This window comes from Armigeres subalbatus, chromosome 2 (genome assembly GCF_024139115.2).
Source record: "Armigeres subalbatus isolate Guangzhou_Male chromosome 2, GZ_Asu_2, whole genome shotgun sequence".
In the NCBI taxonomy this organism is placed as follows: domain Eukaryota; kingdom Metazoa; phylum Arthropoda; class Insecta; order Diptera; family Culicidae; genus Armigeres; species Armigeres subalbatus.
The window spans coordinates 217,510,564-217,582,652 of NC_085140.1; the positions used below are offsets into that span (position 1 = coordinate 217,510,564).

Below are 72,089 nucleotides of genomic sequence, written 5' to 3' on the forward strand. Positions count from 1 at the left end.
CTAGGACGTCCTAGACTATCCAAACATTCCTTGAGTTCAGGACTTGAAGTCAACAGCTGCAAGAAAATCGTTTTTCAGTACAGAAAGCTTCAATATGCATTCAATTATATCCATTACACCTCCCGGGAGGAAAAAGGATATCGTAGGATAGTTTTAAGATATTCTGGACAATCCAAACTGTCCTTGAGTTCGGGACTTGAGAGCTACAGCTACTTAAAAGCTCTATTCGGTACTCAAAGCTTCACTATTCGTTCCATTATATCCATCACACCTCCCGGTAGGACAAAGATTATCATAGGATAGTTTTGAGATATTCTGGGCAATCAAAACGGTTCTTAAGTACGGAACTTGAGATCAACAGCTGCGAGAACATTGTGTTTCAGTACTGAAAGCTTCAATAAGCATTCAATTATATCCATTACACCTCCCGAAAGATAAACGATTATCGTAGGATAGTTTTACGATATTATGGGGAATCCAAACTGTCGTTGAGTTTGGGACTTGAGATCTACAGCTGCTTAAAAGCTCTTTTCGGTACTCATAGTTTCAATATCCGTTCAAGTATATCCACAACGGACGGAAGACAAGTTTGCACCGTGACAGCGTTATAGTCGCACGTACGTATTTTTTAAATGCTTACGGTTACCTAAAAAATTTATTACAGTGCCTATACATCGCAAGTTCATAACTCAAAGATGGTTTTGATGACCCAGAATATCCTCTACCATCTAAACATGTCCCTTGATCTTCAGGAATGTATTATGGATATGGTAGAATACATATCCAAACTTGAAGCGAGGAAAAAAGCTAGAGTGGTGACTGTGGATCGCAAGTTCTGAACTCAAGGACGGTTTAGATAAGCTAAGATGTCCCAAAAGTAACTTACCATGTTTCCTGGGCTAACCATGCTTAAGTGTATATTAGAGTGATTCAAATTTTGACTTTTTCGCTCCCCTATGCTTAAACGATGGCATTTGATGTTTTATTAATCCTCCTAAATTTTTAGCTAATTTGGATGTAACTAGACTGAGCACGCGCAGTTTCAAGTTTGTATGAAAATTACTTTGAAAACAGTCACTTTTGTGGAAAACCGTTCCGCAACGTTGCTCATTAGGCTCTAAAAATATATAAATATGTTGCCAATATGGAGAATTTTGCAATGAAACTGATCGTTTTTGTTGCGAAACGATTCTCTGCTTGCAAGATAAGTTATTAGAGAAAAACACGTAAAAGAATAACATCACTATCAATAATGAGCATTTTTGTTTCATTAATAACTTCGCTTACAAAAGTCAAATCGCTTCGCAACAACAACTGGCCTGTCGCTTAGGAAGTATTCTATGGAAGCATCGTGTCGATTACATTTGAATAGTTAATGGGTCGCAACACGGAACAGTTTTTCACTTATGTGGCAATTCCTATAGTAATTTCCTTACAAACTTCAAACTGCGCGTGCTCAGCCTAGCTACATCCAAATTAGCTAAAAATTCAGGAGGGTTAATAAAACATCAAATGTCATCGTTTAAGCATAGAGGAGCGAAAAAGTCAAAATTTGAATCAGTCTACTGTATATCCAAGTTTCTAATAACAAGAAAAGCTAGTGTCGTAGCTGTAGATCGCAAGATCGGAACTCAAGGACGGCTTGAACGACCCAGGATATCCCAAAACCATCTAACCATGTCTCCTGATCTTCATGGATATTTTATGGATGTGGTTGAAAACATATCCACGTTTGGAGCGACGAAAAAAGATAGAGTGGTGGTTGTAGATCGCAAGTTCTAAACTCAAGGACAGTTTTGATGAACAAGGATAACCCAAAACCATCTAACCATGTCTCCTGATATTCAAAAAAACGGATGTAGTTGAATACATATCCAAGCTTGAAGCGACGAAAAAAAGCGAAAAAAGTGGGGGTTGTAGATCGCAGGTTCTGAACTCAAGGACGATTTGGATAACCCAGGATGTCCCAAAACAATCTCACCATGTCTCCTGGTATTTTGAATTATGTTATGGACATGATTGAATACATATCCATGCTTCTAGTGTCGAAAAAAGCTAGCCTCGTGGCTGCAGATCACAAGTTCTGAACTCAAGGTCGGCTTCCCCAAAACCATCTGGCCATGTTTTCTGATCTTCATGAATATGTTATGGATATGGTTGAATACATATCCAAGCTTGACGCGACGAAAAAAGCTAGAGTGGTGGCTGTAGATCGTAAGTTCTGAACTCAAGGACAGTTTGGATGACGCAGGATATCCCAAAAATTTGGGTCTGATTTTCGGCATTTCCACTAGAAACTTTTCGGAGTTTCCACAGGATATTCCTCCAAATTTGTGATGGAAAACCTTCATAAATTCCGTTGGAGTTTTTTTTTGGTGTTCCCACAGGAAGTTCTTCGGATTTTCCACGGATTTTTTTAAATTTTCCACGGTAAATTTCTTATAACCTAGCTACCCATTTTCACTAATGTTCACAACATCAATTTGATAACCAATTTTGGTATCAGCACACTAATAGCTGCCTGATCCGAATGTAAGCAATGGACACCAAACTTTTAATTACACTCACAGAAGCGCTCGTGCAGTGTTTTAATATCTACCAAACGGTGGACCTCAGATGTTCATATCTGAAAAACGTGTTGAAGATCATCCTCACAAATTTGTTTTGAACTCGTAGGAGTTTCAGATGTCAAGTTTTTGTGCTGCTCTCCCAGACCAGCCTGTCGTATTGGATCACGGGAGGATGATTTGCTTGTAGTCAGCAAGCTTTTTTTCAGAGACATTTATGACCGACGGTACCGACTGTGTCATCGGATACAGTAGCTTCAAAAATGGTTCGGCTCCGTAACGCTTCACGGCAAATGAGCCTTCCAACTAAACGAAGGTAGTTTCAAATGCCACTATTTTGTCGACCTTCTGCTGGGTTAAGCCAAAATAGTCGGAACATGTTGAGGAATTTTGAGATACAAATCTTTTATCAGGTAAAATATTCTGTCGGGATATCGTTAGAGTTTTGCCAGTAGCGCTCCGGTCACTGAATTCCGCCTTCTGGAGGTTCTGGCATGTCGGAGGTAAACAGGTTTTACAGGGGCCGATGATATTACCCTGGAGAACGCCGTGCGCATTGGAACTCGCACCTTCGTCTAATGTCGCTAACTCAAGTCAGTTGGTGTATGGTTGATTGACCGAGATCGAGACCCAACTCATCCTCGTGTAAGATTTTGTGGTGAAAGCTGATGGAACGATAACTATTGCGTTGGGAGAGGAAGGATCTTCCCAGGCTTACTGATAGGGATGACTTTCGTTGACTTCCAGGACTATGGGATAGGGTGCTCGAAAAAACGTATCACCATGTGTTTCACTTCGAAGTTCAGGTTTAATATTGACCGTCAATTCTTTAGATGTTCTGATTTTGGGCGTCAATTCAATTCCTCTGTGAAGTTGTTGGGAGTCAGATGGATGTTGTTCGCATGCTCGCTCACGGCTGCTTCGTCTGGACCAGCGGTTCTCAACCTTTTTTTTGTGAGGTAGCCCTTCAAACTTATGCTTTTTTCGAGGTATCCCTATTTTATTTCGCTGTAAATGAAAATAAGCTTAACTCATAAGATATATTAGAAACGGACCTGAAAACCAACGGGATCTCCTAAAAGTTGTCTGCAAGGCTGCTTCCGAGCCTCTTGAAAGGAGGCTTCCGAGCCTCTTGAAAGGAGGCTTCCGAGCCTCTTGAAAGGAGGCTTCCGAGCCTCTTGAAAGGAGGCTTCCGAGCCTCTTGAAAGGAGGCTTCCGAGCCTCTTGAAAGGAGGCTTCCGAGCCTCTTGAAAGGAGGCTTCTGAGCCTCTTGAAAGGAGGCTCGAGCCTCTTGAAAGGAGGCTTCAGGCCTCTTGAAAGGAGGCTTGAGCCTCTTGAAAGGAGGCTTCCAGGCCTCTTGAAAGGAGGCTCCTGAGCCTCTTGAAAGGAGGCTCCTGAGCCTCTTGAAAGGAGGCTTCCAGGCCTCTTGAAAGGAGGCTTCTGAGCCTCTTGAAGGAGGCTTCCAGGCCTCTTGAAAGGAGGCTTGAGCCTCTTGAAAGGAGGCTTCTGAGCCTCTTGAAAGGAGGCTTGAGCCTCTTGAAAGGAGGCTTCTGAGCCTCTTGAAAGGAGGCTTCTGAGCCTCTTGAAGGGAGGCTCTGAGCCTCTTGAAGGAGGCTCCTGAGCCTCTTGAAAGGAGGCTCGGGCCTCTTGAAAGGAGGCTGAGGCCTCTTGAAAGGAGGCTTCTGAGCCTCTTGAAAGGAGGCTTCTGAGCCTCTTGAAAGGAGGCTTCTGAGCCTCTTGAAAGGAGGCTCTGAGCCTCTTGAAAGGAGGCTTCTGAGCCTCTTGAAAGGAGGCTTCTGAGCCTCTTGAAAGGAGGCTGAGCCTCTTGAAAGGAGGCTTCCAGGCCTCTTGAAAGGAGGCTGGGAGCCTCTTGAAAGGAGGCTTCCTGAGCCTCTTGAAAGGAGGCTCCTGAGCCTCTTGAAAGGAGGCTCCTGAGCCTCTTGAAAGGAGGCTCCTGAGGCCTCTTGAAAGGAGGCTCCTGAGCCTCTTGAAAGGAGGCTTCTGAGCCTCTTGAAAGGAGGCTTCTGAGCCTCTTGAAAGGAGGCTTCTGAGCCTCTTGAAAGGAGGCTTCTGAGCCCCTTGAAAGGAGGCTACCGAGCCCCTTGAAAGGAGGCTTCCGAGCCTCTTGAAAGGGAGGCTTCTGAGCCTCTTGAAAGGAGGCTTCTGAGCCTCTTGAAAGGAGGCTCTGAGCCTCTTGAAAGGAGGCTTCTGAGCCTCTTGAAAGGAGGCTTCTGAGCCTCTTGAAAGGAGGCTTCCAGGCCTCTTGAAAGGAGGCTTGAGGCCTCTTGAAAGGAGGCTCTGAGCCTCTTGAAAGGAGGCTTCCGAGCCTCTTGAAAGGAGGCTTCCGAGCCTCTTGAAAGGAGGCTTCCGAGCCTCTTGAAAGGAGGCTTCCGAGCCTCTTGAAAGGAGGCTTCCGAGCTGTGGTGAACACCAGCCGATTTTTTAAAACGCCGATCCATAGCGGATGGAATACTGTTCCAACCGTTCACTGCAAACGTCGTCGAGAGAATGCCAAGTTTCTGGCCCTCAAATTTCAATTCGATCCGAGAGATGCGAAGCAGTACGTTTAGAGAAAGAAGGAGAAATTTCGCAGCACGATTATACATATGTACTCTCGGTCGACTTTTAACTTTCTCTCTCTCTTTTTTTCTTGTTCTGTCGGATATAATTAATGAGTGATATCAAGCCTCGCTCTTTTATTAAGAGAAATCTACTTCCGCCTCTATTCATTGAGGTACTAGATGTAGCTGAAAATTCTATACACATATTCAGGGACATATGCAGATATGTAAAATAATTAAATATTAACCTCACTGCTTACATACGTCTTATTCCCCACACAAGCCTCTTGAAAGGAGGCTTCCGAGCCTCTTGAAAGGAAAAAATTCTGTGAATTTTCACATTTTTAATATACAACGTACAAAATATATCAGCATATTTCCGCAAAGCTCTAGAACCAAAGTATTTTTTGTTGAAGTCAACTCAATTTTGATCAAAATGTTACTTACACCCCTCTGCTTCTAACCCCCTAAATTGTAATACATCCGCCATTACGTATTTTTGTCAGAGGTACCCTTCTGGAGCCACGTACCGCAGGTTGAGAACCGCTGGTCTGTACTAATAATACCCTATCCAAAATTGTGTAAGCTGACGAAGTGGCGACCTATTTCGACAACTTTCTCTGCGGGAGCTATCCTTAGAGCCATTGTTGCCTAACAAAAATAAAAATGGAAAGGAACGAGGATTGAATTTTAGAACTTTGAAGAATTTCCAGAATTTCCTTATCACAGTCTGCGAAAGCGTGAATCTTGTTGGAGAAATCACTATTTCTGATGTTCACCATTATGGCCTGGATAATTTTTGTCATGCGATTGCAACGTAGCTTAAATGCAGGCAGCCCAGAATGACGAGTACTTGAGGTACTTGACGACCCATTGGTGTGTGTTGCTCACGGGCCTGGGAAAGCACCTCTTGGATGGTATGAAGCTGCTCGTCTAAATCCTCAGGTGTGACCGGATGTTGCTGGTAGTCGTAATGTCGCTCACGCACCTTTGTGGCTTCTCCCGAACTGTCGATGCCAATAAACCGTGGAATCCTGGCTAGGGTCGTGTAGGGGCCTTCATATCGTTTTTCGTGAGACTTGAAAAACTTGAGGCAATGATTTACTCACTTTCGGTTTTAGGTGCCGTTCCTTCTCCACAAGAAAATCCAACACGATTTTCTAGTCTTAAACAAGCAAGTGTTTCAGTTGTGCAGGTCCACTCTAGCAGCCATTTTCAATGATGCACATACCAAGAGTGAAAACCTTGTCGAAACGGATTTTGCAGCTCCACAGGCGTGTAGCGAGCCGCGAAAAGCTTGAAGCTCCAGGGTTTAGAGCGGAACAGATGATTCTATAGGAAAAGTATCGTTCTCCGGCTGCCGACGGAGTCCCGGGGGAGAGTGTGCGAGCCATTTGCTGGTGGATGGAACATGTGGTGCTGTAGCTTGAATGCTGCTGCTACCGACAGTCGCTTGTGTGATTGCATTGGATAGCCGGGATGGCAAGAAAGTGGAAGCTCTCCTTTGTATTTCCAGGAACTCCGCACGTTTCGTACAGCCTTTTGTAGTGGTCCAGTGTTTTTGCCACAGATGTCGCACTAAGGATCGGCTACCTCCAGCTTGTCGCACTTGTATCTGTATTTCCTAGCCTTGTCTTGGCGAGCGATTTTGTGGACGGCAAGTGGTTTAAGGGCACAATCTTCTAACTCGGCGATGACCTTCTTCTTACCCGTATCGTGGAGTCCACGCAGTAAAGCCTTTAACGGCTTCGTGCCAATGAGGTAATGAGGTAATGAGAGTAAAACTTTTAAACTTGTGGACCTCGAGATGAATTTGTGACGGTCCTTGTTGGCCGGCATCACTTTGAAGCCGTAAATTTCAGGCCGTTTGCAGTTGTCGTCAATCGACAACTTCTGATAAACGTTGCTTGACAGATAATGCTTTGAGAGGTTTTCCTCGCTTTCAATTGTGGTACGTTTTTCCGAGTCAGCCACCAAATCTCCCATATTGACAAAAAGAAAGCAACGCGAAAACGGGAACGATTGAACCAAAGAAAATAATCGAAAACGCTTGAAAACAGAACTATTTACCGATAGTGCAAGCAATAAACACGACCGTTTGTGTCACCGGTAAGGGTATGCGATAACACAATTTTTCCTAACGAAACGAAACGAAACGAAATTTAAAATCTCTATGTTGATTCGGATCGAAACGAAACGAAATATGGATTTACTTTTGAAACTTCGAAACGAAATCAAGGTTCATTTGATTCGAATTTTTTCGAAACGAAACGAAATTTTATTTTTTTTTTTGCGGAATTTTGATTAAATTGGTTTTACATTACGTACGCAATTCGGATTTCACTTTTTCAAAGTCAAATATCGCCGAAAATTTTGTGATATAATTACCGAACAATTCTGCTGTTGAAATTACGCTGAATTGAAGCAAAATTCACCGGGATCTGTGAAATGATTTAAGTGTGGATGCTTCCGAGCCTCTTGAAAGTAGGATTCTGAGGCTTTCGAGAGGGCTTAGAGGCTCTTGAAATAGGCCTTCCGAAAAGAGCTTTCTGAGCCTTTTAAAAGAAGGAGAAAAGAAAAAAAGAAAGTTTAAAGAAGAAAGCTTTAAAAAAGATTTCCGGGTCTCTAGAAAGGAGGATTCCAACCCTCTTTAGAGTAGGCTTCCGAGCCTTTTAAACTGAGGCTGTCGAGCCTCTTAAAAAATCCCTTCCGCGCCCCTTGAAAAGATCCGAGGCTTTTAAAAGAAGCAGAAAATAGAAATATATAGAACAACAGCTTGGCTTCCGGGCTTCTTAAAAGAAAGTGTTCGAACCTCTTGAAATGATGTTTCCGGGTCACTTGAAAGGAGGCTTCCGAGCTGCTTGGAAGGAGGCTTCCAAGAAGCGTAAAAGGATACTTCCAATTCTCTTGCAAAAAGCAACTGAGCTTTTCGGGAAAAAGTCTTTATGTCTTTCACATGGAGGCTGTCGAATCTGTAGACTCTAGATTTTAGTTAAGAATCATATTCTTAACATATTATTCAACACTATGTTTTGACCCGGAAGATTGCATAGAAGATTTTTAAAATTTGTTCATTCGAGGTTTTGCCCTTGTCAGGATTAAAAAGGCCTTGATTTACTGATCACCATGCATAGGGTATGGGAGGTATTTTGGACCACCAGTTCGATGCCTCATATTTTGGACCACTGAGAGCACATTCCTCTTGGTGGTCCAAAATAATTTTTGAAAATATGAAGAATAATTTGAGTTTAAATTTGTTTCGAAATTCCGCGGAATTCCGTTAAATTTCGTTATAAGCTAGTTTTTTCTAGCGAAATTTTTGTAATTTTACGAAACGAAACGAAATCAAGAAATGCGATTTCGCCATACTAAAATTCCGCGGAATTTCGTTTCGAACAACCTGAAACGAATTTTTTCGAAATACCGCATATGCTTAGTCACGGTATCCATTATATGTGTTTACATACTTGTTTTAGTGACAAGTAGATCTTCTCTCCTTATAAACCCGTTTCTTGGTCTCACGATTCACGCCATGTCACAATTCGCTTTTAATAAATTATCCTAATTCTGTATCTTTCATAATTTCTTCTGAAACATTTCATTGCCATTAAAAATAATGAGTTTCAATAACTTTCACTTCCGGTGAGCACTACAACCTGAAAAAAACAGCATTAAATACGTACCAAGTTTTCAGTAGCTGTAGAATGAGTTGTTGGTGTCTAGGATTCTGTAGAACTCACGAATTAGCACTACTATGAACAAACATATTTTACTCGCAGACAGAGCTTAATAAACTTTCTAGAGACCTAGTTCGAAAAAAAACACAAACACACACAACACAAACTAAATGCTCAACCCGGTACATAAACATAGTATCAATAACGTAATTCTCCTCAGGAGCATCAGTCGCCGAGTAACACCGACGGGATTAATTTCTGGGATGTGTGATAGATTACTCATTGAGTCATTCCCCGCAATGTTGCATATTCCCTTATTCCAATCACGCAAGAAACTCCTATCGACTACTGAGCATGAAATAACTATCTCGACTTAGTGTTACCCACGAATAGGCCATTGCTAAGGTATGACATAACTATTAAGTAAAGTGATGAGAAATGTTAGCATAATGATTACAATTCACCAGAGATTTTATATAGTAAATTATTCATATGTAACAAAGAAAATGCCCGGATCTTATGAACATCGTAATAGAACTAATTTTCCGATTATTTAAAAAAAGGATTTAAAATCTGAAAGTATGTTGCGTTCGCTGCGAATGTCATTAAACATGAAAAGCATCGGTTTTTTGATCATTGCTTGACCAAAGTATGTCTCTTGATTATTCCTTCCAGTTGGTTCGTATTCTACGATTAGATGAGAATAATGTTTAGCGTGCGAACGCAAAAACCAAACATATCAAAATCTAACTAATTTATTCACATTCCTACTAACCTAATATTCCTTGCGATATTCCAATGAAAACAAAGCACATCGCCTATTTTGATACATCTCAAAGGAGCATTCTTTAGCTGAACGAGTTATTTACAGAAACTTTGTTGCATTTATAACATAATGAATAGAATATGTGCATGTTATGTGAAATCTCGAAGTGTGCCGTATGTGTTTTTCGTGGTGTATGATTGTTATAAAAAAGATTGAAACAAGTTCTATTAAAGCTGTTTAAATTAGTGGCACATGCGCTGTAACTTGTTTCAAGTAAAAGTAAAACAAATGAACGTTCCCTATTGCGTCGTTCTGTGATTAAACTACGGTAAAATTCAATTCCATTCAATCCTATATGCTTTTTTTATCAAAGGGGTCATTTGCAAATACATAAGTTTGCAAATAATTGGCCTCATATTCTTTTTCGTCAAAATTATAAAAAATAATATTCGATTAAACTTACAGATTGAGAAGTTAATTTCAGATGAAATCAAAAATATTTTGAGAAATAAAAAGCGTATCTTTTTGCATTAATTAAAAGAGTAAAAAATCATTTAACACTTTATCCCGATATTTTATCATCACAAATAATACAAATACACACATAAAAATACAATAACATTTATGGAAAATTTAGCGGTAAAATGAAATTTAAGAGCACTCGTAGTCACAACATCATTACCCTTAATCGGACACTAAAACAATTTTAGAAGTATTTTCCCTCGTTGCACTCAAAATTGACATAAAAAATACATCTTACAAAATTACATTCGCGGTCAGCTTTTCCAAAAAAATCCCAAAAAATAGTTGTCAGAATTTTAATAACGACACTAAAACCAACTAAAACTCTCAAATCTAGGAAGCCCCTTTTATCAGCATTCTGATTTTTATACAAAGCATACACATGAAGAACAGAAATTTTTGAATTCCATATTATACATTTTTAAAGAAAATGCGAGTAAAGCAGAGGAAGTATATAAAAATTCGCCAACCGCCGACTCCATAATCTTAAGGAATCATTGTATGTTTCTTTCGAGAAAAAAATGTATTTTTTGTGCAACTAAGCCATGGTTGGAATGTTGTTAACGCATGTGTGACTATCCACTGATAAAAAAACAGCCACGACATCAAGCCACTGCTTCACACCATGTTGACACACACACATATGTAGTTAAGGGACTAGTGAGAATAATCAATACAATAAAATGATAAAACAAACATACACCCGTGATCAAGTTGTTCGTAACTTTAGAATGTAATGCGAAGATGACGCAGAAATATGTATTACACAACCCCAACTACACATTAACAAACAAATAGTGTCATAGTGAAATGTCGATAACATAGAAATAGCTCTTACAAAACAAACACATACACTCACAAACACACAACACAGAGTTAACCCGTTTTACCGCGAAAACGTGCTGTGCGTATTTTGACCGAGGTGTAATAAACGACCTGCAGGAAGGACATTTGAGGTAAACGAAGATTGAACTTGTTTCATAATGATAAGAAATATCACAGCCCTTAATCAAATCTATGTCTGTGACGAACTGTGTAAATATTACAGAATGAGCGTGCTACTCGATTTTTTTCATAGTACGATGATAATGTTATTGTATTTGTATTCATTCTTTGATAAGCACCGTCCGATTACGGACACCGGGGTTGATGGATTGGCCAACTTGTTCCTCCTGAAGGAGCGCCAGCAGAAACAATGGCAAACAATAGTTTGGAAGTTGAGAAATTATTCCAATGGTTCAGTTAACGCTCGGACGTCGTTACGATAAGACGCGCGTAAACTGTCCTCGTGAATACTATCGAAGACTTATCTCTCGTGTACAAATAGTCGCTCATTAAAGAAGTTTACAAAGATGAAAACGATCATGCCTTTTACATCAAGTTTCTTGATGAAAACGAATTCAATTGTTTTGGAACTGGTTTAGAAAAGCAATACGTGTTCGAATATGAGTACTGATCTGATGGTACTAAGATACCAGAGCGAATCGACATAGTCAGTAAGCTGTTTCGGTACGTCAGAATTTTTAACCTGCCACCTGAGATCGAGGACAAGGAGATAGCTACAGTATTGAGTCAATTTGGAAGCATCAGGCAACAGGTAAGATAAAGATATCCGACAGATTTTGGCTACCACGTGTTCAGCGGAGTCAGAGGTGTCCACATGGAGATCGCTAAGGAGTTACCTGCAAACATGTACATTGGCCACTTCAGGGTTCGCATTTTCTATGAATGCTTGAGAAATCGATGTTTTTACTGCAGAAATGATGGACACCTCAAAGCAAACTGTCCAAAGTTGGCCAGTATAAAGTCAACTCAAAATGGCGGGCAATACAGCCAAGTACTGGCTAATAATTGCAACTAATGCTGCAATCGGGAAAAGTGTGACTGCGACGTCGTCTACCTCAGCGAAAATGACGTCAATACCTGTACCAGCAAGATCTAATTCAACAACAAAGACCACAGCTGTGAGCAGTAGATCAGGGGAAGCTACAACCGCGTCGGCGTCGGTTGGTCACTCCGAGATAGTGGCCAATGAAGCGGGAGAGAATGGATCAGCTAAAGAGCGAACGGAAGCTGTAGAACAAATGGATGCTACAGATAGGGTGAGTGACTGAGTGATAGCCGCAATGCATTGAAAAGACCACCGGTCTCAACTTCGGATAATGGCTTGTAACGGAGTTACAGAAACCTTTTACCAGGAATACAAAAAAATAAATAATATATTTCTAATTCATCCACTTAAATTGCACCTTCACCTTAAACTCGAATAAATGTTCCAAGTCTCTGAGTGTTCTAGCCAGGAGATGCCATATGAGATTGAATCAGCGATTTTCGGTATTAATCGAAATCGGAGATTCTAATACAATAGAAACACAGACATCGGGCTACGCTGACTTTTGTATGATAAAGCTACCTGAATGTGTGAGATCTACCTCTTTAACCCTTAAAGGCGTAAGGCAATTTTTTTAGAAATCGTCGGAAGTATTTTTAGCGTAAACTACCATTAAAATTATTAACATTAAACGTATTTTCGGTTTGTTGTTTTAAAACAACATTGCGCATTTAAGGGTTAAATCGGGACGTTGCAAGAGTCAGAAGTGTCCTCACGAAAGCAAAATTAGTTATTGGATCAAGTTAAAAAAGGCCAATTAAACAGTAAAAGTAAATAGCTTAGGATAAAAGCTAAAAAACGTTACAATTGATTTAAGGTCAAAATATACCATGGGTGGAAATATCTCCATGTGATTGCCGGCAAATCTAGCGTTTATGATCCAAAGAACCATAAAACCTGTAAACGACAGACGAGCAACAGGATAAAAAAAAGGGAAAAACCTTATTATGCTACAATCACGGTGCACGCATCCCTAATTCCAAAGAGGACCACTTTGGACGAATTTAGAATCCTTGAAAAGAAGTCTAAGTCAAACTGAAGTTAAACTGGGTCGGAGGTGATAAAACAGCAGAAAGAGAAATGCAAACCTAAAAAGAAATTGCTATCAGATATACTGTTGAATAAGAGAGATTTATCTGGATAGTGACTTAGATGTAGTATTTCTCCAAGAAGCTGCCTTTGAAAATTTTTCATTTATTAAATCGCACAAGTCAATCGCAAACATTAGCAAGGATGGGAAAGGAACAGCAGCCCTGTTGCGTAATAACATAGAATATCGAAATTGTATTTTAAACGAGAATGGGAGAAATACATCGGTTTGTATTGACAATGTTAATTTTGTTAATATTTATGCACACTCGGGAAGTAATTTCAAAAAAGAACGAGATCTTCTCTTCACACGGGACATTCTAGTTCATTTAGCTCAAGGAATAGAAAACGTTTTATTGGGCGACTTCAACTGTATAATCTTGCCGGACGATACAAATAGTAAAAATAAGAACATTTCCAATGGCGTGAACAATCTGAATTCAACTCTAAATTTAATAGATATCGAACATAAATTAAAAGGTAAAACAACCAAATTCACTTTTCTTCGTCATGGCTCAAAATGTCGATTAGACAGAATATATTCATCCAGCTCGTTCGTTCAACTAATCTCCAAAATCGACACAGTTCCATTAGCTTTCTCAGATCATCACGGTGTTGTACTCGCGTACAATGTAGATGATCGATTATTTTTTAACTTCCTTGGCCGCGGTTATTGGAAACTAAACTCCTTTTTGTTAAATGATGAGCAAATCAATAATAGGTTTGTAACTATGTACACCCGATTCTTTTTTTACACGGGGGATGCGTTCCGTGTAAAAAAAGTTTTCAGTTCAAAATTTGAAAATCCGTGTAAAAAAAGTTTTATTATTTCTCGACGAATCATGCAAAATGGAGCAACTTTGCAAAAATTTTGTATGGGATTTTTTTTTGCACGGCCGTGTAAAAAAAATCCGTGTAAAAACAGAATCGGGTGCATATAATTTTAAAAACCCGGAACTTCAGCATGCGATTTGAAGTATTCCCAAGTAACAATTTCAAGGCTGCATGGATTTATTCAAGTTTTTTAACGGTTTTATCGCTGCTTTGTTCAATGCTGCGAGGTCAGCTTCATTCGAAGACTTATAGCTACATATCTTCAAAACCGTAATAAAACGCTCAATAAATCCACAAACGTCAAATATCTCATGAGCTTATTAGTGGTCTAATGATTATCCTGAGGACTTAAATAAAACCAATTTTAAAAACACTCATAAAGACGGATATATTGGTCATGGACTTGTCTTACGCATAATCTAAATAAAACTTAGTAGTTTTCAAAAGGTTTATAATGGCATTGTTCAAGAGCATAATGTTAATGTTAAATTTCATGAACTGTGGTCATTCGATTGGCAAAAAACACAAATGTTTTTGTTGCATGTTCCTCAAATATCTTAAATAAAGAAAACATTAAACACAATATATTGGTACGCAGCGATTTCCTTTCGAAAACTCCCAGTGCGCGTTGGTCCTACCAAGATTTTTTTATGTACAGGTTATCCGACTTGTCAATATCCCCAACTCAGCCATCTTGGATTTTTGTATGGAATTTATGCTCGTTTGTTTACACTATGCACTTATGCTCGTTTGTTTTGCACTGAAAATGTATGTTTCCCCCCGCGCTGGTTATTCCCATCTACTGACGAAGTCGGATAACCTGTACATAAAAAAATCTTGGGTCCTCCATGAGCATCGTCCAGGTGTCGTGTCCGTAGAGAACTACCGGTCTAATAAGCATTTTGTAGATAGTCAGTTTGGTACGGCGGCGAACTCTATTCGATTGGAGCGTTTTGCGGAGTCCAAAGTACGTACGATTTCCTGCCATGATGCGTCTCCGAATTTCTCTGCTGGTATCGTTATCGGAGGTCATCAGTGAACCCAAGTACAAGAATTCTACAACCACCTCGATTTCGTCACCACCAATACAAACTCGTGGTGGGTGGCCTGCGTTGTCCTCTCTTGAGCCTCTTCCTATCATGTACTTCGCCTTGATGACTAGTCCAATCTGTCCAATCGAATGTATGTGTCGCTACCAGAAACGGGAAAGTACTCAGAAGATACACTCTGTAAACTTTTGGGAAGAAAAATAAAATTTACGGGAGGCGATGCAGTTGATTTCCGCAAAGGAGTATCGGAGTGGAGTCACAGATATCAGTGACGGAGGTGATAGGTAAGAGTGTAAGACTCATGCAGAGCAGAAGATAATTCAGTTTCTGTTGGATCACAACAGTACAACTAAAATCCTTGTTGGGGGCTTTCGAATACAATTCACGAATAAATGTCGAATAAAAACATCACAATGCTGTTCAAATGAGGTACTTATTCCATGTTTACAAATAATTTAATATCACATGACGGTTAGCTGAATACGAATACAAATGCTTATCTGTGAGACCTCACACTTCTCTCGTAAAAATACCTTCTGACTTATTCCGTAGTACTCGTGGAAAACAATACCTGAGGAGAATAGAACGAAACACCTTTCAAGCGCAATGGAATGTTTCATTGCTTAACTATCCTTCCTAAGAGTGTATCATTTGATCCATCCAGTTGCAAACGAATTTCGATGAAACTGTTATTTCATAATATCGTTCTATCGTTTGGTTCTAGCTATACAGAGTTAGGTCGAAACCCGTAAAAATGGAGTATTCTAAAGCTACCTACTCGACAATACGGATTTCTGATAAATAAATAGTAAAATCAGCCTTATTGTTAACCTACACTTATGAGAATGATTACTCAATGACCGGTTTGGGTCTGAATGTGGACTGTAGTGACGTTTGCTGCACCGCTACTGGATTGCACTGGTTCGTTAATGCCATCGGTACTTTGTTGACTCACGCTCGATGAATGAGCTAACGAAGGGAGATTGTCCGATGATTTTTGGTTTGGAAAGAGAACCGAATATGCCGGTGGAGGATCAAGATCCTCGTATGGAGGTAATGACTGTGTTGTTGCAGCTGAAGTGTTAACATTGGAATTGCTCACTCCAGACTCAAGAAAAACGGACGGATTTTCCTGGCCAGGTATTTCTGATGCATCCGGCTTTTGCGACCTACAGCAGCACTCTAAAATAGGAAATTAAAATCAGGTTTATCGACGATTCACATCTTGCTTAGTTATGTGACTCACCCCACAGACCGCACACTAATAAAGCACCACCGCAAAGCAACATACCGAGGAACAAATAGCCCCAGGGGCCATATTTCGACAGTCCAGTGAGAGTGCTTCTGTGCGGCTTTATAGTGCTTTGTGTTTGAGTTTCAGTCACTTCTATTCGTTTCTCATCGATCGATGCCGTTGAGACTTCTTTCGTAGGCACTTCGGTGGAATCAGTGAAAAAGAATGCTTTGAAAGTTGTTTGAATGTACTTTTTGAACACCATTTCCACAGGATTGTCCTGAAAATATTTAAATATTTTAGCGATTATGAAATATCCAGAGAAGCAGTAGTTAAAGCCATACCGTGAGGTCATGCTGCCGCTTCCTTGCGCACATCTCAGTGTCCTCATCACTGAGTGCATTCATCGACGTGGGACAATGCCGCACCCCATCACAAATGAGATCCTTCGAGATGCAAAGCAATGGGACGTCATCCACCTCCAGGCAGGGGTGACGATCTTTTTCCAAGCAAGGCGCACCATTTCCGATAACAGTCACTAGCAATCGGTACGGTGGTTGATTGCCCAGATGGTTCCAGACAATGTTCAAACGCCCTTGCAGCAGGCGAACCGGTTCTTCTTTAGCACCGATAGTTTCCAGCTCGCATGGATCCAACCGCCATGGAGGTAGCATTTCCCCGTGTAATGATTGGGACTGTAAAGGAAAATTATTTTTAAAGTTTTTTTTATCCATTTATTCATTTTTTCCTTAAAATATAACGTAAATAATAACAAAATCCTTTCGAAGTCCTACGTTAAAATAAAAAAAAAAATCATAATCCAACAAATTTCTCAAAAATAATAGTAGAACAAACATTGAAGACGTATTTGAACACGTGCAAATCCGTTGAGCATGAAGAGCTGGGTAAATAATTTCTAACAAATTCTGATCAGTATCCGAGAAACCGGCTGATTGTGATAATTTGAAATCAAATAGAATCTAAGCGAATCGCTCAATAGACTTGCACTCTTGCTACTTCGAATATGCACCTTGTTCAAATGCGTTATAAACCACATCACATGTCAAACACTAGAACTATTATTCGCCATTCTACTTGAACCACGTTGCTCACTTACTATACTCAGCGCACAGGAATCAGTGAGGTTGCTGATCTTCTTGCTGCCATACTTTTTCGACATGCCGCTACTCTGCTGGGAGGCTTTACGGTTGGTGCCCGCCTGGATCGGTATCCTCTGCAGCCGCACATAGAAACCGTGCGACTCCGGAGCGTGAAATTGACGCTTGCAGAACGGTTTGCTCTTGTCTGGCAGAAGATTCAACACCAGACTCGAGTGCGAACCCGTTTCTGCGATGAACTGGGGGCTGTCGTCATCACAAATTGAGTTCAGGTTGGTATCTGAAACGAAATTGGGAAAATGTGATCGAATGTAGATTTGGTTGGGTAAGTTGAATTGGTTCGCTGGTTTTGGTTGTATGTCAATTGTTGAGTTTATGTTTTGTTAAAAAAAAATGATATAATGATAGAAATTTGCCTTCCGATGTTCTATGACTCGACATCGACTCATGGACGGAAATGGTTACATAAATAGTAAACATATTCTGGGTTATTGTGATGGTCCTCCGGAACTACTTTTCTGTCTGGTCCATAAGCAAAACATACCCTGTTAGTGATGCTGCTTTTCTCGATACCATCTATTGAATTACCTTACACTTTTGGCCTGACCACTCAAAACTGCATCGAATCTAACTAATTATTGTTAAAATTTAGTAAATAATACTAATTGATTGACTTGAAACTAGGGATATTTTTCTATAAATAGCACTGAGAAAGGAAAACTTGTTTTCCTCAGGTCGTATAAATGATGGAAGATCATTCTTAAATTTCACAATGTAAGTCACCATTTGATTGAAGTAACATCTTTTATTAACCTGAATCGCTCACGCAGTCCCACCCGTGTTGTGAACGAGAAGCGAGCTTTTTTCCAATGGTGTTGTACTTTTTACAACGGTAAGATTCCCGGAAGCTTAAATACTGACCTGCCTTCCATCAATGTCAGCGCTCTCCCAGTCTGAGCTGTGCCTCTACCAACCACATGATATCTTCTGCTAAGAAGGCTACTAGAAAATGTCAGCACTTCTATAGCTCACACTATCAGAATATCATCAGTTCATATGAAACTGCGACCAAATTCTCTACTTTTCTGGGGTGTTGATTATATTAACAGCTGATTAACTATCTACATACGTCAGATCCTTCAAAACCTGCTCCGAACTGAAGGTCTCAGATTTCGACAACATTTTCAGCTTGGAACATAAGCACATGAGTTTGCAGTTCTAAGGGCCGATGTCCACGTAGCGGTTTTTTACACGTAAACATGTGCACGACTACATTTGATGCTGGGTACCTTGCGTGGACGCGGCGTGCACGCAGCTTGAGCATCGGCCCTAAGACTGCATTGCCGTGATTTTTAACCAGTGCATTTTGAGCCAGTGCATTCAGCTACCTACCAGCCATCCTACAGTTAAGGTGGTCCCAACGTACCTGTGACAGAGAATCGGAAACATCCAATCATACTCCATCGTCGACATTAGCTGTCCAAGTTAATCCTCACTGATATCCGCCAGACACTGTGTCATGCTGGCCGATAGTGCATAAAAAGTGCTATAAATACGCGCATGTTTGTGCAAGCGAAGGTGATTGATTGTTAACAAAGGCAATTCCCTTGCTATAACTCGATCAAGGCAATGAAAATTTGTGCATGTTCAGCGTAAGGGTTATTTCTAGACCAACATTTGAAAAGGGCGTAACAGCCAAAAATTATTCCTTCTGATTCTTTGTCTACATATATAGCTTTATATGTAGACGAAGAATCAGAAGGAATAAATTTATTTGTTACGCCCTTTTCAAATGTTAGTCTAGATTTGGAATCTTTTCGTCAAGAATGAAAGAAAGCCCTAGCACATCAAGGTAAATTGGCACCACTTGCCAATCAGGCACGCCGCATGAAGCTTGAGATCCTAGGACTGAGTGAAGTCCGTTGGCCAAATTTTGTAGACCACATAAATCCTTCTTCTTCTTCTTCAGAATGCCATCGAGACAAATTCTGCTAAACTCTAGTTTACGAGGTGAACACGGTTCCTGGCATCACGGAATTAACTTCTTACTATGGGCCCAGCCATACTTTGCACTCATTAAGTTTTTTTATTAGAGGATCATTACACACACACACACATACACACATACACACTTCCACGGTGCCCCGGTAGACCGTTATTATAAAATAAAAATGTCCATCAAAACCAAGTACAGGGCTCAATTCCTGTGGAAATTCTGCACCTCTGGACCAATTTTTAAAAAAATCCCTAGGAGAAATCTCGAGAAATCTTGATTTGAAGTTTTTAGTTAAGATATTTCAAATTCTTTTGATATAATATAAAAATCCAAAAATATCACCAAAAACCCTGATTAATCCACCTAGATAGATGTCCTTCAATTCTTGAACCTGCCAGTCGGAAGTAACCACCAGCTTTGCAGGGTTGCTGTCCGGCATTCTTGAAATATGCCCTGCCCATCCTTCCAGCTTTAGCTACCTTCTGAGTACTGACTGGGTTCGCCGTAGAGCTGGGCGAGCTCTTGTTTCAACCTTCGCAGCCCCACACCATTCTCTTGCACAACGCCAAAGATGGCCCTAAGCAGGCGTTGCCGTTATTAGAACTATAAATATTTACAACTGACTTATCTTACCAAACTGACTTAAGTATGTTTTTGTATGGCTAACTTGCTCGGGTTTAGTATAAGTGTTGCTTTCAATGTTTAATAGAATGAATAGTAAAAATTAATTTTAATTTAGTGTTTATGTTCGTAATGGAGAGAAGTAAGACCAGAGTTCGTGTAGAATAATAGTAGTTAGAAGCTGTTATACTCGATCACAGCACTTATTAACCGATCTTTGCTGCCAAATCTCGTCAAAGTTCCAATCAACGGACTAGAAAAAGCATGTTTAATATGTAAGCCAAAACCTATTCCTGTACCTCTACAGAACTCAGAAACATGATAATTCAAGATAAGGTACTTTGACGTAAATGGAAGCTGCGGCTTTTTCCAGCTGCTAGCAAATCCATCAATTGCTTTTTCAAAACCATGCTCGTGTTTCAAAGAGCTGTATCTTGCGTACACTTTTATCATTCAGAAACTGCTGATTGAAATATTAATTAGAAAGTTGTTAATGTTTAGAGTAATGCCGTAATCCGAAAGATCGGGATTCTAGTGAACTCTATGCAATTTGTTGATACCTCATCTGTACTTGGTTCACCCATAAATTTACTCAACATGGCGCTTCTCGAGCAACTTTAAAATCGTATTAACAATTCCGAACTAGATGTGTAGTGACGGAGATAAGCAAAGGTTCATTTTGTTTCTTTTTCAAAGTGTTTTTAAAAGTTCAAAAATTGAATATTTCTTCGTCGTAACCGAAAACCCAAAAGAATATGCACAAAGCTTGTAATTTGTTTTCTTTCTCTTGTGCATTTTTCCTGATGTTTTCCTTGGTTCTCGAGACCTCATTCTCGCCGAGCTCACTCGTAGCTTTTTCTTACCGCCATCCTTGGAGTAATTACCAGTCCGATGATCCTTTTGCGGGGAAATCTCAGAATATGATAAAGCTCAATTGTTACAGCATCTGCCGAAGATCTAACCTGTTATATAATGCTAAACAACTGCACTACTTTAATCAAATATTTAAGCTGTTGGTTTTTATTTCATCATTTTTTTGTCATGCTCCAATCTTTACTTCTGATCTGATGCTCGAATACATTTGTGAATACAATAAAAAAATACAAACTTTAATCTGAATGGCATTCAACAAAGAATCTGCAGCCTGCACGTGAATTCATGAATGGTTTTGAACATAGCTATTATAAAACACTTCAAGCCATACAAAAAACATACCTAAGTCAGTTTGGTGAGCTTAATCAGTTGTAAAAATTTATAATTGTAATAAAGGCAACAAATGCAAACTGGGTGAAAACAACTTGGACCACTTTTTGGACGGCTTTGAAGGCATTTTGGGGATATTATTGAATTGAAATATAGATTCTTTTGAAATTTCTTGATTAAAAACTTCAAATCAAGATTTCTCGAGATTCCTCCTAGGGATTTTTTTAAAAATTGGTCCAGAGGTGCAGAATTACCGCAGGAATCGAGCCCTGTACTTGGTTTTGATGGACATTTTTATTTTATAATAACGGTCTACCGGGGCACCGTGACTTCAAAATGACATCATTTAAAAATAGGGAAACCTGATTGTTTGTTCCTTATAATCGAAAGTAAACGATAAATCCAATGTTGGAACAGAATTGTGGTGGACATGTTTTAGATTTTTTGCTAAGGCTAGTGTTGCCAAGTTTCGAAAAATTATGATGTTTTTGAACTATGATTTGGAAAAGTTATACCTAGGTGCAATTCGGAATGGTACTTGCGATGTGACACGGCACTTAGGTGAAAAGTTGAATATTGATGGTCGACTTTGATGAAAAGAAGAATAAGCGTCAAATTGAGGATAAACAAGACTCCTTTTTGCATGTCCCGTCTCAGGGTGCAATAGAATTAAATAAGGAGAATTTAAATCCAGACAAAATTTACAAAACGACTTATTTGATTTTGTAAACAAAGATTCAAACGACGATTTGACGAACCTGATAGCTCTCCCATGCAAACTAACACCATCAACAGGTAGCGGAAATTTTCACCTACCGTTTTGCTTCGAATTGCCGGACGCTTCGAAAGCCGGACACTTCAATTGTCTCTTGACTTTATTTACCATCTCAACAAGTATTTCTTGGGTAATCAATGCAGGGAACGATTCTTGGACTTGAAACCATTTTAGCAAATGTAAGTAATCCGTGATCTGTGGTAAAAACTTAAAAAATAGAGGTAAAAGTTGATTGCATGTCATAATCAATGGTGAATTTTGTTTGTCTTAGAATGCAGCTTAAGATTCAACATTAGAAAAACTTAGCTCATATTTTCTGTATTCTATCATTTGCAAGGGGTATTAGTAATTTATTAACATAGTTTGATAGCACTCTTTGTCATGAATTAGAGAAATTGCTTGGGAATTCATAGCTTTATAATTTTTATTACATTTTCTGTATGTCCGGATTTCGAGGCAAGTTTTTACAATTGCTTCGATTTCCGGACATGTTGAAATGATGTTAAATAACTGTTTATCAGTTAAGTTGATTTAAATCTAATGATTCGTAATGAGCAATCATAGTAACAATTTCATTAGATTTGAGTTGCTACACTCCAAAAGGAACATTGCTTGCTCTCAGCTTATCGATATATACTTATACACATATTGTAAATGATATCACTTTATTAATTGTACACAAGTAGCAAAACTTGTCTTCAGTTTCTAGTGAAAGGTTGTCTTCAAATGTATTTTTTAACCATTCACATTTTTGTAGAAAAAAAAACAAGTTCGTAAAACTAGCTTTTTCAGAATTGTATAAAAAGACACGTTGTGAACGACTCCTACCAAATAAAAAAAAAACTCAACATTTCTCGGACACGCCCGGATTTATCAATCCGCATGAATTCATTATTTCAATCGCTCCTTGCAATCCTTAATTTCTAAAAGCAAACTGAAACGGTTTTCAAAAGACACATAAATACCATTAATTGCAGCTTACCCACGCTGAATTTGAGAGGTAGTATTTTATTACCCACAAACACGTCAAATGTCAAAAAAGGGTTCTAGCTTGAAAGGGGGGGATTGTTTAAAATGGTTAGATTCCGAATGTTGTATATTGCAGTTAAATGCTCCTGCTTGGTTTCAAATGCTGTTTTTTGGTAGTCCTGGTCAATCTCGGAGCAGAAACTTCGGATGGTACACACAACCGGGGGATGCCAGATTTCCATACAAATGTGTATAGAAACCTTACCTTACGGATTTATATTAATCGAGAAATATGAATGCTACATCCTAGTTGTCTTTGAACGGATTAAATTGGCTATTTGAGAATCAATATAGCCAAACTCGAAGTGTCCGGAAATTCGAAGCAAAATTGTCCGGTATTTGAAGCATCCCTTATACTGTGTCCGGATTTCGAAGCAAGCGATGTTCAATGTTTTCGATTATATTAGCTATTTCGTGCATACAAAATGTCATTTTCAGTACACTACAGCAAATTTGATAAGTTAATCTTGACAGGGTGTGTTATCACTCAGTGTCAAGTACTTAATTCCGTTTGAAATATTGAACTGAAAATTCAGCAGTGCTTAGGTGTCCGGACTTCGAGTCAAAACGGTACCTATTGGTGGAGTTGGTTTGCGTGGGAGAGAGTTTCTTCTTTTACGTTGGTGCTACGCCCGCAAGAAGAATAATGTTAAATTGTGGATCAAAATGATAACAATTATGCGTGGTGGGACGCCCGCATTCAAAACTTTTTTCCTCTGCGTTGGTGGGACGTCCGCAAGAAGAATAGTGTTATTGTGGATAGGAATGATCACAACTTTTTAACTCATGGATCGGTTTAAGCCAATTTTGGAAAACGTATTCTCTATCCAAAGGAAACGATTATAGAGAGGTTGGGAGGGTCATTTGGAATGCGGGAGGTTATTGGCAAAGATGCATCTGAACACGAGAACGTTCGTGTTCAAATTGTTCTGAAAACTGCACACTGTTCAAAAGCACTGACCTAACTTAGCAACTTGTATCCTAGGGAAACAAATTCAAGCGACGGCATGCTACACATTTTTCGGCTAGTAACGGAACACGTCGGCATCTTACGGATAGAAATCAAGCATGCTCGTATGTTTTTGCATAGTTCCAAATCTAAGGAATCTTAGCTACCATGATCGTTTTGCTTGCGTACCAATCCAGTGCACAAAGCACAAACTGTGTTCGGAATACAAAACTAAGAACGCCAAGGTGCGCTCTTGGCTCATGTTCTGTTCAGGATGCATCTCTGACTGGTATTTTAAATGGAGTCCCCAAATTGTACAAAAAAGTTAGTTTTGGTACATAAGATTTGTGAGGGCCCGAGGCCACCCCCCCTCCCCCAGACTTTCCCTAAATCCGGCCTTTGATAGGCATAATTTTAAATCCCCATTCCATAGTTCATCCGAAGTTTTTTTTATATTCTACAATACCCTGACAACTATTTACCTGAATTTCTCAAAAATAACAAATTCCACGAAAATGACATTTCCCCTAAAATAACATTTTCTTGAAAATGACATTTTTCCTAATATTACACTTTCCTGAAAATTACATATTCCTGTTGGGAGCGGCGATTGGCATAATAGCTTCAATATTGATGGTTTTTCATTTAACGGACGAATGACATTTTTTTGTGTAACTAAAATAGTTATTTGCCTGAGGTGTTGGAATAATAATACTAAAAAGACATAATCCTTTCGTAGAATCGGCTGAGTACTAAGCACTGATAATTCTTATCCCTCCATCAGAATCATGGTTTTGCATGGATGATGTAATTCCTTCTTCAGACATTTACTCGAAATTAAGTAACGATGGATGTTATTCTTTCCTTAGAAAAGGGCGTTTGCCCGAAATAAGGCAATAACGGGTAGCACCCATTCTTTAAAAATAGACGTTTGGGCGGAGAAGGCATCGGTGAATGTAATTCTTTTTTTTAGAAATAGGCGTTTGTCCAAAATAAAACGGTGGTGGGTTTGACCTCTTCTTTAAAAATCAGTCTATGTTTGCAAAAGTGAAGTCTGCCTTCATTTAATCAAATGATGAAGAATCAAAAACAAAACATAACTACCCTGTTAACCAATTTGTTGTATCATTTTAAGATTGTAAAAAAAACTGCAAATCAAACGGGCAATTCCGAGCAAGGCCAGGTACATACAGCTCCCGAGCAACACATACAGTCTCGTATACTCATTTATATCAATTGTGGTACTAGGACTAGTTTTCCATAAATTTGCGTAATTTCTGAGTTTTACACACATTTTGTTGTAGATTTTCAACTGCCATTCTTCCATGAGCTAATGATGAAAATTTCAAAACAAAGAGCAGCAGATTTTATATAGCATTAGCATTGAGCAATTCGCACAAATTCGTAGGTGGTACAAGCCAAGACTATTGTATGAGAGTAGCATCACTTTCATCCGTTACCACAGATATTGATTTGGGACTAATCACTATCTCTTAGATGGAAGCAATGCACTCTCCAATAGTCGAGATCTGTCCTGGCCACGTCCTTGCGAATGCTGAGGAAGGGGAAGGATGGTTAGTTGGACACCTACTTAAGAAAGATGCAGAGAACTCTACGACCTCTCATAGGTGCCACGGGAGGTTTTGGGATTGTGTGGAAGGTTATAACAGTAGGAATCGTTTTGGTAGAACGTGAAACACAGAAAGAACTAAGATAGAAATACAAAGTAGGAAAGGGACGAGCCTGGAATTGAACCCACGACCTCCTGCTTATAAGGCAGAAGCGGTAGCCACTAGACCACCGAGCTCGTCTAGCAGCAGATTTTATATAACAGATAAAAACAAAGGTATCGTTTCTCGACAATAAGCAACATTAACATCCTTCGGGAAAATAGAGAGGCCATTCTCAAGCCATTCTTCAATCGTTGGACTCTCTGAAATATTGTCAAACTATTAAAAACAATATATTAAAGGCGCTAAATTAATTATCAGTGATTTTCGCCAGGCATTGTTAAAAATCGGTAAACCAATCCTGTTCGTGCATCGCAAGCACAGACATCAAAAGCGAACAACTTATGTGCTTGGTTCCAATCCTTAGTTTGTTTCCATAGTAAGAGCACACAGCGATGTGGTATCGGAGCCGGTTCTGCAGTGATTGCTGCAGCAAACTTCCCGGTGAATCAATGTCTGGTTGTCGTTGCGTCGTCGACAGAAGCAGTGGAACTCGTAAATGTTTCACATTAGTGGTCTTCACCAAGGTTCATTTTTATCAAGATTCAAACTGTTCAGCGGTCATCGTCGACATCAATTTCACAAGCGCGCGACAGAGGCAGACGCTGCAAAAATGTGTTTGCGTACTATTCACGTACTATTACTCAAATGATTATTTCTTTGAAGATTCTGATTTTAATTTTGTTTATATAGTGATTAGAAAGGCTCATTTTTCGAAATTGAATCGATTGTTTTCAAGACCACCATTTTATTTAAAAGAAACTTGAGTAGAGACGAACTTTCTTGAAAGTGCACAACATAATCCCTTGGCACGACAAATGCTGGGTAAAGTATGCTGACAAGGAAGGAGGGGAGGGGGGTTTACTCCTCTCCGGAGGTGCACATCTTACTGAGCGTCTGTTCTCCATGTCAGGATCGGCTCACAACAGTGTCTGTTCTCCGGGGGCGGCTGATCATCGCCCGAGTGCCAGCGAGTGACTCTAAGTGAAACTGTGCACCATGGTCCACCGGGAATAAGAAGGAGGAATGGTCCTCCGGAAATTTAGGCGGTTTGGTATCAGGCCCTGCAAGCCAGTCTTTGAAAAAACATAAGCAACGAACAATCAACAAGAGAGTACGGACCGGAACCATCGGCGAAGACCACTGCGACGGAAAGGGACTAGCGATTGGAAACTTGGGTCGTGGAGCTGCAAATCTCTCAACTTCATCGGGAGCACACGCATACTCGCCGAAGTGCTCAAGGACCGTGGATTCGGCATCGTTGCGCTGCAGGAGGTTTATTGGAAGGGATCAATGGTGCGAATGTTTAGAGGTAATCATACCATCTACCAGAGCTGCGGCAACACACACAAGCTGGGAACAGCTTTCATAGTGATGGGCGATATGCAAAGACGCGTGATTGGGTGGTGGCCGATCAATGAACGAATGTGCATGTTGAGGATCAAAGGCCGGTTCTACAACTTCAGCATAATCAACGTCCATAGCCCACACTCCGGAAGCACTGATGATGATAAGGACGCATTCTTCGCGCAGCTGGAACGTGAGTACGACAGCTGCCCAAGCCACGACGTCAAAATCATCATAGGAAATTTGAACGCTCAGGTTGGCCAAGAGGAGGAGTTTAGACCGACTATTGGGAAGCTCAGCGCTCATCGGCTGACAAACGAAAACGGCCTACGACTAATTGATTTTACCGCCTCCAAGAATATGGCCATTCGCAGCACCTACTTCCAACACAGCCTGTCGTATCGGTACACCTGGTGATCACCACTGCAGATAGAATCACAAATCGACCACGTTCTGATTTATGGACGGCACTTCTCCGACATTATCGACGTCAGGTCATATCGTGGCGCTAACATCGACTCTGACCACTATCTGGTGATGCTGAAACTGCGCCCAAAACTATCCGTTATCAACAATGTTCGGTACCGACGACCGCCGCGGTATGACCTAGAGCGACTGAAGCAACCTGATGTCGCCACTGCATACGCGCAGTATCTCGAGTGAGCTCGATGGGGCCCCTCTTGAGGACTGCTGGAATACAGTCAAAGCAGCCATTAACGACGCAACGTCGGGTATATGGGACGAAGTCGACGGAACGATTGGTTCGACGAAGAGTGCAGACAGATTCTGGAGGAGAAGGACGCAGCGCGGGCGGTCGCGTTGCAGCACGGTACCCGGCGGAACGTGGAACGTTATAGACGGAAGCGGAGACAGCAGAATCGGCTTTTTCAGGAGAAGATACGCCGCCTGGAATAAGCGGAGTGCGAGGAGATGAAACAGCTGGGCCGTTCTCAAGAAACACGCAAGTTCTATCAGAAGCTCAACGGATCCCGCAAAGGCTTCGTGCTGCGAGCCGAAATGTGCAGGGATAAGGATGGGAGCATATTGACGGACGAACGTGTGGTGATCGAAAGGTGGAAGCAGTACTACGAGGAACATTTAAATGGCGCTGAGAGTACAGGCAGTGAAAGTCAAGGCAGCGGAGGAGATGACTACGTCGCTTCAGCGGACGATGGAAGCCAACCAGGCCCCACCTTGAGGGAAGTTAAGGATGTCATCCAACAGCTAAAGATCAATAAAACAGCTGGTAAAGATGGTATCGGAGCTGAGCTCATCAAGATGGGCCCGGAAAAGCTACCCACTTGCCTGCACAAATTGATAGTCAGAATCTGGGAGACTGAACAGCTACCGGAGGAGTAGAAGGAAGGGGTTATATGCCCCATCTACAAGAAAGGCGACAAGCTGAAGTGTGAGAACTTTCGAGCGATCACCATCCTTAATGCCGCCTACAAAGTGATATCTCAGATCATCTTCCGACGTCTGTCACCATTAGTGAATGAGTTCGTGGGAAGTTATCAAGCCGGCTTCGTTGACGGCCGCTCGACGGAGGACCAGATCTTTATTTATTTATTTTTTTATTTATTATCAGACTAAGGCCGGGGTGGCCTGTGCTGCACATAAAAGTCTTCTCCATTCAGCTCGGTCCATGGCTGCACTTCGCCAACCACGCAGTCTGCGGAGGGTCCACAAATCGTCCTCCACCTGATCGATCCACCTTGCCCGCTGTGCACCTCCCCTTCTTGTTCCCGTTGGATCGTTGACGAGAACCATTTTCACCGGATTACTGTCCGACATTCTGGCTACGTGCCCGGCTCACCGCAGTCTTCCGATTTTCGCGGTGTGAACGATGGATGGTTCTCCCAACAGCTGATGCAACTCGTGGTTCATTCGCCTCCTCCTCCGTCCGCCATCTGCATCCCACCATAGATAGTACGCAACACTTTCCTTTCAAAAACTCCCAGTGTGCGTTGGTCCTCCACGAGCATCATCCAGGTCTCGTTTCCGTAGAGAACTACCGGACTTATAAGCGTTTTGTAGATATTCAGTTTGGTACGGTGGCGAACTCTATTCGATCGGAGCGTCTTGCGGAGTGCAAAGTACGTACGATTTCCAGCCACTATGCGCCTCCGAATTTCTCTGCTGGTATCGTTTTCGGCGGTCACCAGTGAGCCCAAGTACACGAATTCTTCAACCACCTCGATTTCGTCACCACCGATAGAAACTCGTGGTGGGTGGCTTACATTGACCTCTCTTGAGCCTTTTCCTATCATGTACTTCGTCTTCGACGTGTTGATGACTAGTCCAATCCGTTTACTCCGGACCAGATCTTTACTGTACGGCAAATCATTCAAAAATGCCGTGAATACCAGATCCCAATGCACCATCTGTTCGTTGATTTCAAGGCGGCATACGACAGTATAGATCGCGTAGAGCTATGGAAAATTATGGACGATAACAGCTTCCCTGGGAAGCTTACCAGACTGATCAAATCAACGGTAGATGGTGTGCAAAACTGTGTGAAGATTACGGGCGAACACTCCAGTTGGTGATAGACTTTCGTGGTTGTTATTCAACATTGCGCTAGAAGGTGTCATGCGGAGAGCCGGGTGTAACAGCCGGGTTACGATTTTCAACAGATCCAGTTAATTTATTTGCTTCGCGGATGACATGGACATTGTCGGCCGAACATTTGCAAAGGTGGCAGAACTGTACACCCGCCTGAAACGTGAAGCAACAAAAGTTGGACTGGTGGTGAATGCGTCTAAGACAAAATACATGCTTGTGGGCGGAACAGAGCGCGACTGGGCCCGTCTTGGAAGCAGTGTTACAATAGATGGGGATACCTTTGAGGTGGTCGATGAATTCGTCTACCTTGGATCCTTGATAACGGATGGCAATAATGATAGCCGTGAAATACGAAGGCGCATCATCTGTGGAAGTCGGGCCTACTACGGACTCCAGAAGAAACTGCGGTCAAAAAAGATTCGCCACCGCACCAAATGTGTCATGTACAAGACGCTAATAAGACCGGTAGTCCTCTACGGACATGAAACATGGACAATGCTCGAGGAGGACTTGCAAGCACTCGAAGTATTCGAGGGACGGGTGCTTAGGACCATCTTTGGCGGTGTGCAAGAAGAGGGTGTGTGGCGGAAAGAACCACAAGCTCGCTCAACTCTACGGCGAACCCAGTATCCAGAAGGTAGCTAAAGCCGCAAGGGTACGAGGCAGGTGGTGTTTGCTTTCGATCCGGCAGGTACAAGACGGCGTGGAGCGCAGCGAGCGAGATGGGCAGGCCAGGTGCAAAACGACTTGGCGAGCGTGGAGCGTATTAGAAGATGGAGAGATGCGGCCTCGAACCGTGTATTATGGCGTCAAGTTGTTGATTCAGTGTTATCTGTTTAGATGTTGACTAAATAAATGAAATGAAATAATCTCTTGAAGGAAGGTAAAATGTTGCGTCTCACTCCGACGTGTGAAATTTCCTAGATCCAACCGGGATTCTAACACAGCCAAAGTCAGCTATATTTTCAATGTATAAGATTAATATTATTATCAGGGCAATGTTCAACTGCAGTTTCAAATTTCACTGGAAAGTTTTCCTGCAATGGCAGTGTTACATCGAAAAACAATCTTAAAGATAGTGCCGAGTATATATTGCAATGCGCAAAAAATGAGAAAAATAAGATTAGTTTGCCAAAAAGTTACTTAACGCACGTTACAACATGAACACTATGCGAATTATAATAATCTTATTCACTATCCACACATTCAATGCAGGCTGAAGTATTGTAATTGAGCATAATCATAAGGTCGATGAGAATATCATCACATGAGTCAAGCGCTGTCTGAGGCTGCAAGACTTTCTATTACAGCAATGATTATATCTCCCGCTCAATGAATCAACACGATCCATCATTTCTCTGGGGAAGCCACACAAGTCTAATAACGGAAGTATTATTAGTCAGCGTTGAATTTACGTCGATGTTCATAACAATACGGTCAAGGTACATTCTGACGTCAGTCAATATTATCGGATTTAGTACGTTGGCTAGACTCGTTGAATTACCCAAATCAAAACCTGGAGACTATCGCATCTGGCATATGCTCACGTAAGTGATATCTCCAGCTCACTCACGCGTGTCGTGGAAACGAACCCCACGCTGCTGCTGTTGAACCGAATGCGCAAAAAAGGTGATACCAATTGACCTACGCCAATTCAATAAAATGTGCTCCCAGTTGACGATACTTTGCGCAAAATTATTCCGACGCGCTATATCGGTGGCACTACCTCTAATTAACACATAACGTGACATTCACGTTGATGATCGAATCACGTCGCATGAATTATGCTGCTCTGTTTGGATAAGATCTAAAACATCTGGAATAGATATTCGACGAATCGGACACATATGACCCAAATCCTTGATATTTTTCCAAGCTGGCACAAACAAGTCAGTTAAAATCACACTGCCAAACAATCACAATCGATTAAACAGGTCTGATGGGTTATTCGATTTCAGTCAGCTGATTCCATTCAATATGTTTGTCAAGTGGCAAATTACTTACTTGTTGGTTGGCGCAGTGCGGCGCGTGATATGGCTAGTTAATTATTTTCTAATCGTCATATCGAAAGGTAATAAAGTGTGACGATTTTTTCTACCATTAGGGTCATCTAATTTAATACCATTATTGACCACATAACCAGCAATATCATGCGCTTCATTGTAGTTTATTACGAAAATGAAGAAAAATCTCGAAAGATGTACTCAGCACTAGCAAAGTAGCACGTGCTAGACGATCAGTTACAACGCATTTTAATTTGCCTCGTAAAGTGCGTGAGGGCGTGGCAGACTGTAGTCGAATACCTGCGCTAGTGATGTGAACCAGTGCTTCCGAGAGCATGGCTGACGGGTTGGGTTTCGTAATGAAAAAATGGTTGATAATCATACTGTTATCATCTTATCCATTCCAAACACGTCAAAAAGTTCTCGATCATAAGTTATGTAAGAATTCTTGACCATACTTAGCTGACATAGCTAGAAAATAATGAGCACACGTATGCATCAGTTTATAATTTTGACGTAGGACTTACGTCTTTCTTTTCTATAACTAGCGTCTTTTCAATAATTTCATGACAATCTGTTAATAAACTTATTTTTGGCGAGTAGTTCTAAGTGAGGCAATTTGATTTCGTATACCCTATATTTCGGAGTCAACAGCGTTACGTTGGCAACAAAGATTTCAAATGTTTAAAGCGTCCATCTGATTACACGGATTGCCATGTTGAATCCCTTAATTCAATTATCATAAGTACACGCTTCATATCATGACTAAAAGGAACCGATTTTTTTTCCAAAAGTACAAAAATGTTTTGAAACCAAAATATAGACTTTTTAAGAATCTATATAAGTTTCATTCTTGCGTAATTAGTATACTGACCTCTGATGTCATCGATGTCATCGAATTACCTCCAAATGATACCGAAAAAAGCATAGAAGAGCACGACGAGAATTTTATTTCCACATTTTGCTCTAAATTGACATATTGTGTATTAATTTTCTTCAATGCACGAGAAAGGTATGATTTGTCTTTTTATCAGCTTTTTCACCTCGCCAGCCCATATTTTTGGACTGAATAAACATAACGCTTCAATATTTTCCGATTCTCCTATCTAATGAATATACTTTCATATGATATATAAATTAGACAAATTGGAGGTAGTCAATTTCTTGATTAATGGCCACCTTTTTCCATATAGTGACTCGGTGGTAAACAGGAAGGAGAACGGTATGTGGTGGCGTTGCATGAATCACGAGTTACACCAAGTGTATACCCAAGTAACATTTTGAAATTTATCATGCTCTATAAGAGGTTTTCATGACCAGTTGCTAAAAAAAACTAATAACTCCTCCAAAACCTCTTCATAACATCATTGAGATAGCCTTGGCATAATGGACCAACCTAGAAGTAGTTATTAAAACCGTATTAAGAGTAGTAATAAAACTGCAATAAAACATTGTATTGAATTTGTTGGCTTTTGTGATACCTTCAATAATTCCCCTTGGTTACTCCATGACCATGACTTGTTATAAAACTTTGATTACAATTTTCTACAACAGATGGCTGTGAGCCTAAATGAAGCATTCGCATTTTTTGATTAGTTAATAGGTAAAGTAAAACGTATTTCTTATTTCATAATAAAAAAATGAACTAAAATATTTTCAAATGACAATAATGAAAAAAGATAACAAATTTGAAATTCAATCGTAGTAGGTATTTGAAGTGCCATCACACTAAGAAGCTAATGAAAAGAAATTTGAAATTCAATCTCAGTAGGCTGACAGGAATTTCAAGATTGTTCGGAGGGTGGCAGAATATAAATGAGAAAATTCAGTGTTCGTTTCTTGAGGCGGAAGGACGCTGATTCTTTATGGGTGTCCAAAGCCTGTTTTCCACGTAGAAGGAAGATACAACGTTTGGCTACGACATTGGTGTAGTTGTTGATCTCCCACAAGGTCTCCTACAATTTTTTTAAGCGATTGAAGAAGTGAAGCGAAATAAGCCAAAACAAGAACGATAAGCGTACTTATAAACAAAATGGCAAAAAAATAATGATACGCCAAAGTACGCCAGTGGTAAAAAAATGGTAAACCGCAGACAACAAATAGATTGGCGAAAAATCAAGATAAGCCATAAAGATCGTAAGCTCGACGTCGCCCAGAGATGTGAGATTCGGCGAGTTGCCATTTCCTATAATGTTGTTTAGATCCGAAGTTCCCATACTTTTTGGATAAGCGACCCACCTGATAGAATCCCATCTTCCTTGCGATCCACCAGGTACTAAATGAATTGATCTTTAGAAATTGGATAAAAATTTGCATTTTTGCGTTGAACTAAACAAATCATAAAAAAATGCTTCATTGGAATTGGACTTGGATCAGATTTGAAATGGATTTGGATTGGATTTGGATTGGATTTGGATTGGATTTGGATTGGATTTGGATTGGATTTGGATTGGATTGTATTGGATTGGATTGGTTTGATTGATTTGGATTGGTTGGATTGGTTTGGATTGGTTTGGATTGGTTTGATTGGTTTGGATTGGTTTGGATTGGTTTGGATTGGTTGGATTGGTTTGGATTGGTTTGGATTGGTTTGGATTGGTTTGGATTGGACTTGGATTGGTTTGGATTGGTTTGGATTGGTTTGGATTGGTTTGGATTGGTTTGGATTGGTTTGGTTGGTTGGTTTGGATTGGTTTGGTTTGGATTGGTTTGGATTGGTTTGGATTGGTTTGGATTGGTTTGGATTGGATTTGATTGGTTGGATTGGTTTGGATTGGTTTGGATTGGTTTGGATTGGTTTGGATTGGTTTGGATTGGTTTGGATTGGTTTGGATTGGTTTGGATTGGTTTGGATTGGTTTGGATTGGTTTGGATTGGTTTGGATTGGTTTGATTGGACTTGGATTGGTTTGGATTGGTTTGGATTGGTTTGGATTGGTTGGATTGGTTTGGATTGGTTTGGATTGGTTTGGATTGGTTTGGATTGGTTTGGATTGGTTTGGATTGGATTTGGATTGGTTTGGATTGGTTTGGTTGGTTTGGATTGGATTTGGATTGGTTTGGTTGGTTTGGATTGGTTTGGATTGGTTTGGATTGGTTTGGATTGGTTTGGATTGGTTTGGATTGGTTTGGATTGGATTTGGATTGGTTTGGATTGGTTTGGATTGGTTTGGATTGGTTTGGATTGGTTGGTTGGTTTGGATTGGTTTGGTTGGTTTGGATTGGATTTGGATTGGTTTGGATTGGTTTGGATTGGTTTGGATTGGTTTGGATTGGTTTGGATTGGTTTGGATTGGTTTGGATTGGTTGGTTGGATTTGGATTGGTTTGGATTGGTTGGATTGGTTTGATTGGTTTGGATTGGTTTGGATTGGTTTGGATTGGTTTGGGATTGGTTTGGATTGGTTTGGATTGGTTTGGATTGGTTTGGATTGGTTTGGATTGGTTTGGATTGGTTTGGATTGGTTTGGATTGGTTTGGTTGGTTTGGATTGGTTTGGATTGGTTTGGATTGGTTTGGATTGGTTTGATTGGTTTGGATTGGTTTGGTTGGTTTGGATTGGTTTGGATTGGTTTGGATTGGTTTGGATTGGTTTGGATTGGTTTGGTTGGTTTGGATTGGTTTGGTTGGTTTGGATTGGTTTGGATTGGTTTGGTTGGTTTGGATTGGTTTGGATTTGGTTTGGATTGGTTTGGATTGGTTTGGATTGGTTGGATTGGTTTGGATTGGTTTGGATTGGTTTGATTGGTTTGGATTGGATTTGGATTGGTTTGGATTGGTTTGGATTGGTTTGGATTGGTTTGGATTGGTTTGGATTGGTTTGGATTGGTTGGATTGGTTTGGATTGGTTTGGATTGGTTTGGATTGGTTTGGTTGGTTTGGATTGGATTTGGGTTTGATTTTGATTGGATTTGGATTGGTTTGGATTGGTTTGGATTGGTTTGGATTGGTTTGGATTGGTTGGATTGGTTTGGATTGGATTTGATTGGTTTGGATTGGTTTGGATTGGATTTGGATTGGTTTGGATTGGTTTGGATTGGTTTGGATTGGATTTGTATTGGTTTGGATTAGATTGGATTTGGATTGGATTTGGATTGGATTTGGATTGGATTTGGATTGGATTTGGATTGGATTTGGATTGGATTTGGATTGGATTTGGATTGGATTTGGATTTGGATTGGATTTGGATTTTTATTGGATTTTGATTTGATTTGGATTGGGCTTCGTGGAAGGTCGCACACACGATAGCTTTATGCAGTTCAAGAGAACCTGAGTGTGCTGAACGACTGGAAGCGATTGGCACAGGATCGAACCCAGTGGAGAAGGATATTTCATGCGGAGTGGGCTCATTCAGGAAAAACTGTAACCCATCAAGTATCAAGCAAATATGTAAGAATGAAAAGCTGGGTATCAAACGTAAAGTTTGAGCTTTAACTGTAAATAATCCTTAAAAAATCAAAACTTTATGAGCATTACAGAGTAAATAAAGATTCCTAGCGTTAGCAGATTACTAAAGTTGTTATAGAAAGCTTTCAACCGTCGGAAGATTTGATCTAACGCCTAACTTAATACCTCGCTAAACAATGAGCAAATTTCTAGCCAATGTTAGCCATTTCACTCATTTCACTCAGAATTATATAACGTTGATTGTAATCGATAAAAAATGTCTGAAAATCATATCAAAAGTGGTATTGGTATGTCATCAGCTGATGTCGTTCAGTTCATTAGTTTCCGTCAAGTGGCAAAATTACGCTTCGATGGCATAGCTGAAGTGTGGCGCGTGGTGGATGATAATAAATAGCTGTAGGGTAAGTGTACCGGTTTTCAGCACTACAATTCCTAATTTAGCCATCCTTGATGCTGATAGATATCTTCACTTTTCGAAAGCAATCGATTAGTTCCAATTGCGCAGAAGTAAAGCTGGAGCTGAAAATTGTTTAGCCAATCAGTGTAGGAGCCTACCAAAATCTGTATAAAACGGAACATTTTTGTGGGTTGCTCATTTAAATGGACTTTTATTTACGAAAGTTGACAAAACCGTACACTCACCCTAATCGTTATATCTGGAGTGTGAATATTTTTTATGTTTGATGTGATGTGATAGTACTCGGCTCTTGTTTCACAAGTTCATGAGTTGGTGCTAATCAGGAAATGATGTTCCATTAGTCGACGTGTTAATTTATATGAAGATTTTTTTCTCCCGGGATGCACTTAAATAAAGATAGTAGATTTTTTGCGATAGCAGGATTTTGAACAACTAAACTATGTTTAGTTTAGTTCTTATACAGAAACGGTAGAACTGTTTCAAACTGAATAATATAGTTCGGGTATAATTTTGGCCATTCTTCGTTTCCAAATTGAAGCTTCTTTTTATGTCTGCGTCAGACACATGTGTTTAAGACTTTCACCATGCATGCTTTAATTGTGTCAGATTGTTACAAAAAGCTGACGTAACATCCATCAGATCACCTGTCATAAGACGAGTTTATACAATCCCATTGAATTCCACCACTTAATTGTATCTTGACAGATACGTATTTCGACCTCAACAGTAAGGCCGTCTTCAGTGTCTCGTACTTGACTCCATCAGATGTTCGCCATGGATGAATCCCGGATATGGCACTGTTTACTTTAAACATCGACTTATTTGTTTGCTTGAAGGCGTTAGTTTAAATACGGAACTAGAAGTTTTAATTACTTTCGGAAGTATCTCGAAACCCCACTTGTTGAATCAAGTAGATAGATGTCTGAAGTGGACCGGAAGCTTCCACAAAGTAGGTAATATGTATCGTCATCTTAGGTGGCAGGTGTTGTAAAGATAAATGAAAAATCATTTTGAAGGGTTTTGTTTTTTTTTGTATTTAGAGTATAAATTACTTAGTCTCGAATATTTCATTGTCATCCCCTCGATGACGGAACATCAGTTGGTACATCCGTTGTAAAATTGTTTTATGTTTTTTCAAGCACTCTAGATGTGACGCAGTATACAGAATATAATACAGTACGCATTTTATTTTTACCAGTGTAAGCAGTAGTACATTTATTATTGCACATTGTATGACTTGGATTGTTTCTCCATTGTTTGGATTGAATAGGCTTCTGTGTATCTCTTCTTAAAATTCACCAACATGAAAGTTCTGGTTGTTGAGCTTTTTCAAGAGGGCTTTATTCATGCCCATTTCATTATTATAAAGAGAAGAAGTTTTCATAAAGTTTTGATCGAAAAAGCATTCTTCTTAACTTATTAAACCGTAAATTCAATTTGAAAATGAGAATCCGCTAAGTATATATGTTTTATTTTCTCGTACACTAAGTACGAGTATAGGCTATATATATTAGCTGCAAAAACAAACTTTTTATAGGAAGTCCTTAGAACCACAGTGTTATATACCAATCGACTCAGTTCGACAAATCGAGTTTTGCCAATTTTACAGGCACTTATCCTCAACCGATTTGCTAGAAACAGGTTGCATTGTTTCCTATTGAAAATTGACAGATCGGATAATGAATCCAAAAGTGATGGGCAAAATACTAATTTTAAAAGCTGTATACGAAAAATGATTGGCACTTACACTCATCCAATTTGCTTGCAGCATCAGGAAACTTTATAATGAGTACGAATGAAGATGAAAAATAAGACATATCCACCTATGAGTGTTATTTTAGATTTTTCTTATTTGTTTCGCAACCGTCAACCCAACGAACAAGAAAGCCGCTAGGTAGATAATTTGATTTTTTTATTCATTTCAATATTAATTTGAAATTTGCAAATTGTATAAACTTTTGAAAATAAAAATGTGACAACAATTAGAAACAATCAATTCCATGGCGCCAACAAGTCCAATCCTACCCAGCACAAAATTATCGTTCCCAAGAGCTCGATTAACTCAAGTGGCTATCGATAAGGAATCGTCACCAGTCTGCTTCAAGCAGTACGTAACGTTGATCAAAATATTGCATGGCCGCACACGCCACCCAACAACCGTAATATAGTCGATATCAAGAAAACGGAAACGTACAGAAATTAGATAACAGGTCTATATACAAAACAATAATTAAACTAACGACGGCTCCAGTTTATGTTTGTCGGCTGGGTGATGTTGTTGCTGTTGGCAGCATTTGGGAACCCATCTTTCGAGTGAGTTTAACAAGTGCTGTTGCTTTTGTGAGCATGATAAACTCTGCATAATTCCCCGAGGCAATCAACGCCAGATTTACCGGTAGCGTAGCGTATATCGAACAAGAAAGAAATTGGATGAGATCAGCTCGACGGAATGTTTTGCTGCGCTGTTGCAGCAGTATTAGGGCAAATATTTGATTCGGTTCAAATAGTTCGATACTATAAAAGACTGACGATTTGAGAACTAAGAACTGGAACAAATTTATGATTTGAATGCCTTTGATATGAAATATGAACGGAGAAAACGACTGGATGGATCAGGGAAGAACATAGTTAACCGTTACAAAGGAAAAAAACGAGAGAGGCAATAGCAAAATATAGCTCAAATGAAAGAAGATTTGTTTTACCTTTCCATGACGATAATAGCTCATTAACAGTAAAACGTCCCGATTAGAAGAGCATAACAGAAACTGAACACAATTTTAACATATTATGATATTTATAACTTATTTTGATACAATTTTGTTCTTAGTAGACGTTGTTTTTCAAATGTTGTAACACGATTTTATCATAATATGATCTGAAGAATGCTTAACACCGAATTGCCCAACAGTGGCAATTAAAATTAAGCATATGCGGTATTTCGAAAAATTTCGTTTTAGGGCATTCGAAACGAAATTCCGCGGAATTCCGCGGAATTTGAGTATGGCGAAATCTTATTTTCTGATTTCGTTTCGTATCGTTAAATTTAAAAAATTTCGACAGAAAAATCATTCTTTTAACGAAATTTAACGGAATTTCGCGGAATTTCGAAATTAGTTAATAATTTCTAATAATAAATCTAATAATAATTCTAATTTCCATATCATAAAAAAAATTCGGCTGCGCCGCTTAATAAAGCCATTCAAACTCTACTCAATATTTTATACATATAAATACTTCTGGATTTTTTGGCTTTCTCAGTCTTATGTATTCAAAACGATGTGTTTTGTTTTGCCCGACGTTTCGGCCGTTTATTTTGGCCTTGAAAAAGGCCAAAAAAATCCAGAACAAATCTTCCAGTCGATCTCTCTCTTACATATAAATACTTTCACTAAATCTTACTACGTAATACAATTCTGTATCTTCAACAGAAACGCATTTAGCTTGCGACTTGAAAATTTCTTCAATGTTTTGTTAAAAGTGTTCAAGTATAAAACGTAATGCATATTTTTGTTAATTTAAATAATATTGTTCAGTGAAGTAAAAGTAATTGGTAGATCTCATCGTTTTGGTATGCTATATTTTTATTTAAGCTAACTGAGTTGTGTTTGCGTTGTTACATACGCGTAATACGTAATGTATTATGAGGCGTTTGTTCGATTTGTGCTTTTCTAGTTGTGGAAACTCTTCGATAAGCGAAATAATCTTCAGTGGACTACTGAGTATTGTCCGTTTTCCGTTGTCTTTTGAAAGTATTCAGTTTGAACAACCATTGTTTGAAAGCAATGAAATGGAGATGGTAACGTTTCAGAAGTTTTCCTGATTTAGTAGATTGTTAGATCTTTGCAGATTTAAGAATGCTCCAGATTTGAGGCATTCTCTGATATCTCATTTATTTCGGATTCTGGAACTGATTCGTATCTTTTCGTTTGAGATCGTTGTCATGACCTAAACTTCTACCTTCAGATATTTTTGATTCCGTATATCATGGAAATCTATAATTTTCTCACATTTTCTAGACCCTTCAGATCCAGATTATTCAAATGCTTCAAAATCAGTTTGTTGTTAGTTTGGATGTGCTGTTGCTTTTAACAGTTAGTTAGTTAACAGTTAATATATTATTTATTTTAACAGTTAATATTTAACAGTTAAGCAGTTAATGCTGCTGCTTTTTAACAGTTATCGTAAATGTCTGCGTTCGAGTTGTTGGCATAGAATGGCCAAAATACTATTTTTTGTACAAAAAGCGCGTAAATAATCCCGCCATTTTTTTTTTCACGCATTCTCAACCATTAATGTACGAAATCCTGTCTTATCATTTCATGGCTGAATCGGACTATGGACTCAAAAGTTATGGCAAAAATACTATTTTTCCATAATACACCTGAAAGTCACTGATGCCGCAGGTGAATTATTCTGTTTTTTTTTTTTCTAAATAATTGACTACACCACTGCAAGTAAAATAAAACATAGATTTTTTAATTGCAGATTTATTTTTTTTATGGTGATTCGATTATCCGGAGTGAAAATAAAGTCGATACTCCGGATAATCGAGTCCGACCTGTATTTGGAAGATTCTGTACCAAATTAATTAAGTTACACTGGCATGGCAATCACCTCTTTAGAGCCACCGTCTGAATAGTAACAAAGCAGTCTCGATTGAATTGTTATATCATGTCCTAGCTCTCATTTCATTGCCAAAATCAGCACATAACCGTATTTGTTTACGGTAATTTGTTCATCATTTTGGTGAGCTGCAGAAATAACGGCTTTACAGATTCATCATGGAATTTGGAACGTTTTCCGGGGCCCCAGGAAATGCGAGGCAAGTAGACTGTCCCACATAATCCGGGACGGGTTATGCCTAGGGAGCGGGTCATTTGGCATAAAGTCATTTGGCATAACGCCATTTGGCATAACGGACATTTGGCATAATTGACTACAGCGACAAAAGTGAGGGTCATTTGGCATAACGGAGATATGGCATAATTTTTGTTTGTAATAAAATAAATTACAAGTCTCAGAGGTGCTGTAAAAAAACCTGGAATAGTGAATATAACATAATAAAATACACAATCCTTTCGAAGAAAGCATGCATTAGCCGAGTATGGAGCGCTTGCTCGGATTAAATAAATGATGGATGCAAATAAATAAATCCCTTTTTTAAAAGTAGTCGTTTGCTTAGATTAAGGCAATGGTGGATATTACCCTTTCTTAAAAAGTAGTTGCTCGCCCAGATTTAGGCAATGGTGGATGTGATTCCTTCTTAAAAGGTAGGCGCTTACTCGTATTACGACAATTGTGGATGTGATCTCTTCTTAAAATTAGGGCGTTCACTCGGCATAAGGCGATGGTGGATGTGAGCTCTTCATTAAAACTAGGCGCTTGCTCGGATTAAGGCAAGGGTGAATATGATCACTTCTTGAAAAGTAGGCACTTGCCCGGCCTTCTTAAAAAGTAGTTGCTCACCCGGATTTAGGCAATGGTGGATGTGATCCTTTCTTAAAAAGTAGGCGCTTGCCGGGTTAAGCCAATAGTGGATATGATTCCTTCTTTAAAACTAGGCGCTGGCTCGGATTAAGGCAAGGGTGAATGTGACCACTTCTTGAAAAGTAGGCATTTGCTTGGATTAGACCAGTGGTGGATGTGATTCCTTATCTTTAAAAGTAGGCGTTTGTCTAGATTAAGGCAATGGTGGAAGTGATCCCTTTTTTAAAAGTGGGCGTTTGCCCGCAAGAATGCAATGGGGGATTTGATCTCTTCTTCAAAATTATAAGTGATTATTTTTTTATAAAAAAATAAATTTGTTCAGAATACGGCAATGGTATATGTGATTTATCCTATGGAAGTTGGCGTTTTCTAGGAATATGGTGGTGAATATAATTAGGGGCGTTGGCCCGGGGTAAGGCAATGGTGGATGTAATTCCCTCTTTGAAAGTGGGCTTTTGCCCGGATTGAAACAAGCTTGGATTTGATCCATTTTCCAAAATTAGGTGTTTGTCAAAAAAAGGTAAGGGGTCGTTCAATAATGATGTCACAGGTTTTAGGGGGGGGGGGGGTATAAGCTTTTGTGACAGTACATATACGAGGTATACAAAAAAGCGTGACAGAGGGGAGGGGGGTCTAGAAATCACAAAAAGTAGTGGACATCATATTTGAATCACCCCTAAGGGGATTCCAAATTATTTTTTTATGTAAGCGTTTTCCTGGAATAAGTCAATGACGGATGTGATCCTTTTCTCTTAAGTAGCCATTTCGTTTTTCCTCCTTCCGAAAAATGTCTATCATCAGTCTAAATCTATCAGAACATATCCTCGATCTACTCTAACTATGTGAAAAAATACTTCACAAAACTCATTCCCTTTAAGGACAAGCGTCACAGTATCCAAAACTAAATTCATTCGCGTTTTCAAGGGCACACCACTCAATACGAAGGCAGTGGACAACTTTTGTTTTCATTGTTTCAGCTTTGCAGTGTCGCAGCATGCGTGGAATAATAAAAATGACAGTTGAGTGGTAAGCCCTCGAAAACGCGAGTGAATTTTGTTTTCGGTTTCGAGATGCTTGTCCTTAACAATTTCAAATTATTCCAAATGACCCTCTTTTTTGTTGCAGTTCAAAATTATGCCAAATGTCCGCTATGGCCTTTATGCCAAATGGCGTTATTGCCAAATGACCCAGACCCTAATGCCTACATGCAGATAGCGTGAAAATGATGCTAGAGTCAGTGCATCCCAGGGATATTATTGTTAAGGTTCAACTTCCACCGCAGCGCACCAAAGAATTTGTGAAAGTGATGAAACCAAAATAGTTTTCATCTAGCAGTCACCATTTTCGTTTATCTTCCAAGGCTAACTCCATAAAAAAAATTAATGGATGGAAAATGCCCCTTACCATAAAAAACTCACAACGTAAAAAAAGTTGAGTTTTGTATTGCAATCAACAGCTTTCATACTGCTTAGATCTGGTTGGGAATCAGCCAAAGTGCACCAAGCGGCTTTTTGGCTGACTTGTGATATTTTGTTCGTACAAGGACACCAGAAATTGTAGAATATCCTCAGTTATGGGGTTGAGGGATAGCCGATACGATTTGTGACCAATTAAATCTGTTAAACGAAAACTTGGGCAAAAAATGAGTAATTTTTCGTTGGCGCTTGGTGTGTCTTGGCTGAATCCCGACCATCTGTCGAAAATACCATTTTGGAAAGTTTTACAGATTCAATAAATCTTCATGAATTTGGTCGAAAATTTACATGGAGACTTGATTCAAGATGTTAATTGAAATGGAGGGGTGGCACTTTCAATCAGTAATACTTTTCAAAATGTTTCAAATCAATTTGATCTAATGATCTAATCAATATGAAATCTGTTGGGAATATTAAGCGATATTAGGCGATGAATATTTTCACGTTGTTTATAGTAAGGGGCATACTTTTGAAAATGGTGAATAGATCCAAAATAACCTGTTACTTACTATGTCCTTTTGAAAATTAAGCTAGTTTCTCCCTATGGCATTTGGGTCACAATTATGTAGTATTGAATCAGTAGTGGTTCAGTTTCATTTCAAATTTTAGATCACTATTCTAGTTTGAATCTGGATCAAAATAGAACGAACTCGCTGGTTTCCCCAAAACATGTTTTCAAAATTTTCTATTAAATGAAATCATTATGTTGCTGCCAAGAAAGGCGCCCTAATTGCAAAGTGGATTAATGGCAGTTTTAACTTTTTGACAGTTGACTGGTGTAAAAAATGAATCTAGAACAGCTGCTGGGCAAATAAATGTTTCAGATTCATATTCAAAATGAGGATTGCTGATTTTGCTCTTAGTCCGTTGCATTTCATAAAAGTTATGTCCTACTGATGCCGGAAAGGTCAAGGGGGAGGGGGTTATAAACGATAAATATTAAAATGAAAAAAAAATAAGGAACCTCCTCAGTTTTGCTAAAGAATGTTTTGAAAATTCTTATAATTTTCCGATTTTTTTCTGTTGTCGCAAAATTATTTCCTCCACGGATTTTTTTTTATTCCATTTTTGCATTAGGCCGTTACAAATATTTATTTAACTTTTTGTCCTACTGGTCTCCGAAAGGTCAAGGGGGGTGGTAATTAAAAAAATAATAAAATGAAAAAAAAAATCAAAAATCTCCCCGGATTAGTTAAAGAATGTTTTGAAAATCCTCAAAGTTATCCAAATTTTATTTTGTTGCCTCCTCAAAATATAATTTTCTGGCAAAAAAAATCCGATATAAAATAGATATTAAATATTTGTATCGGCCTTATCTATATAACGCTAAAAAAAACTTTTAATAAAAATTCCGCGGATAAAAAATTAAATTTCGTTTCGTTTCGTAAAATTTCGAATCAAATGGACCCGGATTTCGTTTCTTTTCGGAAGAAAATTTGAATTTCGTTTCGTTTTGTTCCGATTTAACTGTAGCATTTCTAATTTCGTTTCGTTTTGTTTCGTCAGGAAAAATTGTGTTATCGCAATCCCCTAATTAAAATAGATGTTGCAAAGTCTCCAGCCATAGATATCACAACGCTGATATATGTAATTTCAAAAGATTGCCTAATTTGCAATAGTTTCATGTTCGTGAAAAATATTCTTGTTCAGACAAAAATAAAAATTTCCAATTGTTGATCACAATCTGGAGATCTATCACGATCTGTAAAAATTTACAACTAGACAGAAACAATATATTTTGTAACTAATTTTGTAACTAATTCTAAATTTCTAACAAAATATGTTATATTTATGATAAAATTGTAAAAAAAATTGATAGTTTTTTTGTTTCCAGTAGTGAAATTTTTGATAGAAATTTTTATTTTAACAACATCCTGCACATAATATGCATATAATTTTCATATGACCTTCTAGTCGGGGTTATATTGATAACAAAGCATAATAGGAACTTGTTCAAAATAAGAGTAACAAGAACTTATCAACATCTATTAGTTTGCTCTTGTTAACAGCAAAACCTGATATTTTTATGATACAGATATGTTCCGTTTTTATCAACACGGTCCGTGAGTTTCAGTTGATAAAATCGGAACAGTGACAAAATTGGAATAATTTTCTTTGATGATTTTTTTAGTTAAATTTTAGGAAAAATTATATTTTGCTGGGAAAATGTAATATTTTCATTTTTAAATGCTAAGGGGCTGTCCATAAACCACGTGAACATGCTAGAGTTAGTGAAAAAACATAGGATCAATGGTTACTGCAGTTGCAGTTACCATGGTTGAGGTTCCTGGCAAGTAAGGAGTGCATAAAGGGAACGTCCATAAATTATCACATGTTCTGAACTCCACGGCGTTTTGAAGACCTTGAAATAGTTTACATTTCTTCAAAACACGATCAATTTATGTCTTATGGGGTCTCCAGTAGCCTTGCGAGCAAAGGCATAGGATTGCCGGAGATGGCGAGTTTCATTCTCGGTCCGGCCTAGAATGTGTTCGCGTTGGAAACATTCTCGATACTTTCGCACTAGAAGTCCACCATACAACATATTTTGAAAATCAGCTTCTTGAATCTGTTATTGACAAACTACTAAATGATCGAACGCAAATTACTGAATGATCGTTAACATCCTTGATCTCAACAGATACACACCAAGTCTCACAGGTGGATGAAAATACAGATTTGAAGTTATTATTGGGTATTCAAAAATCAGTGGGTAGACTGTGTCTCTCAATTGCGCTTCGTTTTACAGTAATTTACTATTTAACGTAATTTAAACAAATACTCACTGACTGATATTCGATCGGAAATTGACAGTGTTCTGCCGAATATGAATATGTTACGAAGTGAGGGTGACAAAGAAGGCCGATTAGTTTCATCAAAAACTTGGGATTATTTATTTGGAAAGTTCTGATGAATATTGGAGTAGGTTAGTAAATTATTTGGAGTAGGTAACCATAGTTGCTCATACTCGTTAAAAAGAACGGCGCCACAGAAGCATGATTAACGACATATGTCAAAAAGGGCAAACTGCAGCATGTTGATAATTTAATGTTAGTATAGAAGGAATATATGAACTGTGAAACCAAAACCCAGATTGGTCATGCGCAGAACAGTTTTTACATTCAATATTAAGCTTGATATTGTTCATCCATCGCCAAAACAAAGTATCGCTTTGATTTCAATTTCGAACATGACTCATATTCTGAAAAATCTCATTTAAAGGGTTTAACTTTATCAGCATGATTCTTGCCATTGCAGCTTGAATTGGTTTGCTATCTTGATCTTCACGAAAATCTGTTGGAAGATCCATTTTAAGGGCAAATTCCAAAATAATGCTGGTAGCTGGTACTATTTTTGAGCAAGGATGCATATCCTCTTTTCGCTGGGAGGTCAAAAACTTGTCAAAATGACTCATTGTCGGCTCGAGTAAAATGCAGTTTATCAAAAAATTAAAAAAAATAAACTAAGCTGAATCTCGCGTTTTTTGTGCCAGTTCCACAATATATTTTTTTTTCTATGATCAACGGTCATTTCATGCTTACTGTCGTTGAAATGTCCATGGTGTATGACATTTTCGTAGTTCGTTCCACAATTCTTGTGAATTAGACCATACATCCGAATTCAATTATATTTTAGATGAATACCATGAAGAAGAATAAGTACCACTTGCTGTAATTCACTATATCGTCTAATCATCATGATCATATACAAATAAACTAACACCCGCAATTCGCAATAATAAGCACTTTTATTATGGGTAACGCTCTCAACAGCTGTTCCATAAACCATATGTTCCTGCTCGCCTTTTGAACCTTTCGTAATTTGATGATGCAGCACCTCTGTACAATGATGGATGAAAAGGTTGCGATATGATTTCTCATTAAATAACTTTCGAATCTTAACGCTTCTTTCTCGTTTGAATTCACAGGCGATCCAATAGGTACCACTTTTTTGCTAATTTTAAAATAATGTTACACAAACACTGGCTGGCGCGAGGAAGCAGGCTGAGTGTATCAATACCACGCATTTCTGCAAGACTTTTCTCGCGATCCGCTCTTGGTAGATCAACATAAAACTGCACGACCTATTTCTGCACTAGTCACTACCGTTATCTTTTAGCATCACTTTTGATTTTTATCGCTTCAAATAACCCATTTTTCTCATCTCGCATGTATCACATCAACCAGAATGGGGGTTAACTATCAACCTTCAATATGTCTCCTAACATGACTGCAATAACCAGTTGTACAAAGGGGAAAAAAAAACGTTTTCTATTTGTCCCACGGTTCCAGCTTTAGGTGTGGGCAGATGGAAACGCAACTTCAACTTACTTGTCAAGGCAGATGCACAGAAAACCAACTGTATAAAAAGCGTAAAAATAGACCAATGCACAACCATCAGCTTGTAGAGCACCATTTTGCTTTATTACTTCCCCTAATCAATAATCTCTTGGATATTGAGTATTAACAGTACAGAAAACGGAAAACAGGCCGTTACTTCTTTCACTGCTGCCAATCACATTGCATGGATTGCTTTCCTCACTTTCAAAACACCATAAAATGTAATTTTCTTGTGTCGCCACCCGCACTAACGATCCTCAGCAATATTTCCGAATAAAAGTCCGCGACCGCGACTTGGGAGATTTCACTAACGACCACACGCCGGAGATAGATCCACTTTAAGACTGTACCCTCTTCCACCAGTGTAAGATGAAATCATGGACGGAGCAGAGACAGAAGTGATTCAACCATCCAGCGACGACAACCCAACAACAACACTCTCGCTCGATTACCAATCATAACACACTACGACGAACGATGATGGGACGAGAAACCAAACAACTACACATCGCGGGACAAACGCGTGGATAAAACTAACATCTGCTGGAGCGATCTGAACTATACGAACCGAATGGCATCGCATATCGAAGCGCAACTCGCACGTTTGGAAGAAAGTTCAGCGTCGAATGCGATCTAAAAGGGGGTGTGTATGGAACACACCAATACAGTATCGTGAGCATCGGAGCGGTGTGCTGAGTTGAAGTTTTCCTTAAGAGGGTGGAAAATGCAACAAACGCATTATGAATTGGAAGTTCAGTTTTGTGCTCCTTACTAAATAAATACACTATTTTAGTTTCATTAAAATGTAGTTGATTTTGACTCCCTGATCTCTTTATTTTAACTAGTTTGGTCAACTTATGTGGTCAACCAAAAGAATATCTATCATTATATCTGGTAGAGTCTGGTAGTAACGATGGTAAAACGAAATACGTTGAATGAAGGAAGTGTCGACCGTTTCAAATTTCAAGGTCAAATACAATTGCGCCTAATTAAAAAGAAATCTGAATATTTTTAATTTACTTGCTACTAACTTAATAGTAGCGTAGAGGCTCAATCCAGCGGTAAAATACGCGGCTACAAAACAAGACCATGCTAAGAGTGACTGGGTTCGATTCTCGGTCTGGTGTAGGAAATTTCCAGGTTTGAAATTGTCACGACTTTTCTTGTCATTAATGGAACCATCGTAATAGTCTTATGACATACGAAGGCATAAAAAATAAAAAAAGCTTAGCAGTTAATAGCAGTGCCCAGGGAAATCAAGAAAATATCTAACCTGATAATGTTTTAGACCGAACCCAAAGGTAAAAGAAACGAAATTTGCTCAAACCCCACTGCAGAGAAATGCTAATAACTTAGCCGGGCAAACTCGAATCTTCTCGCGGTTTTCTGCATAACATTCTGTATTAAATTCTCCAAGATCTGAATGAGTATCATAGTTCTTCATCGTAAGTTGTCTAGTCCAGCTGCAATTTACCGTTTTGGATATTTCTGCATACATTTTTCCATATAAACTTCCAACGAGTTTAGCACTGCCCAAACGTTGACCGATTTGGCTGAAATTTTTTCCAGAGCATCAGGGCATCAAATAGAACCGAATAAGAGGGCGGCCCATCAAAAAAAATTGAACAAAGTTTCTCCCATACTAATTTGAGCCACCCTAATGTACAATTAGGCGTACACATTTGTAGAATATACCATAATGAAACTATAGTCGGATCTTCTTTGCCACAACTGTAGGGAACATTCATTCATTCACCTCAAACAAAAAATATTTTTGGGTTACTGAAACGGACTCTCGCTGTAAACTAGAAACATATTTTTTTCGTTTTCAATTGCTTTTTTTTATGTGAATCAGTAAAAAAAACGTCTAATAGTAAGTCAACTGTACCCAAGGGCGTAGCCAGAGGGGCAGGGGCCATCGCCCTCCCCTAAATGGTGGAATGATTGGGCGGGAACTGAAATGAATTCGCTTAAACATGTGCACTTTACAATCCAATCATATTCAGAAATAGGTTTTTGAAATTCAAAAGATTTCCAAAAAACTTATAAGGGTATCCAGGATCCATACTATATGAAAAACAACTCGAAACATTTCGGGCTCAGAATTCTCCTAGAAATCCTTCTAGAAGCTCCCCTGGGAACTTCTAAATTCCTCCGGAAAGTTATCCACAAATTCCTCTGAAATTCGTTTGAAAATCCTTCTCCTGTAATTATAATTTCTCCTTATCTATAAACCCCCAACTAATTTTTTTTTATGACATTCATGAGGAAGTTTCTTGAAGATTTCTTTTCTTCCCTTCAAGTTTTATTTCTAGACATTTCTTCGGCTATTCTTCAAGGAAAATCTCCGGCATTTTTTCAGTAATTTATTACGATTTCGCTCCATAATTTCATCTGCTAATCTATAAAAAAAATCTTCGGAAATTCTTCTAGAAACTGCTTCGGACATTCCTCCAGGAACTCTTCCTTAAATGCCTCCGGGATAACTTCCAGAATTTTTTCCGGAAATACCTCTATAAATTCAATAGCGAAATCCTCTAGAATTTCATTCTGGAATTCTTTCCGCAATTATTTTAGAATATCCTTCAAGAATTCCTCTAGAAATTTCTTTAGGAATTTCTCCAGGAATTCGTCCAAGTATTTCCTCGGAAATTCTTCCCTTCCTTCAGGAATTTCTCCGGGATTGTTTCCGCGAAATTGTCCTAGAATTCTTTCCGGACTTCACTCGGAATTTACTCCAGAATTTCATTCGGAAATTAGTTTGGGAGTTCCTCCATGATATCTTCCAAGAATTCTTCCAGGAATTCCTTCAGAACAAACAAAGAACAGCAATTCACGTGGGAAAACTTTCACGATTTCATCTGGGAATTTCTGCATTAATTCCTCCTGGTATTTTTTCGGGAATTCCTTCAGATATTTCTCCAGAAATTCCTTCATGAACTTCTCCAATAATTATTTCAGTACTACCTTGTGAGAATTCCTCTGGAAGTGCTTGTGGGAGTTCCTCCGGAAGCTCCCCCAGGAGTTTTTCCAAAAGTTCCTCTAGTAATCCGTCCAGGAACTTCACAGGAGATTCTTTGAAGATATTTGGCAGGAATTTCAAGGGAAATGGGATTTCGTAAGTTCCTCTAGAAATTCAACTCCGGGTATTCCATCGGCTGTTCCTCAAATTTCTCCGGGAGTTCCACTAGTAGTTCCTCCGGAAATTCATTCAGACTTTCGTTCAGGAATTCATTTAGGCTTTCTTTGGGAATTTATCTACAAATTCCTACAGAAGTTCCCCAAAAAAAGGTCTCTGGGAGCTCCTCCGGGAGGTCATTTAAGAATTCTTCCAGGAGTTTCTCCTGGAATTCTTACGGAAGTTCATCCAGAAGTTCCTACGAGAGTTCCTCCAGGATTTCCTCCGGAAATTCTTCCTGTAGTTCTTCAATAAATTCACACCCGGAGGAACTGCAGGTGAAACTCCCAGAGAAATGCTCATAAAAACTGCTGGTGGATCTCCCGGAGGAATTCACGTAGGAACTGCCGGAGGAGCTCCCGTAAGAAGTCCCGGAGGAATTTTAGTAGAAACTTCTAGAAAAATTCCTAGACGACCTCCCGGAGGAACTCCCAGAAAAACTATCGGAAGAACTTCGGGAGGAATTTCCAGCTAATTTTATGAAGAAAGCCTAAATGATTTCCTGAAAAAATCCTGGAAGAGTAACTGGTGGAACACCCGGAGGAATTTCTGAAGAAACTCCCGGGAGAATTTTTAAATGAACCCCGGAGGACCTGAAAGTGAATATTTTAGGATTTCTTTAGGAATTAATCTAGCAAATTCCTCCAAAAATTCCATTGTTGATTTTATTTTCGGAATAATTTCTGTATAAATTTTCGGTGGAATTCCTGGAGAAATTCTTTGAAATTTTCACAAGAAATTATTCGAAACTTTCACGGAAAAAATATGGAATTTACACAGGAAGTTCGAAGATTTTTCGCGAAATTCTCAGGAATGTTTATTGGCAATTCTGCGGAATTTCCACGGAATATTCTTAGGAATTCCAAGGTACAATTTTTTCAGATTTTGTATGAGAAACAGCACGAAAGAATTATCTAAAGGATTCCCTGCAGAACTTATAAAGGAATTCGTGGAGGATTTCTTGGAATAAATAATGGTGGAATTTTTGGTCGATTTCCGGCGAAATTGATGGTTGAATTCCTGAAGAATCCGGGCGTGAATGCGTCACGTTTATTGGCATTACGTTTTAGTACAAAACTCTGACGCGCAACGCGCTCTTGTGATTCAGCCTTTACTGTTGGTTGTGGATTTGGTTTCGAAGTGTTTGGAGCTTAGAAGGAAATAGTACCAAGCACTAATATTCATTATAAAACTACTATAAAACTACGATTCAGAAGACCTAAAAAATTTGGATGTCTAGCATATCATATGAAAATCACAAAGAAGTATTTTTTTCATTCGATCGTGTTTTCTCCAAGGTTAAAAATAACCCTGCTCCCATGCATGGTTAAACAGTTCGATAGTTATTTTTTTTTAAATAACCGTCAATCTGCCAAAACTCAAATGAGTCGGCTCTGGAGAAAAATTTTAACTACGATGTCAGAAAAAACCATCGAACAGTCAAATTATAACAAGAAGTTAAACAAATCGGACATATCATATCATAAAGATAAATTTATATTTTGTAAAATGAACCGGTGCCAGCGAAAGTGGTACATAAACCATTTTTGTCAATTTTGAGTTTTTTACACGAACGGCTTCTATTTGCAAAGATCTAGTAAGGGAATAACGAAAAAGTGATTTTTGGCAACTAAATCTGGAGATATGCACATTTTATTTTCTGGTATATATCACAATGGCCATTTCGTTGCCAGAAAAAGTGGTACAGGTACAGTTCCACCCACTAAAATCAGCTTATTTAAAAGAAAATTCGGTAACATGACTGTTTTCGCAACAGATTTTAGTCCTATTTTGAATTTCAAGATAGTTTACTACTGTTTAGAATGATTTTGAAAATGTACATGTACCACTTTTACTGTCAACGTTTTTCGGTTTCTGTTTCCTTTTGTTCCCATTAATAGTGGTACATGTGCAATTTGCTCTAATAAACTTGAAATTTGTCATAAACATCGCTTATTTTTCACTGCTATCTTTAGGCACATCAGTCATAACATGTTGGTACAGTTTAATTGCAAAAAACTGCAAATATAAATTTATTATTCGAATTTTTTGGGAAAATGCGTCTCCTGAAAAATTTACTTAATGTAGCATGTACCACTTTCGCTGGCACCGGTTCATAAAAATACTAGCGAAGGAAACCCAGCTTTGACCGGGTGTTATACGTAATCCTACGTCAAAAGAAGTTAAGAGAACGTGATGATGATGTTGATGAATAACGATTCCCCAAATATAACAATTCCTCGAATGTAACATTTCACCGAAAGCTTCTATCTTTTTACTTAGTGGGGAACAAAGCGTTGGGTTTCCAGTTGGGCTTGCAAGCCTTGCGAGTGATTGTACGACAATTCCCCGAAAACCAGTTCCCCGAATGCAATATCCTCGAATGTAATTTCCCCGAATGAAACATTTCCCCGAAAATATAGTATCTCCTGCAAACACATTTTTTCAATCGAGTGTTATGCGTCCGAGAAGAGCAGCGTTCAAGAGTGTATTATCAGAGCGTTCAAGTGTCATCCTTTGATAGTATTGGATGTTCTTGGTCCTCCAAGATGCGTTGTTGAATTATAAAAATATCAGAGTAAAGTATTACCAAGGTAGTTTTTGAACTAATTTAGTTGATAAAAGCCAGCATTTTCTATAAATAGAACCTCGAGCTACAACTCCTGTCGTCCTGTATATTCTTAAGAAGTATAAGGCAATGATGGATGTGATTCCTAAAAACCATTTTTGATATTGAATCTAATATTATAAATTAAAAAAAAACACCTAAATGAAGACCAAAAAATCGTAGAAACAAAAATAATGCGTTTGATTTCCCCGTATACCTAATAGACGAATTCATTTAAAGAAGGCATTATCACCTCTATTCGCATTATACCAGGCAGACGCGATCATTCAAAGAATTGTTTCATTTTTTTACTTTATTCCAGGCAAACGAGTTCATTTAACGTTCATACCGATCAAACGTATTTATTGGAAGAAAGTAAAGAAAATGGCAGTGTAATGGATGCTTGTGCTCAAGCACCCTTAAATTCTTCCTACCCTAAAACATCCTAGGCTGAACTGGGAATCGAACTCGCAACCCTCTAGATTGGCAATCCTACGCCTTTGCTTGCTTGGCTAACTGGATACCCTTCGCTATGTATTGCACACAAAAAGAAGAAAGAAGAATTCGGGGAATTGTCACATTCGGGGAAATGTTACATTTAGGGTTACATTCGAAGAATTGTTTTTTTTTGGGAAAATTGCATTCGGGGCAATTACATTCGGGAATTGTCGTACAATCGTCGCGAGTTCGATTCTCGATTCGGCCTAGGATTCTTCCAGATGAGTGGCATTTTCAACTCCTTGATCACAGTGTATCAATTGTACTAGCCACACAAGACATTCATGCAACTGGCAGGTACGAGAAACCTTTCAATTAAAAACTAGTAGAACACTAAGTTGAGAAACAGCATATGTTTTAAATAGAATGGGAGCCATTGTTGAAGAAGATAATGCGCTGGAAGAAGATAATACTTTCTTTGAATGAACGCATTCGGTCGGTATAAGGCGAAGAGGGGAGAAAATGCTTTCTTCAAATGAATAAGTTTGCTCGGTGTTATGAACGCATCTGCTCAGTTTAAAGCAAAGTGAAAAAGATAATGTCTTCTTAAAATGAACGCGTCTGCCCGGTATATGACGAAAGGAGAAGATAATGCCTCCTTTACATGAAAGCATCGCCCGGTATTCAGGGAAAGGAAGTGATAATGCCGAAGGGAAAGAAATATTTGTTCCGCGCAACCTGATACCTATTCCATTTGTACGAAACTTTTTATACAACTTATCTCTTTTACGTTTCAGGCGTTAACAAGTTTGTTTCGACAAGATCCGAAATTGCTTGTTTAGAGTATTTTCTCCAGTACTTCAATTTAATTTAATTTTTATCATTACCTTTGTTGTCGGTAACGTTAATGACTAGCGTTTCATGATCGGTTATTTTTAAATCATTACTCGTATCGCTATCAATGCGTAGATTGGATCCGATAACACAGATTATGAGCATATCGAAAACTTCGTGGTCTTGGAGAAATGAGCGAAAACGGTTAGCTATTTGTAGAATTCCTTGCAAATAACGTTAGAGGTCGTACACATATTACGTAAGCACTTATGGGGGGAGGAGGGGTCTGTCATTTTCTTACGATCCATATAAATGAAAATTAAATTGTGTGAATTAAATCTTACATGGGGGGAGGTGGGGGGTTGAGAAGCTCAGAAAAGCTGCTTACGTAATTGGTGTACGGCCCCTTATGTGGATTGCGGAATCGTTGTTTCCCCATCAACCAGTGCACAAAGTCAATCTACCAAATGATTAATTTTAATGTTATCATCTCTAATTCCAAGGTTACCATTATTTGGCAGTGAATGGCTACGCTTTCGATCGTATAAGCAACCAGGATCTATGGGGGCTCAGAGATACAAGGGAGTTTCGGATAAAACTGTCAGCCTCATGGAAGTGTAGTACGAAACTTTCACGGGTGAAGTCCTGCATAGTGGAGCTCTCTCTCTGTTCCCATGTGGGTAGTCGTTAGAGTAAGGCATGCATGTATTATATCTTCATCATATTAGATTATTTTATATCGTGGGTGTTTGATCTTTGATCACTAGCATAATGATCATGGGCTTGAAGATCATCCTAGGATGAGTAAGACATTTTTTTAGATTATACACCTTTTTACACGATTGCTAAAAAGTATGCCTTGTGCATCCTTAAACGTGGTAAACTGACTTAAAACTTCCCATAAATAAAGTATCAAATAAAATCAACTGCGCGAGTTCAACCCACTGTATCACGAATGAATGCGTGCTGTCTTGAATGCAATCTAATGATCAGCACATCTCTCACAGTTTCATAGCAGTAGTAGTAGTCGAGTAGAGTATAAACAAGTGAAATTTGTGTTCTACCGTCCGGTTTCCAAACATATGTTTTCCTCAGCCATAATTGGCCTTCGACGGTGGTTATCTCCAAACCGAGCATTACGATTGCGTCACGCTAGACTGGCTTTACATCGAAAACTGTGTTGCTAAGGTTCTAGCTGGAAAGCACTTGAACTTCAACAGTTGGCTGAGTTCAATAACAACGATTTAAATTGCTACAATTATTGCCTTTCTCTTCTTAGCTTTCGGTGCATCTATGGATCCGTGATATAAACACATTCCACTCATAGACAGAATAAGAATTTTATGAATGAATGAACCACATGATGATTGCGCAAAATTCACGTGTTCAACTCCTTCTACCAGCAGTTTGTTCAACCGGTTTTTCTTCATTGGCACGAAAGCATACTTACTGCAAAAATATTGGTTCCGACTTCGAACTGTGTGCACCACGGCACGTCGCCACCAATGAGTTATGAAGTTTAAGATCGAGCTATAAGGTCACCAGCATGGAGATCAAAGTCTATCGTAGTCTAGCGAGCTAATACGAAAGGAGAACTGAGAGGTTCTATCAGCTTGTTTTTGCTTAAGAGTTGTGTAATGCCTTGCGATTTTACATAAACATGATTTTAAGAAGATTTGATCTTCAAGTAAGAATAATGCAACAATATATTAGTAGATGCCGTTATCTATCGCCAGTGGGTCCTACGCAAAAAAGTTCTTGGGTGGAATATTGAAACGTTACAGTGACACAGCAAATAGTTTTTAAAATTCAAGGACGTGTAAAATTGCAGCAAATACCAACAAACGTATTAACATTTGACATTCAATTGAATTTGACTGAATCACGGTGTGTCTATGGGGAAACATTATTTTTCAAAAATCAGTATCTCTGAAATACCCACCACGTGAAAGTAGATGCTCTCCTCTGGGTAAACTAAAATGTTCTATCGGGGGATCTAGAACAATTTTTTTTTTTTTACTATTTTTGGTGCAAATTTCATATTAATCTCAAATGATAGCCGATTTAACCCCCTCAAAAATGTATGGAAAAATGACCCCCGATAGAACATTTAAAAATGCACCAACGTAAAAGAGGAAAACCTATACTTTCGTGTAGTGAGTGTTTTAGAGATATTGATTTTTTGAAAATAAGTCTCTTCGGACAAACACACCGTGGAATTTTACAAGCAAGCACAGTTTCATATTACTTTTTTTAAAGAACAGTGAGATCGATTGAATGTCACGTTTATTTTCATGCTCCAAATAGGTACCTACGTACATAAGGATACATTTAAAATCGCAACATATGTTTGTCTGTGTGTACATATCATAAAGATACCATGGGTGTTTATACCATAGTTTTATTTCTAGTCAAATAAAATCGCAAAGAATTCCGTTGGGGAGAATGGGATATGAAACTAATCAAATGCCTCTGTCCATGTGGTTATAGACAGTCCCAAAGCTAATATCCCTATTCAAGCTTTAGCCAAATATGAGTCGAAATCTGGAAATCATTTGCAACCTGCCAAAAACAATTGTTTCATTGATTTCTCAGTGTAAGTATATCAAAATCTTCTTCTTCATTGGCATTACATCCCTCACTGGGACATTGCCACCTCGCAGCTTAGTATTCAATTAGCACTTCCACAGTTATTAACTACGAGGTTTCTAAGCCAAGTTACCATTTCTGCATTTGTATATCATGAGGCTAACACGATGATACTTTAAAGCCCAAGGTAGTCGAGACAACGGTGCATTATTTTAATTTTTATTTTATTTATGTCATTTTGGATTTTTTTTGGATTGGAAATTCCCGAGTAGCACACTTGTCACATACCAGTCAGTGTGACTCATATGCGACTAAATCCAGCCACATTGGAGTTGCTGCAACTAAATCGATCCGAGTTGTGCTACTAGGGTTTTCTTGACTTTCCTGGACATAAAAGTATTATCGTTTTAGCATCATGATATTGATTTGACTTGATGGGCTACAGCTCTCCCTCGATGAACCTACGCCGAATGGAGTATCCTTCACAGGACTCAATCCTGGTTGAGGACCCTCAGGTCCTCTTCAACTGCAAAAGGCCATCGTGTACGCAGCCTTCCACGAAGCTTACGTGTCCAGCCCACCGTAGTGTGCCGCGTTGTAGAATCTTAACAGTATCCTGCTCTTTATACACCTGCTATAACTCATGATTCATACGACGCCGCCAGATGCCATTATCTTGTTTACCGCTGAGTATTGTCAGCAGCACCTTACGCTCGAATACTCCGAAAGCTCCCCGATCAGCCTTCTTTAATGTCCATGTTTCATGGCCGTATAAAGCCACAGGAAGAAACAGAGTATTACTTACTTGATACTTGATGGGCTACAGCTCTTCGATGAACCTACGCCGAATGGAGTATCCTTCTCCACTGGACTCGATTTTGGGCCAATCGCTTCCAGTCGCCCTGAACATTGAGCGCCCTCAGGTTCTCTTCAACTGCAAAAAGCCAAAAGCCTTCCGGGTTCGCTACTAAATATTTTCGTCGCTTGATAGATGTTATACCTGAATGCAGTGTTGGTCGTGGGGACCACGGCTCGGAATTCACGTTCTCCGGATCCGGACCTTCTGCAGTTCGAGAGCCAGAAGGCTCACTCGTCCAAGTTCATTTAGGGTCCTGACATTCCAGGAACCGAGTTTCCAATCATAGTCCTTATTTCGTTGCCGGGTCGGTTGCCAAAAATAACGTTCTCTTTTTCTTCTGTCTCCATTTTTTTGTGGAATTTGAGAGGCTTCAGTAAGCTACCTTACCGGGGTCGCGTTACAGAGTATTACACAGCTCAAACTTCGTTTTCGTTCGCAGATTACGGGACGTAAGCTGGTTACAAAGTCCATAATAACCCCTATTCGTAGCTGCAATACGCTTTTTCACCTCACGGATAACATCATTATCGCACGTCACTAATGTGCAAGTACTTCGTTTGGCTGGTATTAATCGTGAGTGCAATCCTCGTTGTCTCCCTCTTAAAAAGCACAAAAGCCTCTTCCACGGCACGGCGATCAATCCCGATAATATCGATAACGTCCGCAAATCCTAGGACCATATGCGATCTTGTGATAATGGTACTGTTACAACGAATCAGCCGTATCAGTTTCGCTAGAAAACCATTTTCTTGCTTAATTTGCCATAATTCATTCCGTTTCACTGAATCGTGCGCCGCCTTGAAATCTATAAACAGATGATATGTCTTCAAGCTGTACTCCCGGAATTTATCAAGGCCAGGGTAAACATTTGATCCATCGTTGATCAACCCTCACGGAAACCTGCCTGGTATTCGCCGACGAAGGACTTTCAATACCTGGCATATTGCGAACATCTGGCCCGTGATAAAGCGTCCACCCATGAATCCCGCGTGGTACTGCCACACGAACTCTCTTGCAGTTGTATTCTTCCTATCTATTAACTGTTAACTTTTGCAGCGGTTGAGGTGCTTCCCATGGTTGATTGAATATCGAATTGAATATCTGATTGAATATCATGGCTGATTGAATATGGTGGCAGCAACTTGATTGTGACTGAAACCAGTCGCATATAAGTTACAGTATCCTATGTGGCCCTTCTTAGCCGTGCGATAAGATGCGCAGCTACAAAGCAAAACCATGCTGAGGGTAGCTGGGTTGGATTCCCGGTGCCGGTCTACGCAATTTTCGGATTGGAAATTGTCTCGACTTCCCTGGGCATAAAAGTATCATCGTGCTAGCCTCATGATATACAAATGCAAAAATGGTAACTTGGCTTAGAAACCTCGCAGTTAATAACTGTGGAAGTGCTTAATGAACACTAAGCTGCGAGGCGGCTCTGTCCCAGTGTGGGGATGTAATGCCAATAAGAAGAAGAAGAAGAAGAAGAAGAAAAAGAAGTAGAAGAAGAAGAAGAACTTATGTGGAACATGTGTGTTGCTAGAGTCCCCAGCTTGTACATCTTTGCGTTGATTGGCTGCCACCTATGCACATTATTATTTGCCAGCACCATGAAGCCGGTTTTCGGGGGCAGCAGGGACTATGTCCAAGGGCTTGACGATCCCTCCCCAGGCCATCAGCCTCCCGCGGAATGGTAGTCCGAAGCACCTTCTTTCCCCGCAAAAATATCCACAAGGCCACATGGAGATCACCTAACCAAGAAACGGAAAACCAAATCGACCACGTTCTAATCGACGGTAAATTTTTCTCCGACATCACGAACGTCCGCACTTACCGCAGTGCGAATATTGAATCCGACCACTACCTCGTTGCAGTATGCCTGCGCTCAAAACTCTCGACGGTGTACAACACACGTCGAAGTCGGACGCCGCGGCTTAACATTGGGCGGCTACAAGACGGTAGACTAGCCCAAGAATACGCGCAGCAGCTGGAAGACAGCTGGAATTGCCAACGGAAGAGTAGCTAGGCGCAGCGTCTCTTGAAGATGGCTGGAGCGATATTCGATCAGCCATTGGTAACACCGCAACCGCTGCACTTGGCACGGTGCCCCCGGATCAGAGAAACGACTGGTATGACGGCGAATGTGATCAGCTAGTAGAAGAGAAGAATGCAGCATGGGCGAGATTGCTGCAACACCGCACGAGGGCGAACGAGGCATGATATAAACAGGCGCGGAACAGACAAAACTCGATTTTCCGGAGGAAAAAGCGTCTGCAGGAAGATCGAGACCGTGAAGAGACGGAGCAACTGTACCGCGCTAATAACACACGAAAGTTCTACGAGAAGTTGAACCGTTCACGTAAGGGCCACGTGCCACAGCCTGATATGTGTAAGGACATAAACGGGAACCTTCTTACGAACGAACGTGAGGTGATCCAAAGGTGGCGGCAGCACTACGAAGAGCACCTGAATGGCGATGTGGCAGACGAAGATGGCGGTATGGTGATGGACCTGGGGAAACGCGCGCAGGACATAATTCTACCGGCTCCGGATCTCCAGGAAATCCAGGAGGAGATTGGCCGGCTGAAGAACAACAAAGCCCCTGGGGTTGACCAACTACCAGGAGAGCTATTTAAACACGGTGGTGAGGCACTGGCTAGAGCGCTGCACTGGGTCACTACCAAGGTTTGGGAGAAGGAAGTTTTGCCGCAGGAGTGGATGGAAGGTGTCGTGTGTCCCATCTACAAAAAGGGCGATAAGCTGGATTGTAGCAACTACCGCGCAATCACATTGCTGAACGCCGCCTACAAGGTACTCTCCCAAATTTTATGCCGTCGGCTAGCACCAATTGTAAGGGAGTTCGTGGTGTAACGTTATACATATCATGCGACGAATGTTTAAAAATATAGCCCTCCACGCAGCCGATGCGCCATCTACCTGTGGGTGCAGAGACCGTTGAGCTTTTGATTTAAAGCTTTAAACGAGTACCACGGCAGATCTCATTTAGATTTCTGGGCATCTGCAACCACCTCACTCCTTGCTGCTAATTTTGTCCATTTCGCTATTTTGTTTTTCGCAAAATTTCAAAATCGGACAATAGCCACAGCAGCGAAGAGAAACCCGTTGGTGCAAATGAGAAGGGATATGAATTTAATTGTTGATTACAAGGTCGAGAGATGTAGGCTTTGTGTGCGGGTTTTGACTGTCGAGAGTTTGTATAAAATTATATCAGACCATTTCAAGTTCACTCGTTGATCGGAAAAGTTGAAATAAGTGGCCGTTCTAGAAAAGTTGAAGAAAAAACTTAAACCTAAAAAAGTGCTAAGTGTGCAAATTGTACTATAGGTCGTTGAAGTGAGTTTTTGTACAGCTTATACAAATAACTGATGATTGAATTTAAACGAATTACTCTAAATTAGGTCAATTTATTGAAGTGAGAAACTAAATCTAGTCTCAAAGTACCCTTAATAGCTAGTGAAGCTTTAGCTGTTAGGTACAGGTAAGCAATAACCCTGATGGATTAACAATATTCAAGTGAATTAACATGAATGATTTTGCGTTGAACAGAAAACCCCACTGTTCGACGTGGGTGTTTATGCGGAGCGCTCAGTTTTCGGCGTGACGCACGACGAGTCCAACACGCGGTCACATTCCCCTATCTACGAATACCTACAACGGACAGGAGCCACGCTTTTCCACCAAAAGTTACCACCCACCATTCAGCCTGTGGGTCGGCCGGGTAACGCCTGTAGTATACGCCTCCGAGCCCCCTCAGCGCCACCGTGTGTTTGAACCCGTAGCTACCGTCGCTGTTACCGCTTGTAACACAGCATCACGTGCATACCCCTGTACGCCATCTCGTGGGAATCGGCAGAACTGACGCCAAGTAAGACCCAAACGCATGCCTTCGCAACTCTGCGACGGTGTAACTATCACGCGTACGCCTCGGTGTAGCTGCCACGTGTTTGCCGCAGCTCTTGGCGCTTCCAACGGTGAATATCGACGTGTGGGTTCCAGAACCGTTGCCGTTGAAGCCCAGCATGCCCGCAAGCAAAGTTTACCGCTCATCGAAGAAGCTTTCGTCGTAGAAGCCACAAGGTCAGACCCATCTAGTTATTAAGTTTCCTAGAAATAAGATCTAAAACCTTTATACCATCAAAACAGTTAGTGTTGACGTCAACTGAAGATCAGAGTAGACAAAATTTGATGATTTGAATGTCTAAAAAAATGAACAATGGTACCATCAACAAAAAGATCTTCTTTTTTTAACTGATTCGAGTTGACGTTTTCTCTTGGAGTAGTCTGATTCGGTTCCGATTTTATTTCCCCGCCTAAATTAGATTAAATCTCCACTCATTCGGGTTTGAATTCAGGAAATGAAAGGATTTTGAGTTTGGTTTGCTGCATGGTTGGAAAGTCAGAATGAGATCGGTGTTTGAAACTCATATCAACCCGCCCGAATAGATTGAGTCTTAGCCGCGCAATCCAAAACGCCTCAGCAGCCTCTCCTCTAGAGAGTGGCGCTAAAGCTGCTGTTGGTCTAGAGGAATAAAGCATTCGTTTCAGTGGGGCAGTACCAGGCGGGTTTTATGGGCGAACGCTCCACCACGGACCAGGTGTTCGCCATTCGCCAAGTACTGCAGAAATGCCGCGAATACAACGTGCCCACACATCATCTATTCATCGACTTCAAAGCCGCATATGATACAATCGATCGGGACCAGCTATGGGAGCTAATGCACGAAAACGGACTTCCGGATAAACTGACACGGTTGATCAAAGCGATCGGGTGATGTGCGTAGTTCGAGTTTCAGGGGCATTCTCGAGTCCCTTCGAAACCCGCAGAGGGTTACGGCAAGGTGATGGTCTTTCGTGTCTGCTATTCAACATCGCTTTGGAAGGGGTAATACGAAGAGCAGGGATTAACACGAGTGGTACAATTTTCAATAAGTCCGTCCAGCTATTTGGCTTCGCCGTTGACATAGATATTATGGCACGTGACTTTGAGAAGATGGAGGAAACCTACATCAGACTGAAGAGGGAAGCCAAGCGGATCGGACTAGTTCCGTCATTCACTGAAAGTGCGTCGAGATTTAGCAATGGTAACTTTTAAAAACAATATTGTTTCAAACAGAATTGACTCAACGGAGCTATTATCAAAACTTAATTTTATGTTCCATTACGATCTTTACGACATCGTCAAATATTCTCCGTAAATTATCATCGAACAAACTATGCAAAAATGGCCTAATTAATCAAATGATGATCACTTATAATAAACATTATGACACTATTGACTTATCGATGTCCAAAACACAGCTGAAACAGATCTTCTCCCGTATTATAAGCTAATGACACTTTACAATAAGTTTAAACAGTATCAACATTATTTAATGTTATTTAGAGTAGTTAAGAATACAAATGTAAATAGGTCTACAATTATGATTGACGACAATAAATAAATAAATAAATAAAGTCATCAACACGTCGAAGACGAAGTACATGATAGGAAAAGGTTCAATAGAGGACAATGTGAGCCACCCACCGCGAGTTTGCATCAGTGGTGACGAAATCGAGGTGGTAGAAAAATTTGTGTACTTGGGCTCACTGGTGACTGCCGAAAATGCTACCAGCAGAGAAATTCGGAGACGCATAGTGGCTGTAAATCGTACATACTTTGGACTCCGCAAGACGCTCCGATCGAATAGAGTTCGCCGCCGTACCAAACTGACAATCTGCAAAATGCTCATTAGACCGGTAGTCCTCTACGGACACAAGACCTGAACGATGCTCGTGGAGGACCAACGCGCACTCGGAGTTTTCGAAAGGAAAGTGCTGCGTACCATCTATGGTGGGGTGCAGATGGCGAACGGTACGTGGAGGAGGCGAATTAACCATGAGTTGCATCACCTGTTGGGAGAACCATCCATCGTTCACACCGCGAAAATCGGACGACTGCGGTGGGCCGGGCACGTAGCCAGAATGTCGGACAGTAACCCGGTGAAAATGGTTCTCGACAACGATCCGACGGGCACAAGAAGGCGAGGTGCGCAGCGGGCAAGGTGGATCGATCAGGTGGAAGATGACTTGCGGACCCTCCGTAGACTGCGTGGTTGGCGACGTGTAGCCATGGACCGAGCCGAATGGAGAAGACTCTTATATACCGCACAGGCCACTTCGGCCTTAGTCTGAATAAATAATAATAAAATGAAGCCGGTTTCCAAGCCTTTGGTGGGGCCTGAGCTTTGGTAGAAGGTGGCAAGGTGCAACGACTCTGGGGTAGATGCCCGTTTTTTCACACTTTCTGTAAAGTCCAGCAAATCTTCTATAGCGCCACGACGTCGAAGTTGCGGGGATGTAATTCATTGTAGATTGTGACTTGCAGTTCCATGTTTTAGAAAACATCACGTCTAGTGAATTAGGGTTTGGGAACACCTCAACATTATATAAGGAACTCCAAAAGTAAATTTGTTATCAGCAATATTCAGCTATCGAGAAAATAAAGCTTCTCAGTGCATATAAATAAATATAAAATGCACACTTTGTCATAAGCTTAAGCAATTGAATTTATTTATTGATTGTCTGTAGCTAAAGCCTTGCCAGATCCACAAGAAGCTTAAAAATTCTTCCGGATCCGCGCGAAATCCATGTGTCTGCTAATTTGTTATCAGTACCAAACTTTCGCTATTGTATAAAACCTTTATCAGGATAATCTTTATCTTCTTATATGACTACATTCCAAATGGAACAGAGTCTGCTCTTCAACTTGGTGTTATATCAACATTTCAGGAATTCGAGTCCTACAAGAAAACATCATAAGAATCGAATTCGTCATTTCCTGATTAATAACTCTAAGCTCACAAGGGCTAACTTAACTTATCGGCTCTTGTGATTGATAACTCAACATCGAAACAATGTTTCTCTTGAGTATCAAATTATTTATCTGTCAGGAAGTTCTAATCGTTGCAAAAGTTTATATCAAATTAAAGAAAGTGTTTTAATATAATTTACACATGTAAGGTTTAAAATTCCATGTGAATTGAAGATAAACTCTGTTAATGCTTTCACGTACATTAAGTACATAGCGTTTATACATATGTTCGCTCAAGGAACACATATTTTTCAGGAAGCCCGGAGACCCATAATAATACGCGCCTGACAAATTCTAGAAAAAAAACTGAATTTTCAAAATAATAGTTCTTAGCGGTTCTGCATCGATATTTGGTTCTGATTTCAGCAATCGATCACAAAAGTCGTATAGCTTTTTGGGCACTGCTCATCATTTCTAAATTGACCGTGTTTCCGGAGATATTAACCTTCATCCCGCAAAAATGATCAGTCCGGAATCGCGGCTTACGATTCCTCTAACTTCTATATTAAGCAAAACAAGTTTATAGGAAAGTGTTCAAACAGTCGAAATCTTGGCATTGTTCTCGACGAATTTCAGTAAAAAAAATTGAGTGAAATTTACCGATACCTATGTACGTATAATAGGGTGGCTCAAATTAGTATGGGAAAAACTTTTTTCAATTTTTTTGATGGGCCGCCCTCTTATTCAGTTCTATTTGATGCCCTGATGCTCTGGACAAAATTTCAGCCAAATCGGTCAACGTTTGGGCGGTGCTAAACTCGTTGGAAGTTTATATGCAAAAATGTATGCAGAAACATCCAGAAACAGTGAATTGCAGTTGGACGGCACAATTTACGATGAAGAACTATGATACTCATTCAGATCTTGAAGAATTTAATACAGAATGTTATGCAGAAAACCGGGAGAAGATTTTGTCCAGAGCATCAGGGCATCAAATAGAACCGAATAAAAGGGCGGCCCATCAAAAAAATTGAAAAAGTTTTTTTTGAGCCACCCTAACGTATAATCATTACATGTATCCATAAATCATATGTTTGCCTAACATCGGTGAAATATTGATTAAGCTTTGGTAAAAAAACTTCCGAATTTCGAAAATTTCTCAACGAGATCTGAGCTGTTCGATTCTAAGCATAAATTTTGTGAAGTTTGTTTGAGAAACTGCATATGTTACATTTTTGGCCAAAATAAGATTTATATACTGAACCCTCGTCCAAAAATACGTATTCTGAAAAAAAAACGAAAAAAATGTTTGTTTAATAATGTATGATTTTTTTTTCGTTTGTTCGAGAAACTACATATGTGCAAGCACGCACTTTGAAGAGCAATTATGGAGTAATGCTTACAGTTTTTGCACTGAAAGTGCCCCAGGGTGTTGAGTTTTGCCAAAAACCGTTGATCTGCATCGAAGAAATCAAAAGATTTGACGCCAATTTGTTCAAAAAGTATTGAAAATTGAGTAGCATTTTCAGACAAAATATTTTAAGCTCTTTTTAATGGAATGTATTCATCCGTCTAAGACGAGATAAGTAACCTCCATTTAATTCCACCAATTATTTCGATATCTTTGCAGATACGTATTTCGACCACAACTGTGTGGTCGTCTTCAGTGTCTCGTACTTGACTCGACTTGTTTTTGTTCTTCCGTGTTTTTGCTCGTATACCTTTGAAGAGTGAATTATTTGTAGTTTAGTATTTTTCTACAAATAACTTTATTCAATAGAAGGTTATAGTGGTGAATATTACACTCTAAAATATTTATCCAACTCGCTATACGGAAAGTACAAAAATTAACGCTGGAAATTTAACTTGCAATTGTTAGTCAGCATTGAATAGAAATTTTCAAACACTAAATATGTTGAAAAATTTAAAAAGATTAATAGATTCAAAACAATATTTGATTGGATAAACAATTTGAAAAACAAAATTCTGAAAAATCAAAGTTTGAAATTGATGAAATCGCAAATTATAAATAATAATAATAGTGATTTTGAGCGAAAATAAAAATTTGGGTTGTAGAGGGTTAAATCCATCATTCATCCTGAAAATGAAACATACAGCTGTTTGTTAGGTTTGGCAATTCAATTAAAGCGCCTAAACAAATCATTCGACCGCACTTTTTTATGGTCTTCAATCGGAAGAAAGGTTTGAATATAAAATGGACCATTAGCGATTCTGACCACTTCCGGAAACTATGGATTGCTCCAGGGGAACCTGTAGAAGGGAACATTTCAGTTCATGCGCCAAAATCAGTCAGCTGACAGCCACCATTGGCCAGCATATTAGTTCTAGTTTTTGGAGAAAGCCTAAAACATGATGAAAGTAAACTTCACATAAAATGACAAGCAGAAAAAATGCATCTTGAATATACCCCCCAAGGACCATTTTCAGATTTTTCAGGGGGACAGTAAACTAGAAGAGTGTCCACTTCGGATGGTCCAGGTTTTATTATTCGGCTTATTCTCCGCAAAGTTACGCTTATTTGATTTTCGAGATAATTTTACTTATCTCAACCTTTTTGTCTAACCCTCTTCTTCTTCATATTGGCATTACATCCCCACACTGGGACAAAGCCGCCTCGCAGCTTAGTGTTCATTAAGCACTATCACAGTTATTAACTGCAAGGTTTCTAAGCGAGGTTACCATTTTTGCATTCGTATATCATGAGGCTAACACGATGATACCTAATAAAAGATATTTTAGTTACTAGATAAAGATTGTCGCTGTCCGGAACATCTTTTGCTGGCGAGGATAGGGGAGCTAAATGTCAAAGAAGGAAAATCCATACGATTTGACAGCTTGATACCCAACATGTTCCGGACAGCAGAACAAAGGAAACCGAAGCGACAATCTTTATCTAGTAACTAAAATATCTTTTTACCTAATGCCCAGGGAAGTCGAGACAATTCCCAATCCGAAAATTGCCTAGACCGGCACCGTGAGTCTAACCCAGCCACCCTCAGCATGGTCTTGCTTTGTAGCCGCGCGTCTTACCGCACGGCTAAGGAGGGTCCCTATGTTTAACCCTTAAAAATAAATATTTATCCTACAAGAATACCTTATCATACAGGAATTTTGGAATATTGCCCCTTAAAAAGATCAGGACAATTTCTCTCGCACAAATTTTGTGGAATCCCTCCCCCAGAAATTAAAATGGATTGCGTTGTAATGGAGTATTTCGTAGATTTCATACTGATAACTGTTAAGTCATGTGTATTCTTCAACTTTCTTACTCCAATTGCTTATGGATTACTATTTGGGATTTAATAGTAACCCAATTGGAGATCCAAAATGATAAAGCATGAAAGCTACCATTGCCGATCACGCCCATCTTCTATGTTAGTAGGGACAGGAATGAAATGATGATATGACATCTACTTGAATCACCCAGAAAAGGTGAATTCCTCCTTAAGGAATTTTTAGGGATTTATCCTCCGAGGTTCCTGGCGAATTACTAACCTCATCCTCGAAATTCTAGAAATGATCTCTCTCTCTTATAACTGTGGGGAATTTCTACTTCACGATTCATGAGGAAATCTTCCTTTATGAATTATAGGGAATTTCTTCTCCTTGTATTCAGGAGAATTTCTTCGACAGGACTTCTAAAAAGTTCCGTCTACAAGAATTCCTGTGAAATTGTGGGGAGAGGGTGGTTTATACTCCCAGTTTTTCATTTCAATCTAATAATTCCTTATTTATTTATTTATTGATTTATTTATTATTATGATATTATTTACTTGTATATCTTTATTTGACTATATCTGTCTCTATGAAGTACTCTGGAAGAGAAAAGCCATAAATTGGCATAAAAATCCTGCAACTTAAAAAACAGTATTTTACAATTACAATTACAACACATTAAAATAGTAAAACTTGTCTAGTCGATAAATAAAATACATACAAGGTACTCCAATCGCTTGAAGCTAACACATTATGTACAAATATTATTCATGGATTTGGCTGCTTAATCGGCCGCAATGACGATCGATCCGTGCTGCGCCGCGCCGTTGAGATATAATTTTTGCATTTTTCAAATAGTGCGGTGTTTATGACGATTTCGAATAGTTTTGAGCAAGCACTCACGAAGTAATACCCCGGTCAGCGTAGCCACGGGGGTTGTTTTGGACATAAACACCCCCCCCCCCCAAGAGACAAATTTTTTAGAAGACATTTTTTTTCGAAAAAGGGGAAGGGTCGTTCGGCCGAAAGCTATTTGGTCGAATGACACTAGGCCGAAAGTTGTTTGGCCGAATATACCATTTGGTCGAACAGATCATTAGGCCGAAAGGGTCATTTGGCCGAATGGGACATTTGGCCGAATATTAGGAAATTAGGAATGAGAAGAGAGACGTGAAAAAGGAGCGCGAAGTGAGTAGTGAGATGTCTCACTACTCACTTCGCGCTTCTTATTTTTGACAGCGAGAAGTGAGAAATGAGGAGTGAGAAGTGTAGCTTGGAAATTATTGAAGTTGCAAAAGGAAATTGATCCTGTCAGTCACATAAGGGTTACTACGGTGTGGCTTTGATATAACTCATGCTCTGCGTTTAAATCTGAATAGAAGCATTTGTACTTTAACACAATTTTAAAATAAATACCAACGCCAGATATTTTATTCGTAGTTTCGCTAAAATCAAATCACTAATAATTGTGCGTGGTATCTTTTTACCCGTGTGTTTGATATGCTTTCAAACACATTCTCTCGCTCTACTCCGAAGTGTGCAGAAAACGAACAGTTCCGATTTTATTTAGAGAAACATAGAGCAAATATTGCATAAATTTGCTTTTTGTGGTGATAAAGTGTGAAAAGTGGTTTACATACTGAATTTCTCGTAACATCTTCTATCTTCTATCTTCTATATCTTTTATCTATCTATCTATCTTTATCTTTATTATATATATATATATATATATATATATATATATATATATATATATATATATATATATATAAAAGTCAATGTTTGAATGTTTGTATGTATGGTCCAGCATAACTTCTGAACCCATTGGCCGATTTTAACCAAATTCGGAACACACATTCTTGATCTTAAGGAGACGACGATAGGGGGGTTGGGGATGTTCTTTGAAAATGGGGGAGGGTGTGGGGGGAGGGGTACTGCTTAGTAGTCGGTCAACTCAGTGTAAATTCTGAACCCTTTGGCCGATTTCAACCAAATTTGGAACACATATTCTTTATCTTAAGGAGACGACGATAGGGGGGTTAGGCATGCTCTTTGGAAAAGGAAGAGGGTGTGGGGGGAGGGGTATTGCTTAGTAATTGATCAACTCAGTGTAAATTCTGAATCCCTTGGCCGATTTCAACCAAATTTGGAACAAAAATTCTTTATCTTAAGGAGACGACGATAGGGGATTTAGCATGCTCTTTGGCAAAGGGGGAGGGTGTGGGGGAAGGGGTATTGCTTAGTTATCGATCAACTTAGTGTAAATTCTGAATCCCTTTGCCGATTTCAAACAAATTCGGAACACAAATTCTTTATCATAAGGATGCTCTAGGGGATGCTCTTTACAAAAGAGGGAGGCTATGGGGGAGGGGTATTGTTTAGCAATCGATCAACTCCTGAGCCTAAATCCTGAGCCTCATGACCGATTTGAACCAAATTTGTATCAAATATTTTCTGTCGTAAGGAAGCGATTTTAGTGGATGTGGTTAAGTCATTTTAAAAGGGGGAGGGTGTGGGAGAGGAGTATTGTTTAGTTATCTATCAATTTAGCATGACTTCTGAACCCATTTATCGATGTCCACCAAATTTGGAACCCATATTATCTGTCTAAGGAAGACTATATCAGACTGGGTAGGAGTGCCAAAGCTAAATGAGAGAGAGGGTATATTCATTAAACGAACAGTTTAGTATACCTTTTTATCGCATAGCCAAAGGAAACTATTATAGAGCGACTGGAATGGACTTTTAGAATAGGAGGGGGGATTGGGTATTGTTGATAAAACGACTTAATTAAAAATACCTCTTATTTAGTACATCCGAGGTTCTTTGACATTGTACAATGCTCCGAAAACAAATTGCCCGAATTCCTCAAAAATACCAAATCCTCGACAATAACATTTTCCAGGTAATAACATTTCCCCAAAAATTACTAACGAAAATGATATTTCCCGAAAATGATACTTCCCGATATACATATCCCAGAACATGACATTTTCCTGAAAATGACATATCCCTGAATGAAGTAGGCCATTAACATAACACTATTTGGCCTAAGGTCATTCGACATGAAGGACATTTGGGATAATTATGAACAGCATCAGATAAATCTTGCATAGAAAGCAAGCATTTGCTGGGTATAAAACAATGATAATCGGAATAATGATATGCCCAGTGAAGAGCAATGATTAATATGTTTCCTTCTGAATAGTAGATGTGATTGCTTCTTTAAAAGTAGGCATTTGCGCGGAATAAGGCAATGGTGGGTGTGATCCCTTCTTTAAAAATATGCGTTGCCGGGAATATGGCACCGATGGATGTTTTTCCTTCTTTAGAAATAGACGTTTGCCCGGAATAAGACCTTTCAAACCCACGATCCCTTCTTCAAAACCAGTCAATGTTTCCCAAAGCCTTCTTTTAATCAAAACTTGGTGTAATCAAATAAGTAAACACAATTACCCTGTTGACTAATTGGATTTTTCATTTTCCGATTGTAAAAGAAAACTGCAAACCAAACTGGCAATTCCGAGCAAGGCCGGGTACATAAAGCTAGTACACAATAAAGAGGAGAAACAGGTGATCCAAAAAAGTAACAGTCTGCTATTCGAGTGCTGCTTTCTTGGGCGATGCAATAATGGCAAGGATTTCGCAGGTGCATATTTGTTTCGGTGATTAATTCCTGAAATATTGCTACTTTTACACAAACAACTTATTCAAATGAGAGCCTAGACCTGAAATTGTGTGATTGAATCAAAATTATGTTCATAAATAGTGTATGTTTTCTGGAAAATGCAAATATTTTTTAGGGTGCCAACAATTGTCGCACACTACCAAAGCCGTTTTCCATCCTAGATGTCGGCAATCCATCCTTCTTGCGTGTCGTTCGAACG

At 39.4% G+C, this 72,089-nt stretch overlaps 1 protein-coding gene across 1 annotated transcript; it reads right to left on the reverse strand.

Annotated features, from left to right (window-relative positions):
• Window positions 1-15,370: 15,370 nt before the first annotated feature.
• LOC134211664 (uncharacterized) lies at window positions 15,371-48,187 on the reverse strand. Its single transcript, XM_062688777.1, has 5 exons — window positions 47,643-48,187; window positions 17,308-17,588; window positions 16,535-16,885; window positions 16,203-16,470; window positions 15,371-16,138 (listed from the first exon to the last, which is right to left on the reverse strand). The coding sequence occupies exons 1-5, from the start codon at window positions 47,725-47,727 to the stop codon at window positions 15,810-15,812; spliced, it is 1,314 nt and encodes a 437-aa protein (XP_062544761.1). The 5' UTR covers window positions 47,728-48,187; the 3' UTR covers window positions 15,371-15,809.
• Window positions 48,188-72,089: the final 23,902 nt, after the last annotated feature.

Excerpts from the sequence above, each read along its gene's own strand:
- LOC134211664 (XM_062688777.1), bottom strand. The coding sequence starts at position 47,727 with ATGGTGCTCTACAAGCTGATGGTTGTGCATTGGTCTATTTTTACGCTT. Across the intron at positions 16,886-17,307 it reads ATTCCTGTGCGCTGAGTATA|TCCCAATCATTACACGGGGA; the intron begins GTAAGTGAGCAA and ends TTTCCTTTACAG. Across the intron at positions 16,471-16,534 it reads AGCGGCAGCATGACCTCACG|GACAATCCTGTGGAAATGGT; the intron begins GTATGGCTTTAA and ends AAATATTTTCAG.